The sequence below is a fragment of the Miscanthus floridulus genome, chromosome 7, assembly GCF_019320115.1.
Source record: "Miscanthus floridulus cultivar M001 chromosome 7, ASM1932011v1, whole genome shotgun sequence".
NCBI classification, from domain to species: Eukaryota; Viridiplantae; Streptophyta; class Magnoliopsida; order Poales; family Poaceae; genus Miscanthus; species Miscanthus floridulus.
This window is the reverse complement of record NC_089586.1, coordinates 97,935,022-97,992,259: the sequence shown is the minus strand read 5'-3', so window position 1 is coordinate 97,992,259 and position 57,238 is coordinate 97,935,022. Positions and strand designations below refer to the sequence as shown.

The 57,238-nt window shown below is 44.0% G+C and overlaps 4 protein-coding genes across 6 annotated transcripts; all 4 read left to right on the top strand.

Moving 5' to 3' along the window:
- The first annotated feature begins 27,221 nt into the window (after positions 1–27,221).
- On the top strand, positions 27,222–29,788 carry LOC136463916 (ethylene-responsive transcription factor ERF054-like). Its single transcript, XM_066462886.1, has one exon. The coding sequence runs from the start codon at positions 27,858–27,860 to the stop codon at positions 29,223–29,225; it is 1,368 nt and encodes a 455-aa protein (XP_066318983.1). The 5' UTR covers positions 27,222–27,857; the 3' UTR covers positions 29,226–29,788.
- Positions 29,789–30,620: 832 nt separating this feature from the next.
- Positions 30,621–39,254, top strand: LOC136467392 (vacuolar-sorting protein BRO1-like). 3 transcript variants are annotated; one of them, XM_066466076.1, is made up of 3 exons: positions 30,621–31,315; positions 33,266–33,445; positions 38,719–39,254. In XM_066466076.1, exons 1-3 carry the CDS (start codon positions 30,713–30,715, stop codon positions 38,974–38,976), a joined length of 1,041 nt encoding a protein of 346 aa, XP_066322173.1. In that variant the 5' UTR covers positions 30,621–30,712; the 3' UTR covers positions 38,977–39,254. The 3 variants fall into 3 exon arrangements, with proteins under 3 accessions (XP_066322173.1, XP_066322172.1, XP_066322174.1); XM_066466075.1 differs by having other exon boundaries at positions 33,266–33,428; positions 38,702–39,253; XM_066466077.1 differs by having other exon boundaries at positions 38,702–38,947.
- An 8,268-nt stretch (positions 39,255–47,522) lies between these two features.
- Positions 47,523–48,510, top strand: LOC136463915 (ferredoxin-thioredoxin reductase, variable chain-like). Its single transcript, XM_066462885.1, has one exon. It carries the CDS (start codon positions 47,782–47,784, stop codon positions 48,247–48,249), a length of 468 nt encoding a protein of 155 aa, XP_066318982.1. The 5' UTR covers positions 47,523–47,781; the 3' UTR covers positions 48,250–48,510.
- Positions 48,511–52,494: 3,984 nt separating this feature from the next.
- Positions 52,495–55,984, top strand: LOC136463914 (uncharacterized). The gene is made up of 4 exons (XM_066462884.1): positions 52,495–53,141; positions 53,519–53,765; positions 54,427–54,604; positions 55,452–55,984. Exons 1-4 carry the CDS (start codon positions 52,865–52,867, stop codon positions 55,848–55,850), a joined length of 1,101 nt encoding a protein of 366 aa, XP_066318981.1. The 5' UTR covers positions 52,495–52,864; the 3' UTR covers positions 55,851–55,984.
- The last annotated feature ends 1,254 nt before the right edge of the window (positions 55,985–57,238 follow it).

Below are 57,238 nucleotides of genomic sequence, written 5' to 3'. Positions count from 1 at the left end.
CCGGTCGTGTTGACCGGACACTGGACCTCAGCGTCCGGTCGCCCACAGATGACCACGTGTCCTGGTTCCAACGGTCACTTGACCTGACCGGACACAGCAGCACTCAACTGACCACGCCACTCGATCCTAGCGACAATGCAAAGTTAAATCACTCGAGTGGCACTAGATGACCGATATGCAAACAAGTTTGCCCCTCTTGATAGTACGGCCATCTATCCTAAACCCGGTCATAAACTTCTCTACACACCTATGACCGGTAAAATGAAATGCCCTAGGTTATACCTTTGCCTTGCGTATTCCATTCCATCTCCTTCAATGTCGATGCAACACATGCACCAACATGATCAACAATGATATGATCCACTTCATATCATCACATGATCATATTGGTTCATCGATCTTGACTCTACTTGCTCTTCACCGTTGCCATTGTCCATCGGCGCCAAGTCTTGTTCAAGCTTCACCGCCACGTGGTCCATCACTCCAAAGCCTTCGACTTGCCCTTCACGCTTGCAACCGGTACATCAAGCCAAGTCTTGTCTTGATCTTCTCCACCTTGATCACATGACTCAATGTCATGTCTCATGTGCAATAAGCTCCTTCATCATCACATGTGTGAGCTTTGCAACATCTCCAAGCCATTTTCACCTTCATGGCATATGTTGCTCACACACATGTACCTGTGGACTAATCACCTGTGTATCTCACATAAACACAATTAGTCCACCTAAGTTGTCACTCAATTACCAAAACCAAACAAGGACCTTTCAATCTCCCCCTTTTTGGTAATTGATGACAACTTTACAAAGATATGGAAATTAAGCTCTTTTAGATTCATGTTGCTTGCCCAAGCAATTTTACCATGTGTAAATGATTTTGGACAAGTACCATAAACCCAAAATGGTAGTATTAGCTCCCCCTACATATGTGCTAAAGTATTTAATTTAAAGCTTGCACATATGCATAGATTGAAATTGTGGGAGAGTAAATACTACAAAATGATGCTAAGGTGTATAGAATGAACCTTTGAAGCGTGTACCAATCGGAGTTGTACCTTTAAGTTCATCCTTAGCACCATGGTTAGCTAGATATCACTTGATAATAAAACGCTAGATACCTTGTGAGATCAATATTAAAAGCAAGGTACTAGCATTACTAGAAAAGCATACCAAGTGTCTAGCTATCATCCTATGCATGCTAGTTATCAAATCATCATCCAAGTTCTACAACTAGCATATACCACACAAGCATGCATATTGAATTTAAAGGCTTTATGCAATGCAAGCAAGCACATGATTATGCACATATCAAATGCAATCAATCAAAGTTCATGAGCTTGCTCCCCCTACTTGTGTGCTTCTCTTGTCCAAGAATTTTGATCCATCTCTTTTCTTCAATATTGCTCCCTCTTTGTCCATGTCCAACCTCTATTTCTTTATATCTCATCTCCCCCATTGTACAATCTCTCCCCCCATATCTTTGTACAACTTCTCCCCCTTTGTCATCAATTTCCATAAAAGGTGTGCTTCTTATTGATGCAAAGGTATGCACTTTGGGGTAGATGGTTGAGACTTGCATTTTTGATGGACATTACTTGAATGTTGGAATGACACCACTTGTAGATACCATTTAGAAGTTGCAACTTGTACTATTTGTATCTTATCATTCTATGCATAGGTCATCCATTTTATGCACTTAAGCTCTTGTAGGTGAGGGATGCATTCTTCATTTGATGATCACTTAAAGTTGAGGATCACTTGTGGAACCATCGTCTACTATGTATGGATACCACTTGTAGAAAGTGAATACCATTTGAAAGAATCTTCTAGTATGGAACCACTTATTTGATTTATCAATAAAGACCATTTCTTGAACATTTGCTATCTTCATGAGTACCACTTATAAGATATCACTTGTGAGTTGGAACATACAAACTAGATATCCATTTGCATTATTGTCTTGTGCTTGTACTCTTATCATTATCATGAGCTTCTTATGTGACTTGAACTAAATTGTTTTGCCTAAGCTTTCAAGTCCGGTTTGAACCAATGACAAGCTTCTTCACACCTTTTTTAAGGGTTATCTTGTCAATGTTGTACTTGTCACTTGTTAGCAATCCAAATTAAGTCAAGTACTTGGGTTTACTAGCTCATGAACCAATTCGTACACTAACCGCTAGATCAAGTAATCATTCAAGCAATAGTGGTAGACTATGAATTTTAAACATTTTATTTGTAATGCATGATCCTATAAAGCATGTACTATATGCACTAACTGCATACTAGTAAGGGATGAAATGATCATGCACATTACAATGATACCTTTGCTATGTTGGAGTAGAGGATAGTCACATAGATTCCAATTTATTACTCCAATAGCAATGTGAAGTCCAATTATAAGCTTGGTGAAGACCAATAGATACCGTTTTGAATTCCATTCTTCACCCATATGAAATGAATACCACTTATGATCAAGTGCACTTTCTTGTTGTGGTTGACTTGCTTCATCTTTTGATCTTAGCTTGCATGAGAGCATCAATATGAGAATACCACTTGAAATATCATGACTAGCTCTCTTTTGGGTGTTGCTTGCTTTTCTTGATCAATCCTTTTGATTGCTTCAACTAAGCATCTCAAATGTTCTTTGGATCACCACTTCCATGTTAGCCTTCCAAGTACCACACTTGGTTTACCTACACATAGGCGGCAAGCCCCTACACTAGGGAGAAGTGACCTCTCTCCAAGAACCATTGTTGACACTCACTTGAAATAACTTGATTGATTGATCCAAGTGATGGACTTAACTTGATGAGTAACCTTGATTCCTTCTTTAAGTCCTTTTCTTTCTACTTGTTTAAGTCATTTTCTTTCTACCAAATGATCTTCAATCACAACTAGAACTTAAACTTTATCTTCATCTTGAATTTGATTTTGATCTTCTCAATTTTAGTACCAAAAGTATGCCAAGTACACTTCTCAATCAAATGGCCTTGTACTCATATCTTGTCATGCTTCTAGATCATTTCAAAACCAAATTTAGGTACCTCAAACACTTGTAAACATGTTTCCAACTTGAGAACCTTTTAATCAAAGTGACTCTAGATCAATTCAATACTTGTCACTTTTATGGCAGATTCTGTACTCTCCAAAGAACTAAGCATATTTCTCAAAGTACAAATCCAAATACTATGAAATTTGGTGGAGATGAGCTTCACTAAGTTATCTAGCAGCCATAAAATTTTTAGCTTCATTTGATCTCATATGGACTGCTAAATTTTAATTCTTCCACCACTGCTACATGCTGAAAACTGCTGCACTATAGCTGACAAGAACCACTCCAAAACCGAAGCATTTCTTATCCAATTTCCATGAAATTTCTACAGCATCTCATACCATAAATCTAGAGCATGTACACCAATTTTCATGCCAATCCAATAAGTTTTCAATACTCAAACATGGCTATGATCATAGCTAGCTCAGATTTTGAATATAGGACAGATTTCAAGCAATTGAGCTATTCTTCATCACATATGAATCAAACTTGAAACTAACTTGTTTGAATACTTCCATAAGACATATATCCATTCAAATCACTTACTAAAAGTCATCTTATAAATTTATCCAACACAAATCAATCCAAACTTGATTACTAAGCAATTATCCATTCAAACATCTCATAGCAAGCAACATTGCATATTTATCTAATTCAATCAACTCATATGCACCCGAATGAAATGATCAACAAGAGATATACCTTGGTTAGCTCATGATCATCCAACTAGCAAGCTTCAACTCAATTATTTGCAAGTCATCAAATATTCCAATAAATCACCACAACTTGAAATTTACACTTGTATGTTGTAGCACATTTGGACTTCATTCAATTTGTCATGGCATTGGGATAATGATCATCACTTAGCAATACTTGGCTCAACTACATGATCAACAAGATGAATATCATTTGAACCAAGCCTCCAATGCCGATGGTATCTACAATTCAATCATCCACTTTTTGATGGTACCCAAACAAGTTTGGGTCCTCTCAAGTTAGGAGGAACATACTTAGGCGTAGCCTTAGTATGAATAGCGGGATGCTTTGCAATTGCAACCAATGAGGTACCATTGCCATCCTTTCTAAGCATATCATGATTATCAATTGAAATAGGCTTAGAAATTTTACCTAGGGGACATGAATGTGCCATGTGTCCCCTTTCCCGGCATGAGTAACACTTTCTCTTTGCTTGAGCCTTCTCTTCCTTGCTCATGTGGTGCTTCTCATTGCCTTGCCTCTTATGGATTTCTTGAGCCTTCTTCTCAAGCTTGTTAGGACACTTAGAGGTAAAGTGTCCCGTACTTCCATACTTGAAGCACTTGATGTGAGCATAGACTTTCTTCTCATTGTCATTCTTGCTCATCATCTTGGCATCTTGAATTTTCATTGGATGCCTTGCCTTTCCACCCCTTCTTGTTTTCTTCTTCTTGATCATCAAATCATCACCACCATGTTGGTTGATCTTGATTTGCTCTTGGGGTGTCTTCTCTTGCTCAACTTGTGGCTTTAGTTGAGGCTTCACTTGTTGCTTCACCAATTGCTTGGTTGGGCATATTGAGGTAAGATGACCCTAAGTGCGGCACTTGAAGCACTTGATATGCCTTAGCCTCTCTTCTTCTTTTTTCAACTTGAGCTTTTCTTCATTGGGGCAACCATTTGCAAGATATCCCACTTCATGGCACTTGAAGCACATGAAATGAGAGAGCTTCTCTTGTTCTTGCTTCTTCATCTCCCTTTCATATCTTCTCTTACCCCATCTTTTGCCCTTGATCTTGCTCTTGTTGAAGCCAATGCCACACTTGTCACCATAGTTTCTTTGAGTTTTCAACATATGCTCAAAGGTGACTTTTGAATTGTAGCACATCTCTAACTTGTTGCTCAATTTCTTCACTTCATTTTTGAGCTCATTGTTCTCCTTCAAAAGGTTAGTCTCACAAGACATGGAAGTAGAACAAGCATCTATATGTGAAGAGCATGGCATATCTAATAAATCATCGCAAGAGGTGGATACATGCTTCTTGCCTACATCACAAGGGTTATCAACAACATGTGATTGATTATTTGACCCATGTGATGAGCTCTCATTATTTTTAAGTTTCATTGTAAATATTTTAATGAGAGAAGCTTGTTTTTCTAATAATTCATCATGAGATGCAAGTAGTGTCTCATGATTCAATTTAAGCTCATCAAGTGAAGATTTATAAGTATTAAGTAATTTCTTATGTTCTTCACAAGAGTTCTTTAGAAATGAGTTTTCATTTTCTAATTTCATTGTTTTAGCTTTCTCATTTTCTAAAGACATGGTCATGCTAGCAAGTCTACTAACAAGCTCATCTTATGAATCAACATGATCAACCACATTATCATTTGATACCTTAGTGTCACCTTGTGACATGAAGCAATATGGTGTAGTGGATGGGCTTGTAGTAGCATCATCATGGTTTGAGCATGAACCATCATCACCATCAAGTGTGCATGGGGTAGCATCATCACTTGCAACACTTGTGGCATCATCATCAACCTTGTCAAGTGAACTTGTAGCGGATTGATCATCATTATCCTCACTTGACAATGAGGTAGAGCAATCTTCCACAATCACCAAATTGTGGTTATGCTCAACACACTCATGTGTCTCCTTCTTGGGCTCATCCTCCTTCTTGAATTTTCCATCATCCCATGTGGAGGAATCACCGAAGGTGTCCTTGATGGAGTCCCATATCTCACGAGCGGTCCCCTTGTAGTTTACTTGCTTCATCAAATCAAAATGTAAAGCATCCAATAGAAAACAACAAGCATTTGCATCAAGTTCATAGAGGACTCTTTGAGCTTTGGTTAGAGTTCTATGATCCAAGACATGGGAGAGACCACTAGTGACAACCCACCAAAATTTAGGTCCCTTTGCACGAAAATGATCAAGCATATGATTTTTCCAAAGTGCAAAGTTAGTGCCATTAAAAATGTGATTCTCACAACCATCTAGCCCATTAGACGCCATTCTCTCAGGTCGGTGAAGACCACAAATGAGAGACCTGGCTCTGATACCACTTGAAGGGTCGAGATGGCGACTAGAGGGGGGGTAAATAGTCTTTTCTAAAACTTAATCGCGTCGGCTAACCGATATAAATGCGGAATTAAAACTATCGGTCTAGCCAAAACTATACCCCACTATTTATGTTCACTAGCACCTTGCAAAGATAACAATTATGCAACAAAGGTGCCGGGCTAGTTAGAGCTCTCCTAAACAATTCTAGGAGCAAAGTTACACAAACCTATGCCACTAGTACTTTAAGCAACAAGGGAGCTCGTACACATGCTAGTAAGCAAAAGCACAAAGCTAACGATGCTCACTAGCAATGCTCAATAACAAGGCAACCAATGCCTAATTAGAGAGCGCAAATACTTAGCTACACAAACTAAGCAATGTGACTAACAAGGTTACTAAAACCAAGTTAGTCACGCAAGGGAGCTACTTCTATGCTACACAAGCAAGAAGGTAATTAGCAAGCTACACAAGCTATCTAATTACAAGAGCAACTACACAAGCTTAATATGTATAAAAGTAATTGCAAGCTTGTGTAACGGGGATGCAAACCAACGGGAAGAATAAGGTTGACACGATGATTTTTCTCCCAAGGTTCACGTGTTTGCCAACATGCTAGTCCCCGTTGTGTCGACCGCTCACTTGGTGGTTCAGTGGCTAATTAGCATCACCCGCTAAGCCCGCACGTCGGGCGCCGCAAGAACCTACCCCTTGAGTGAGGGTAGCTCAATGACATGCTTTACTAGAGTTGCTCTTCGCAACTCCCGCGGGGCGAGCACAATGCCCCTCACAAGCACTTCTCCGGAGCGCCGCACAAGCTTCTTGCGCGCTTCGACGGAGACCACCACCAAGCCGTCTAGGAGGTGGCAACCTCCAAGAGTAACAAGCACCACCGGCTTACAACTCGATCACCTAGTGCCACTTGATGCAACCTCATGATGCAATCGCACTAGAATCACTCACTCACATAATCGAATGATCACTATCAAGTATGTGTGTGATGGAGGGCTCCCAAGCACTCACAAGCATGGACACTAAGTCCCTTGAGGTGCTCTTCGCCAGCCATGGCCGAAGGCCACTTCTATTTATAGCCCCAAGGGCTAAACTAGCCGTTACCCCTTCACTGGGCAATGGTCGGGCCGACCGGACGCTCCGGTCGTGTTGACCGGACGCTGGACCTCAGCGTCCGGTCGCCCACAGATGACCACGTGTCCCGGTTCCAACGGTCACTTGACCTGACCGGACACAGCACCACTCAACTGACCACGCCACTCGATCCTAGCAACAATGCAAAGTTAGATCACTCGAGTGGCACTAGATGACCGATATGCAAACAAGTTTGCCCCTCTTGATAGTACGGCCATCTATCCTAAACCCGGTCATAAACTTCTCTACACACCTATGACCGGTGAAATGAAATGCCCTAGGTTATACCTTTGCCTTGTGCATTCCATTCCATCTCCTTCAATGTCGATGCAACACATGCACCAACATGATCAACAATGATATGATCCACTTCATATCATCACATGATCATATTGGTTCATCGATCTTGACTCTACTTGCTCTTCACCGTTGCCATCGTCCATCGGCGCCAAGTCTTGCTCAAGCTTCACCGCCACGTGGTCCATCACTCCAAAGCCTTCGACTTGCCCTTCACGCTTGCAACCGGTCCATCAAGCCAAGTCTTGTCTTGATCTTCTCCACCTTGATCACATGACTCAATGTCATGTCTCATGTGCAATAAGCTCCTTCATCATCACATGTGTGAGCTTTGCAACATCTCCAAGCCATTTTCATCTTCATGGCATATGTTGCTCACACACATGTACCTGTGGACTAATCACCTGTGTATCTCACATAAACACAATTAGTCCACCTAAGTTGTCACTCAATTACCAAAACCAAACAAGGACCTTTCAGCACATAGTCCCTCTTTTCTTCAATCTCTCTCTCTGCCCTGCGACGACAACGAGTTAGGCGAGGCGATGATGGTGCCGTCACTAGCCCCCATGCTAACGCGCACGCTCCCTAGCGGGTGAGCGCACCGCCATCAAGCGGCCTGGCCACGGTGCCCTTGGCCAGAGCACACGCTAGCTCAATGTGCAGCGGTGGCTCGACCCTTCTTCTCATGTGCCGATGAGGCGGCAGCGCGGTAGGCCTCTTCCCCTTTCCTTTTTCTTCTCTAGTTGGTTTTTGCTTTCTTTTCTTCTATGATCTATCCGATTTAAGGTTGGGGATGGTGTTAGGATCGAGATTAAGGTTAGGGTTTCCTTACTATTCATCTTCCCTGAGCAGTTTGCGCCGATTAGGGTTAGGGTTTTCTTACTGTTCATCTTCCTCGAGCAGTTTGCGCGGGTTAGGGTTAGGGTTTGAGTTGCTTTTCAAAACTAAGACCCTTCTCTTACTTCTTTTCTTCATCCGAATTGGGTTTAGGGTTCGATGAACCCTCTATTTAGATCCCTAAACAAATCTATCACCTCATTCTAAATGCCGCTACTTAGTTTTTTTATTCGATAGGCTAGATCTACACTTAGTTAGGCGTTTGATACCATTGAAGGAATCCTAAACTCTTCTAGGTGTAGATTAGTGAGTAGAACTTAGCTTAATGCATGAATTGAGAGAGGGAGACTTGGTGATGTACTTCATCATGCGTAACCACGGCCACGGTGCCACAACGATGTGGCCACTAGAGTCGTAGTAGCAGCGCCGTCGGTAGCGGCCCATCCTCTAGACTCTATTGGGCCTGCACTGCTACTACGACTCTAGTGGCCACGTCGTTGTGGCGCCATGGCTGTGGTTATGCATGATGAAGTATATGGCCAAGTCTCCCTCACCCGATTCATGCATTAAACTAAGTTCTACCACTGATCTACACCTAGAAGAGTTTACGATTCCTTCATTTATGTCTATTAATTACCTTAATAGTTCAGCATTTTCTCACCTGGCAAAAGAATTAATGGAGAGAGAGAGCACAAAATGGAGAAACAATTTCTTTTGGAGTGAATTGGGTCAACGCTAGCACCAATGCACGAAGAAACAAGGCAAAAGTCGTTGGGCAGACACGAGTGGAGTCGAGCAGCAAGGCCCTGTTCGCTTCATGAGAATAATGTTTTTGTTTCACGACGAATCAATCCTACGAATCAGTCGCCGTAGGAGCACTAAGTCCTAAAGAATACAACAAATCCACTGAGGTTTGCCGCGGGAGAAACTGAAACCAACTAAAAATCCATTGGGATCGTGTTAAGAAACCAGTGAGAGATTTCCATGGTTGCTGGGTAAAAACCAACAATGTGTACAGAAGTGGTTATAGTGATGACCAATTGATGGAAATTGCTAAAAAGATGTATGCCTCTGAACATAAAGATAAAGACTTCACGCTGAAGCATATATGCAAGGTTGTGCGAAATGAAAGGAAGTGGTCTGCATATGTCAAAAAGATGGAACAAGAAAAAGAGAACAACAAGGGTGCAACTAATAAGAGGGCTAAAGTGGTAAATTTGGAAGATAATCCTAACATTCGTCCTATTGGGCATAAGAAGGCTAAGGATGAGTGCTATAGGAAAAAGAAGACACCTGAAGCTTTTTCTGCTATTAGTGAGAAGCTAGAGAAGTTCATTGAAGTAAGCACAATGGCTAGGAAGGACCATGAGAAGATGGCGGAGACACAACAAATTATGGCAAATAGTAAGGTTGAAGCTGCTAGGTTGAATGATAAGGCAGCAGAAAAACAACTTAAGTGTAAAATGTTGGACACTTACAGAGAGTTGCTGTTAGCACCGACAACTAATCTGAATGCTCATGCTTTGGCTGAGAGGGAGAAAGCACTAGAGTGTATATGTGGCAAGGCCTTGCGAAGAAGCCAATCAGCGGCTTATGGATGACTATTTCACTAAAATCCTATCTATAATTCTACAATCTGTTGATGCCCTCGGTGAGTGGTCTCCATTTTTCACCTTAAGATTCAATGCTGTTAATCGCCCTGGGCTATCGCCAATTCAAAAGTGCAATGCTGCTATAAGACAGTTAACAAATGAAAGCCCTACAGACCAGCTTGATGAGTAATATTAAGATTGGTGAAAGTACTGTAGTAGAGTGTTTGAAGTTATTTGTGCAGGGAGTGATTGCAGTATTTGGGGGGAGTATTTGAGGAGGCCAACGATATAAGATGTTGAACACCTTGAAAGCATCTAGACCCCTAGTTGAGTTTCGGTGATTAATGACAATGCGTGACTACTATGACTAACATGTGTTTTGCAGAGGCAATTAAGTTAGGTCATGGTAATGGAGATCGATTGAGCAATCATGGTGGTCATGCCCCTACGATGGAAATTATTTCAGTTTTCAAAGGATGGACGGCAAGGTTAAGGATGGACTAGTTCTAAGTGTCATTTGGTGTTGAAGAGACACTTATAGTAGTTTAGGACTTTGTTTTTCCTTTGGCCATACTATTAAGGGGGGTATGGATGGATAGCTTGACCTAGATGAGTCTAGTGGGTTAGGTGTGGTGCATACTTGCTAAAACTAGCACTAGGTAGCTCCTAAAAAGCCCTTAGATCCATTGGAGCAAACTTCTTTCATGTATGATTGAGAGTTAGAAGTGAATGAAGGGTCAAATGCTGACCGGACGCTGATTCCAGAGTGACCGGATGCTGGCGCAGAGTCCGGTCAGTTTATTTGATCAAGGTGAAATCGTCTGGTGCGACTGGACACTGAGAGGTGAGCGACCGAACACTAGGTGCCAGTGTCTGGTCGACTCTAGTAAGGTTCTAGAGAGAGAAAATCATGACCGGATGCGTTCGGTCACAACTTAAACACTGAAGTTCGGGGTGAACTGACCGAAGCGTCCGGTCACCCCGCAGAGGCACATAACGGTTCGTTTTTCAACCAAGGTTATAAATACTTCCTCCATTCGCATGAGGGGGTATTTTTGCTCATTCTAACAGCTGAGAAACACCTTTGAGAGTGCCAAGAAGAGCAAGGTCCTAGAATGGTGATTGAGATTTGAGAATCCCAAAGAGAGCCTTCATTAGTGAGATTAAGAGTAGCAAAGTATGCATCCACCCTTCTCATTAGGCTTGTCATGGTCAAGTGAGAGTTCGTGCTTGTTACTCTTGGTGATCGCCAGCACCTTGATGGCTTGGTGGTGATTGGGAGCTTGGTGATCATCCGACGGAGCTTGTGGATGACCCAACTCAAGTTATGAGCGGTTGTGGATGATTCACCGTGACGAAGTATCGAAGAATTAACCTATAGAGAGCACTTGATCCTTGCGTGGATCAAGGGGGAGCTACACCCTTGTATAGGTGCTTCAACAAGGACTAGTGGGGAGTGGCGACTCTCCGATACCTCGGCAAAACATCACCGCGTTCCTCCTTCTCTCTTTACTTTGAGCATTTACTTTAAGCAATTCAATTCTTGTCATTAATATTCATAGAACTTCCATGCTAGAGTAAGGATTGGAACATAGGTTGCTAAACTTTTGTGCAATAGATCAATAGATACATTTTCTAGGCATAAGTGGTTAATTGGGATAACCGTAGGTTTTAATTATTGCAAAGAAATTTAGAATTAGCCCAATTCACCCCCCCTCTTAGGCATCTTGATCCTTTCAATTGGTATCGAAGCCTCGTGCTCATGTATTTAGACTTAATCGTCTAGAGAAAGATGTCGCATGGGGATGGTCCTCCTTCTATCTTTGAGGGGGATGATTTTCCATATTGGAAAATCCACATGGAGGCGTATTTAGAAGCTCTAGATATTGGAATACTTAGAGCCGCCTCACAAGGCTTCTCAAAAACTCAGGATGCTACACATCTACAAGGTGTTGAGGTGAATTACGAAAAATGGAATGCAAAGGCTAGAAACACCATATTTAGAGGCATTTGTAAAGATGTGTTTAACCGGGTGAGAAACCACAAGGACGCCCATACACTATGGTCGGACGTTTGTGCGCTCCATGAGGGAACAAAGAGTGAGCGTGAGGAACGCTATCATCTTGTCATGAAAAAGCTAAATTCTTTTGAGATGCTTCCTAAAGAATATGCTAATAAGATGTACTTTCATTTGAATGTTTTTGTAGAGGAAGTCAATGGGCTTGGACTCACTCAAATGCAACCATCCGACTTTGTAAGAAAAATCTTGAGTGTCCTCCCTATTAACAAATATGGGCATATTATGACCGTGCTTCATCAAGATGATCTTTCCACCGCTATACCAACACAAATCTTAGGAAAGATCAATGCTCATGAGATGTATATGCACATCACACCTCAAGATGGCTCATCCTCTACAAAGAAGAAAGAAAAAGACTTAGCATTCAAAGCTAGCTAAGAGAAGGGCAAAGCAAGGCTTGAGTATGAGAGCTCAAGTGATGATAAAATTGATGATGCAAGTCTTGCTCTCATGGTGAGAAGAACTGCCAAGATGCTAAAGAAGCTTAACAAGAGTGGCATCAAGTTTGATGGCAAAAAAAGAAGTTCTTCACTAGCTCTAGAAAAAAGCCAATCTATGAGATGGATTGCTACAATTATGGAGAACTTGGTCATCTAGCACACCAATGCACTAAGCCCAAGAAAGACAAGTTCAAGAATAAGTACAAGAGCAAGAAAGATGACTCAAGCAATGAAGAAGAAGATGAGAAGAATAAAAACAAGCCATACAAGAAGAGAGATAGCAAGAAGGACTTCCACAAGAAGAAGAAAAGTGGAAAGGCATATATCGGTGATTGGCTCATGGATATTGATTCATCTAGTGGCTCATCCGATGATGATAGTGGTAACGAGAAGGTGGCTGCCATTGTTATTGACTCTTCATCATCTTCACCGCCACCACCGCCATCATCCTCTACACACCTATGCCTTATGGCCAAGGGTGATCGCAAGGTATCAAATGATGATAGTAGTGGTGATGAACATGCTAGCAATGATGATAGCGATAGTGATAATGATAAATATGAATCACCTTCTTATGATGATCTTATTAAATTGCTAAATCAATACACTAAGATCATTAGAAAGAGTAGAGCTAAGAATGAAAAACTAGAAGTTAAGAATGATTCTCTTTTAACTAAATGTGATATAGCCAAAAAGGCTAGTGTTGAGCTTAGAGAAGCAAATGATGCTATATTATCTAAACTCAAAGAGCTCAAATCTTCTAAGAAAGAGCTTAAAAATAAATATGATAAACTTGAGAGGATACACAATGAGCTCATCACTAGCCACAACATGCTAAAAGAAGAATATACTACTCTTAAGATTAATTATGATAATCTTGTTATTGCTCAAGAATATTTATCCAATGAGCCATATGATGCTACTAACAATGTTGTTAAGATTGATATAGCTACATCATGTGATGATTTAATCTTTGAGAGCATTAAGCAAAGTTCTAGTAGCAAGGGCAAGCAAGTTATTGAGACCGATAGTTATGATGAGTATGTCAAGCTCAGGAATGATAATGAAAAGCTTAAGAAAGATCTTGAAGAAATCAAAAGCCACAACACTATTGTGCTAGAAACTCTTGATCATGATGGTGATTTGATGCTTGAGAATGAGAAGCTCAAAGAAGAAAACAAGAAGCTTAAGGAAGAGAAAAACAATGATGCTCTCAAGGAAGAGAACAAGATACTCAAGTTAGAGAAAGAGCATCTCAAGATTGGATTAAGTAAGTTCACAAGAGGCAAGCATTTTTAAAGTGAGCTACTAATAAACACCATCATGAAGATGGATAGAAGTGGCATTAGGTACATGGCAAACAAAGAGAAGAAGGCTCAAGCTCAACAACAACAAAAGCTAAAGCCAAAGAAGTGTTTTGAGTGTAGACAAGAAGGCCACTTTGCCCATGAGTGCCAAACTCCACCACCACAACTCTTGCCCAAGCATGCTAGACCTTTTACTTTCAATGCTCATTACATGCTTAGAAAGAATTCTAGTGAGAAGATGAAAGTCATGTTCTTAGGACCTTCCAATAAGAATAGGCCTAAGAAAATTTAGGTAGCAAAGTCACTTATTGAGAAGGTAAAGGGCCCTCAACAAGTTTGGGTTCCTAAAGCTTGATCTCTTGTGTGTAGGTGAACTATAAGACCGGTGGAAGTCATTGGGTTATTGATAGTGGTTGCACACAATATATGACCGACAATCCTCATATGTTCACCTCACTAGATGAAGAAGTAGATGGATAAAAAAGAATCATATTTGAAGATAATTCAAAGGGCAATGTTAAAAAATTGGGCAAAGTGGCAATATCAAATGATCATTCTATCTCAAATGTGCTATATGTTGCTTCATTGAGCTTCAACTTGCTATTCGTTGGACAATTGTGTGATCTTGGCTTCCAATGCTTGTTTACCGAGAAGGAAGTTGTTGTATCTAAGAAGGATGATGATCAAGTGATATTTAAAGGATTTAGATACAACAACCTATATCTAGTGGACTTTACCTCCGAAGATGTTAATTTGAAGACTTGCCTATTCACCAAAATAATACTTGGGTGGCTATGGCATAGAAGACTTGCTCAAGTTGAGATGAGCTCACTCAAGAAGCTAATGAAGAATGATTTGGTGAGAGTGTTGAAGGATATGAAGTTTAAGAAGGACAAGCTTTGTAGTGCATGTTAAGCCGACAAGCAAGTTGCAAATACTCATCCAACAAAAGCTTTCATGTCAACCATAAGAGTGCTAGAACTCCTTCACATTGACTTATGTGGACCAACAATATACAAGAGTTTGGGAGGAAATCTTTATTGTCTTATAATTGTTGATGACTATTTAAGATACACATGGGTATTCTTCCTTCCTGACAAATCCAAAGTTGCATCTTACTTCAAGAAGTTTGCTAAGAGAGCACAAAATGAGTTTGAAGTGAAGCTCAAGAAGATTAGAAGTGACAACGGTAAAGAATTTGACAACACAAACATAGAAGCCTATTATGATAAAGTTGATATCAAGCATGAGGTCTTCGCAATATATACTCCTCAACAAAATGGTGTAGTTGAGAGAAAGAACCAGACATTGATCACTCTTGCAAGAATAATGCTAGATGAGTACAACATCCCCGAAGCTCTATGGGCAGAAGCTATCAACACCGCATGCTATGCATCCAACCGCCTATTCCTTCAAAAGTTCCTTGACAAGACACCTTATGAGTTGCTCAATGGGAAGAAGCCGGACGTCTCCTTCTTTAGGGTGTTTGGTTGCAAATGCTACATCTACAAGAAGCGGTAACATCTAGGGAAGTTTCAAAGACATTGTGATATTGGTTTTTTTATTGGTTACTCATCAAAGTCCAAAGCATATAGAGTATTTAATCATGCCACTGGCTTGGTTGAAGAAACATATGATGTGAAATTTTATGAATCTAACGACTCCTAAGGAGCACATGAGAATCTTGATGATGTAGGTGATGAACCATTGAAGGACGCTATGAAGAACATTCCGGTTGGAGACATCAAGCCTAATGATGATGAAGATGATATATAAGTGATCAATCCACCTTCTTCATCAAATATGCCACAAGATGGTGAAAAAGATGGAAGAGTAGAAAATGAAGACACTCATGTCTCCCATGATCAAATGGTGGTACAAGCACACAAGATGTTGATGCTCCATAACCTCCTCCTCAAGTGGTCAATAGAAGAAATACACCTCTACTACAAGATCTTATCATAGGGAGTCCATCAAATGGTGTAATGACTCGCTCATAAAAACTTACTTTATTTATTGCACATCACTCTTTTGTCTCTTGCTTTGAGCCTACTAAGGTAGAAGAAGCTCTTTAAGATCCGGATTGAATAAATACCATGCATGAAGAGTTGAACAATTTCACCCGCAATGAAGTTTGGACTCTTGAAGAGCGGCCAAAAGGTGTAAGAGTCATTGAAACAAAGTGGGTGTTCCGCAACAAGCAAGATGATCAAGGCGTAGTTGTGAGGAACAAGGCAAGACTAGTTGCAAAGGGGTTCTCTCAAGTTGAAGATTTAGATTTTGGAGAGACCTTTGCACTGGTTGCAAGACTAGAAGCCATCCGTATCCTTCTTGCATATGCATCACATCATAAAATGAAATTATATTAAATGGATGTGAAAAGTATATTTTTAAATAGCTTTATTAATAAACTAGTCTATGTTGATCAACCTCCCGAGTTTAAAGACCCTAGACATCCTAATTATGTTTATAGGTTGTTCAAGGTGTTATATGGGCTTAAGCAAGCCCCAAGAGCTTGGTATGAGCGCCTTCGGGACTTCCTCATTGAGAAGGGCTTCACCATTGGGAAGATCGACACCACACTATTCACCAAGAAGCTTGATGGACATATCTTCATTTGTCAAGTGTATGTTGATGATATCATCTGTGGATCATCAAATGAAGATTCTTCCAAAGAGTTTGGTGAATTGATGTCGAAGGAGTTCGAGATGTCAATGATTAGAGAGCTCATATTCTTTCTTGGCTTTCAAATCAAGCAAATGAGAGAAGGGATTTTCATTTCTCAAGAGAAATATACAAATAATGTTCTCAAAAGATTCAAGATGGATGAATGTAAGCCAATCAAGACACCAATGCCAACTAATAGATATCTCAACCTAGATGAGGGAGGTAACATGGTTGATAAAACTCTCTACCGCTCTATGATTGGTAGCTTGTTATATTTAACCGCATCTAGGCCCGACATCATGTTTAGTGTGTGTATGTGTGCTAGATTTCAAGCTAATCCTAAGGAAACTCATTTGATTGCCGTTAAAATAATCCTTAGGTATCTTAAGCATACACCAAGCATTGGCCTTTGGTATCCTAAAGGAGCTATATTTAAATTAGTTGGCTATTCCGATTCGAATTATGCCGGTTGCAAAGTTGATAGAAAAAGCACATCCAGAGGGTGCCATTTGCTTGGTAGATCACTTGTGTCTTAGTCCTCTAAGAAACAAAATAGTATAGCTTTGTCCACCGTCGAAGCGAAATACATTGCCGCGGTGTAAGGTTCAGATGGCGGACTAGAGGGGGGTGAATAGTCCTTTCTAAAATTAATCACGTCGACTAACCGAAACAAGTGTGGAATTAAAACTATCGGTCTAACCCAGACTACACCCCTCTATCTAAGTTCTCTAGCACCGTCCAAAGATACTAATTAAGCAACAAAGGTGTTGGGCTAGCTAGAGCTCACCTAACCAATTCTAGAAGCAAGGTCACATAAACCTATGCCACTAGTACTTTAAGCAACAAAGGAGCTCCTACACATGCTAGTAAGCAAAAGCACAAAGCCTTCTAATGCTTACTAACAATGCTCAATAATAAGGCAACCAATGCCAAATTAGAGAGCGCAATTACTTAGCTACACAAACTAAGCAATGTGACTAACAAGGTTACACAAACCAAATTAGCCACGCACAGGAGCTACTTTTATGCTACACAAGCAAAGAGATAACTAGTAAGCTACATAAGCTAACTAATTATAAGAGCAACTACACAAGCACAATGTATGCAAAAGTAATTACAAGCTTGTGTAACGAGGATGCAAACCAACGGGAAGAACAAGGTTGACACGGTGATTTTTCTCCTAAGGTTCACGTGTTTGCCAACACGCTAGTCCCCATTGTGTCGACCGCTCACTTAGTGGTTTGGCGGCTAATTGACATCACCCGTCAAGCCTGCATGTCGGGCACTGCAAGAACCTACCCCAAAAGTGAGGGTAGCTCAATGACATGCTTTACTAGAGTTGCTCTTCGTGGCTCCCATGGGATGAGCACAATGCCCCTAACAAAGCTCTTCTCCAGAGCACCGCACAAGCTTCTTGCGGGCTTTGACGGAGACCACCACCAAGCCATCTAGGAGGTGGTAACCTCTAAGAGTAACAAGCACCACCTGCTTGCAACCCGATCACCTAGTGCCACTTGATGCAACCCCATGATATAATCGCACTAGAATCGCTCTCTCACATAATCAGATGATCACTATCAAGCATATGTGAGATGAAGGGCTCCTAAGCACTTACAAGCATGGACACAAAGTCACCTAAGGTGCTCAACACCAGCTATGGCCGAGGTCACCTTCTATTTATAGCCCCATGGGCTAAACTAGCTGTTACCCCTTCATTGGGCAAAACTCGGGACGACCGAACGCTCTAGTCCGATCGACCAGACGCTGGACCTCAGCGTCCGGTCGTGTGATGCACACCACGTGTCCCCTGCTTCAAACGATGTTCATCTGATCTCAATGATCATGTATTGATCAGACGCAGTAGCTTGAACTGACCGGACGTAGCAACCCCAGCGTCTGGTCATTTCTAGTAAGGTACCAGACATGACCGGATGCGTTCGGTCGGTCGTGATCGGACGCAGCCCCAGCATCCGGTCACTTCCAGCTTCTCTGCTCTACCTGCGTCACCACACATCACCCTGACTAGATGCATACGGCTAGCGTTCGGTCACTTCTAGCGCCAGCGTCCGGTCGATGACCGACGCCTGCCCGTTGACTGCCACTACTGACCGGATGCCTGCCCGTTGACTGCCACTACTGACCGGATGCTGGAACCCAGCGTTTGGTCACTGAGTGACCAGAGTCCGATCCACTCGGTGGGACCTTGCTCACTTCCGTTTCATCACCGAGTTGATCCACATCAACTCTAACTTCTTTTCCTTAGCAAATGTGCCAACACCACCAAGTGTACACCACCATGTGTATGTGTTAGTATTTTCACAATCATTTTTCAAAGGATTAGCCACTCAACTTGCCACGCCACTCAATCCTAGCGATGATGAAAAGTTAGATCACTCGAGTGATACTATATGATCGATATGCAAACAACTTTGTTCCTCTTAATAGTATGGCCATCTATTCTAAACCTAGTCATCAACTTCTCTACACACCTATGACCGGTGAAATGAAATGCCCTAAGTTATATATTTGCCTGGCGTATTCCATTCCATCTCCTCCAATGTTGATGCAACACATGCACCAACATGATCAACAATGATATGATCCACTTTATATCCTCATGTGATCATATTGGTTCATCGATCTTGACTTCACTTGCTTTTCACTGTTGCCTTCGTCTATCGGCGCCAAGTCTTGCTCAAGCTTCACCGCCATGCGGTTCATTGCTCCAAAGCCTCTGACTTGTCCTTCACGCTTGCAACCGATCCATCAAGCCAAGTCATGTCATGATCTTCTCCACCTTGATCACATGACTCAATGTCATGTCTCATGTGCAATAAGCTCCTTCATCATCACATGTGTGAGTTTTGCAACATCTCTAAACCATTTTCACCTTCACAGCATATGTTGCTCACACATATGTACCTATGGACTAATCACCTGTGTATCTCACATAAATACAATTAGTCCACCTAGGGTGTCACTCAATTACCAAAACCACACAAGGACCTTTCAATCTCCCCCTTTTTGGTAATTGATGACAACTCTACAAAGATATGGAAATTAAGCTCTTTTGGATTCATGTTGCTTGCCCAAGCAATTTTACCATGTGAAAATGATTTTTGGACAAGTACCACAAACCCGAGATAGTAGTATTAGCTCCCCCTATATATGTGCTACAATATTTGATTTGAAGCTCACACATATGCATAGATTAAAATTGTGGGAGAGTAATTACTACTAAATGATGCTAAGGTGTATAGAATAAACCTTTAAAGCGTGTACCAATCGAAGTTACACCTTTAAGTTTATCCTTAGCACCATGGTTAACTAGATATCACTTGAAAATAAAAGCACTAGATACCTTGTGAGATCAACATTAAAAGCAAGGTACTAGCATTACTTGAAAAGCATACCAAGTGTCTAGCTATCATCCTATGCATGCTAGTTATCAAATCATCATTCAAGTTCTATAACTAGCATACACCACACAAGCATGCATATTGAATTTGAAAGCTTATGCAATGCAAGCAAGCACATGAATATGCACATATCAAATGCAATCAATCAAAGTTCATGAGCTTGCTCCTCCTACTTGTGTGCTTCTCTTGTCTAAGAATTTTGATCCATCTCTTTTCTTCAATGTTGCTCCCTCTTTGTCCATATCCATGTCCAACCTCTGCTTCTTTGTTTCAATCTCTCTCAAAGCTTTTATATCTACAATATCAATCTTAAAGCTTTCATATCTTTATACAATCTCTCCCTCTTTGTCATCAATTTCTATAAAATGTGAGTTTCTCATTGATGCAAAGGTATACGTTTGGGGTAGATGGTTGAGGCTTGAATCTTGCATTTTTTATGGACATCACTTGATTGTTGGAATGACACCACTTGTAGATACCACTTGTAACTTGTACCACTTGTATCTTGTGTAGGGCTTCTTGAGATACCACACATAAGATTTTTTATCTTAAGATCAATTTGTGGGACACCTCCCCCTATGTGATAGCATGGGTCATCCATTTGATACACTTAAGCTCTTATAGGTGAAGGACGCATTCTTCATTTGATGATCACTTAAAGTTGAGGATCACTTGTGGAACCATCATCTTGCATGATTGATACCATGTGTAGATATAATATCACTTGAAAGAATCTTCTAGTATGGAACCACTTGTTGGATTTATTAATAAAAAGCATTTCTTGAATATTTGCTATCTTTATGAGTACCATTTATGGGGTATCACTTGTGAGTTGATCTAGACATCATTTGTAGATTCTTGATGAAATACTTGAGTCTAGATACCACTTGAAACAAATAAATTAGAAATCCATTTGCATTGTTTTCTTGTGCTTGTACTCTTATCACTATCATGAGCTTCTATGGTTGACTTGAACTAAATTGATTTACCTAACCTTTCAAGTCCGGTTTGAACCAATGATAAGCTTCTTCACACCTCTTGCAAGGGTTATCTTGCTAATATTGTACTTATCACTTATTAGCAATCCAAATTAGATCAAGTACTTGGGATCACTAGCTCATGAACAAATTCATATACTAACTACTAGATCAAGTAATAGTTCAAGTAATAGTAGTAGGTTATGAATTTAAACATTTCATATGTTATGCATGATCCTATGAAACATGTACTATATGCACTAACCGCATACTAGTAAGGGATAAAATGATCATGCACATTACAATGATACCTTTGCTATGTTGGAGTAGAGGATAGTCACATAGATTCCAATTTATTACTCCAATAGCAATGTGAAATCTAATTATAAGTTTGGTGAAGACCAATAGATACCATTTTGAATTCCATTCTTCACCCATATGAAATGAATACCGCTTATGATCAAGTGCACTTTCTTGTTGTGGTTGGCTTGCTTTATCTTTTGATCTTTGCTTGCATGAGAGCATCAATTTGAGAATACCACTTGAAATATCATGACTAGCTCTCTTTTGGGTGTTGCTTGCTTTTTCTTGGTCAACCCTTTTGATTGCTTTAATTAAGCATCTTAAATGTTCCTCGGATCACCACTTCCATGTTAGCCTTCCAAGTACCACACTTGGTTCACCTATATATAGGCGGTAAGCCCCTACACTAGGGAGAAGTGATCTCTCTCCAAGAACCATCCTTGATACTCACTTGAAATAACTTGATTGATTGATCCAAGTGATGGACTTAACTTGATGAGTAACCTTGATTCCTTGTTTAAGTTCTTTTCTTTCTACCAAATGATCTCCAATCATATCTAGAACTTAAATTTTATCTTCAACTTGAGTTTGATCTTGATCTTCATCTTGAGTACCAAAAGTGTGTAAAGTACACTCCACAATTAAATGACCTTGTACTCTTTTCTTGTCATTCTTCTAGATCATCTCAAAACCAAACTTAGGTACCTCAATTACTCTTAAGCATGTTTCTAACTTGAGGACCTTTCAATCAAAATGACTCTAGATCAATCCAACATTTGCACTTTTTTGAGAGATTTTATACCCTTCAAAGGAATAAGCATATTTCCCAAAGTACAAATCTAAATGCCATGAAATTTGGTGGAGATGTGATTTACTAAGTTATCTAGCAGCTATAAATATTTGAGATTCATTTGACTTCTAGATTGCTACCAGATTTCAATTCTTCTACCACTGCTACATGCTAAAAACTGCTACACTATAGCTGACAAGATCCACTCCAAAACTGAAGCATTTCTTATCCAATTCTCATAAAAATTTTACAAAATTTTATACCATAAGTCTAGAGTATGTACACCAATTTTTATGCCAATCCAATAAGTTTTGATTACTCAATCATAGCTAAGATTACAACTCACTCAGATTTTCAATATAGGACAAATTTTAATTACTTGAGCTATACTTCATCAAATATGAATCAAACTTGAAACTAACTCGTTTGAATACTTTTACAAGACATAAATCCATTCAATCCACTTACTAAATGTCATCTTATGAATTTATCCAACACAAATCAATTCAAACTTGATTACTAAGCAATTATCCATTCAATCAACTTATAGCAAGCAACATTGCATATTTATCCAATTCAATCAACTCATATGCACCCAAATAAAATGATATATAAGAGATATACCTTGGTTAGCTCATGATCATCCAATTAGCAAGTTTCAACTCAAATATTTTTGCAAGCCATCAAATATATCCAATGAATCATCAACAACTTGAATTATATCACTTGTATGATGTAGCATATTTGGACTTCACTCAATTTGTCATGGCATTGGGATAATGATCATCACTTAGCAATACTTGGCTCAACTACATGATCAACAAGATGAATATCATTTGAACCAAGCATCTAATGCCGATGGTACCTACAAACAATCATTAACTTTTTGATGGTACTCAAACAACTTTGGGTCCTCTCAAGTTAGGTGCAACATACTTAGGCATAGCCTTAGTGTGAATAGCGGGATGTTTTGCAATAGCAATTATAGAGGTACCACTACCATCCTTCCTAAGCATAGAATCATCATCAATTGAAATAAGCTTAGAAGTTTTACCTAGGGGATATGAATATGTCATGTGTCCCCTTTTTTGACATGAGTAGCACTTTCTCTTTGCTTGAGCATTTTCTTTCTTGCTCATGTTGTGCTTCTCATTGCCTTGCTTCTTCTTGTTTGCTTGAGCCTTCTTCTCAAGCTTGTTTGGACAACCCAAAGCAAGGTGGCCCAATGTGTCACAACTATAGCATCTCATGTGAGCAATCTTCTCTATTTTCTCTTCTTTGTTCTTGCTCACTTGCTTTGCATCTTGATTCATCCTTGGACGCATTGCTTTTTCTCTTGCTTTTCCACCCCTTCTAGTTTCCTTTTTCTTTATCATTAAATCACCACCATCTTCATGGTTGATCTTGATTTGCTCTTGGAGTGTCTTGTTTTGCTCAACTTATGGCTTTGGTTGAGGCTCTTCTACTTGCTTCACCAATTGCTTGGTTAGGCACATTGAGGTAAGGTGACTCCAAGTGCGGCACTTAAAGCACTTCACATGCTTGAGCCTCTCTTCTTCTTTTATCTTCTTGAGCTTCTCAATGTTAGGGCAACCACTTGCAAAGTGTCCCGCTTCATGACACCGGTAGCACATGGTATAAGAGAACTTTCTTTGTTGTAGCTTCTTCATCTTTCTTTTTCTCTTTCTTTCGCCCTTTGTCATGGGGATCAAACAGGAAGACTAAAAGTAAGCAAATGGTTAAAAACTATGCTAAAATCGTTTGTTCCCAAAGATGCCCTAAACTAGGCTAAACTCCCTCGGGGCAGGCGTTTGATGCCCCATACCCCTTGCCGCTCGTATGTATGGCTGTGCATGGATAATTAAATGAAGATAAATCAATCATTGTAAATTAGATGACTAAAGTTTAGTCCACGGATGAAACAGTCCAGCAGTACTAAAGTTTATGAACTAAACTGTAGGGGCTAAACTTAGTCCTTGACTAGTAATCCAAACACCACCTTTGTCATAGTGTGTTTTGCAAACATGTTGGCTACTATCTTGTGGTCACGGTAGCTGCAGAAAAATTTGCCACAGTTGATCTATCTCCTTTTTTACTGCCATTTAAGTTATTCATTGTATGGCCATTAATATAGAAACCATGGATTGAAGAGGATGGTTTCTATTAGACATTAATTACTCTCGTTCTCTCTTGAAAACTACTCTTAAAAACTGGCCATTGGGACTGCCCTAGTCCGTTCGGCCCGGCGCCGGATCGCGCCACCAGCGACCTCTCCGGATGCGTACGTACTTCCAAGGCCAAAAATATCCTACTCTTCCTTCCTGCTCATCTCCCTCGGTGAGATCAGCCGAGATAAATTAACCAGGAGGCTGCGACTGCGAGAGACACCCTGCACCTGCTAGCTTGCAGATAAGGTCTGTATAATCTATTAGGTTGGGTGCTAAAAACAATGCAAAGCGGCACACTTAGCCCATAATCATTGCGTGTTCGTAGTGGTTTTGCACTAATATATGAATTGTGGCTGCGAGCGAGCCTGGCTTATCACTAGCACTGGTACGTTCATGATTACGCATTGCGTAGTGTTGGATCAGGATGCCACGATTAAACTATGTTTGTATGTCGACCCGATCTCCTACTATGATGGAGAGAGTAAATTTGTTTAGCTAACAACTTCCCGTCTGTGATTTTTTGTGTGTTTGCCGGTGTTCTGGAATGGTGTTATTGGTCCGCCAGAGTGGTTTTGGCGGCAAGTGAAGCATTAGCTGTTGTTGTTGTTTTTTTTTAATCGTGAGTCTATCTCTCTGCGTATTCTAATTTAGGGGTGCTGGGTTGACATATTCGAGAGGCCTTTTTTATGGGCTATATATATATGTGCCTATGGGACTGGGAGGTACCATGTAATATGCTCGCTTCGTCCAGAAAAGAATACAATTATGAGTTCTGTGTCAGTCAAACTAGCACAAGTTTGACTAAGTTTATAGTAAATCGTATTAGTATTTATGTGTCTAAATAAATTTATTATGAAAATATATTCTATAATCAATCTAATAATACTTATTTTGCATTATGAATGTTGGTATATTTTTATAGAAATTTAGTCAAAGTTCAAACTCTTTGACTTTTCGAAAAGCGAGAATTGCATTCTTTTGTGGACGGATGAAGTATTTTGTCATTGTTAGATGTTAATCAAAATAGACAGAGGTTTAATTTCTTTTAAATAAATTCATCTCGTGTGTTTTGAACACAACGATCATGTAGTGTTAGCCATATCTGAAACAGAAGGGTTAGAGACTGTATTTGCCTTTCAGTTACGTACATATAAAGGTAATATAGACTTCGCTCGCTTAACAGGCCGGGAAAAGAAAATGCATCTACAGCTGGTTTGCTCTATGCGATGCACCCGCACGTTCCGCGATTTGAATTCTGTAGCTTTTGACCACAATAGCCAGGGAATAATGGGAATGTTCAGTGATGCGATTATTCAGGGGCTCTTTCGGCCATCGGCATGGAACTTTCTGGAATCCGGATAGTTCGCGCACTAGCTAGCTCTAGCAGGCGAGTACGTACTCCTAGCGAACTAGCGATCCATCAAACACTTGACGCAGTACTACTCCTCTAGTCTAGTAGTAGTAGCTGATGCCTTTTTCACGGATGGTGCTCGGTACACATCGCCACCAGCACAGCCTTTGAAACTACGTACACTTGCATGCCAATTGGCACGGCAGGATCGACATGATGATTAGCGCGTACAGGGTGCGTGCCCGTGGGCGTGTGAAGCTTGACGTCGGGGGAAAAGTCTCCGCTCTCCGGCCTCCGCCGCGCCGCGCCGCGCCATCACGCACGTCCGACGCGGGAGCGCGGGAGCCAGCCCGCGGCCCCACACCCTCTCGAGCCTCGCCGTCGCCGTCGCCGTCCCGCGCGGGCTGAGAGAGCGAGAGCCACGTCCGGATGACCTGCGGGGCCAGGTCTCGCCGCGGCCCCGCCCGCCAGCCGGGGAGCGCGCGTCCGTCCGCGTCGTCGCGATCAGGGGAGTTTGGAGGGTGCGGTGGTGGGTGGGGCCGGGCGGCGGCTCCATCGTCACGCGGTGGTCGCCGGGCGGCGGTGGCGGGCCTGCTGTCGTGGACCCTCGGTTTAAAATAATGCATGGCGCGCGGTGCCGTTTCCGGATCATGCGTGCCGAAAGTGAGGTCGCTCCGAGACGAGGACTCGGGATATTTGTCACCAAGCGTGCCGCGCACATTTATGGCGCCAAAAAGGCGCGAGTCGGCCTCCTGTTTGTGTCGCATTTTCGGGAAACATGTTTAACGGTGGACTACCTTCATTAACTGAAATTTTCTAAACATTTTGAAATACGAAGTATACTAGTCACGAAAAATAGTGCACCTTTTCGATTAAAGGACGTGCACGCGAATTGATGCAACATTTCTGGTTTGGACGGGTAGGAGAATTTAGGTGAGCATATGAATCGATGTTGCAATGGGAAGGTAGCCGTCCAGCTGGGGACGGCACAGCTAACCTAGGATTTGATTCAAGTGGCGGAATAAACAACAGTACAGGCACTTTCAGGGAAGCGATAGAGATCCTTCCGAACCGAACCAAGGCAAAAGCTAATTGGAGCTAACAAGCTCAAGGAATTCATCTTGGCCTCTGGCTCTGCAAGGAGACGAAGAAATGGTCATCTAACCGTAACTGCCTGTGCAGCCCGTAGTTATCCTCTCAGCACTAAGTTAATTAACCTATGCACAATTAGTTTTTTCGAAGAGAAAGCAAGACAAAAGGAGACATTTGGCGACACTCGATCCCCTTTTTTTTCACGTATACGCACACACCAACACCACACAAAACTACGACGTGTGTGGTTCCTGCTTCCATACGTACTTCATCAATGTATACGTAGGACAAGGTCCTAAACTATTGGCCGGGAGAAACTTACAAGCAAGTCGAGCCTTCTGGATTTCTAATTCGTAAACAACTCAGGTGATAAGCTGATCCATTCCCCTTTCGGCATATGCAGCTCCTAGATAACCCAAATCATGCACACACACTGACCCTCCAAAACAAAATGCAACAGTCCCTGGCGATGTGCATGATTTACGAACTAGGAGTACACATCTGCTTCCTTCTCATTGGTATAAACACAGGTACAATATTCCCAGTACCTGATTGAATGGGTCACACCGTCAAAGTCTAGCCTCTAGTCCAGCACGTAGCACGCCGCACGCGCTAATCAAGAACAAGAACAAAACCGTATGCGACTTTCGCAGGACGCACAAGCGCAGTGGACATGGGTCGTTCCATGGGTTTCTTTCTGAACCACTGATTCAGTGCCGTCCAAGGTCCAGTCCAACCGAGTAGCTGCGCGCTCGCGATCTACAGCGAGCCGAACCGAAAGCAACGTCCGCGCTTGCCCAGCGCACGCCTCGCGATGCGTGCGGCGTGGCGCGGGCGGGCAGGGGTCAATGCGCGTGGGGCCCGACCCACCGACCACGACCCCGTCCCCGCCACACAACGGGCATCCATCCTCCTTTCTCCTTTCTCCTTTCTCCTTGTTCCTCTTCCCCCGTGGAACGCCCCGGCGAGCAGCAAAAAATCGGCCCGCCTTTTTGGCGCGATCCTCGCGACCACGCGGCCTTTATAAAGCGCGAGCCTCGCCACGGGGACGCCCCCTCCGAACCAGAACCGCGCGCCCCATTGGCTCGCGCACGCACGAGCAGAGCACGACCGGTCGCCCGCACGCGCCCCGCTTCGCGCGTTTCCTCGGCAAAGCCTCGCTCCCGGTTTTTCCTCCACGCGCGGCTTCAAGCTCTCCTCGGTTGGTGCAGTTCGCAGCGGGCGGCCGGGACACGGCACTCCACACACACACGCTTCATAGATTGCAGCTCGGCGCGTTGGAGGCAGGCAGGCAGGGATGGAGCCGGTGGGCAGGGGCGGGGACGGCGGCGGCGGAGGCCGCGGGAGGGGCTGGAAGGGGAAGGGCGTGACCTCGGGCTCCGCCGCGGGCAGGCAGCTGGCGCCAGTTTTAGAAGACGCGCCGGCGGCCGCATTGCTCCGGCCCCTGAAGAAGATCCGCAGCCCGGACCGCCGCCTCAACCGCTCCCTGTCCTCGCTCTCATCGGCTCCGCCTTCCCCTGACTCGTCCTCTGTTTCCAACCCCTTGTCGCCGCCGGCAACGTCGCTGCCATCGACGCGACACATATTTCCGTTCGCGTACGATCAGGCTCCGGCGGCATCGACGGCAGCGGTGGTGCCAGCGTCCACTGCTGGGTCGCCGAGGCTCCTGCCGCTGCTGCAGTACTCCAGCGTGTTCCAGCAGCCTCTGCCGCCGCAGCAGCAGCAGCAGCCTTTGCAGCACCATCAGATGATTTCGTTCGGAAGCAGCGAGCAGCCGCACCAACAGTTCGGGGCGGCGGCAGCGGCGGCGGCTCCTCTGTTCCCGCCGCAGCTCCTGGCGCCGGAGGTGCAGCAGCAAATGCAGCTGCGCTACTGGAGCGAGGCGCTGAACCTGAGCCCCCGCGGGTTCCGCGGCGGGGTCGTGCCGCCGGCGCTGTACCAGCAGCTGCTGCTGCGCGCGCCGGGCCCGCCCACCAAGCTCTACCGCGGCGTGCGGCAGCGCCACTGGGGGAAGTGGGTGGCGGAGATCCGCCTCCCGCGGAACCGCACGCGCCTGTGGCTCGGCACCTTCGACACCGCCGAGGACGCCGCCATGGCGTACGACCGCGAGGCATTCAAGCTCCGCGGCGAGAACGCCAAGCTCAACTTCCCCGACCTGTTCCTGGGCAAGGGCCGCGTCGGCGGGAGCGGGCGCACCAGCGCCAGCGCGGCGGCGCCGTGCTCCTCCTCTTCCTCGTCTGCTCCGCCGACGCCGGACGAGCAGCCGTGCAACAGCGAAGCCAAGCCTCTGCTCCCGGAAACAGAGCAGGCAAAGAGCTCGGAACCCGAGCCAAATCCTCAGCTCCAGTCGGCCGATCACCAAGGCGGTGACGGCAACACGGTCATGTTTCAGCCGTCGGTGGCGTCGGGCGGCGTGTGGGGTCCCGCCGACGAGGCGTGGTTCAGCGCCTGGGGCCCGGGCAGCTCCGTGTGGGACTACGACATGGACAACGCCCACGGCCTCTTCCTCCAGTCTCGCTTCGCCAGTGAGACGACCAGCATGGACTACGTGTCCAGCACGCCGGAATCCCCGGCGGCACCGGCAGCAGGGACCGCCATGGCCTCCGCTGCCTCCCTTTCTCCTCCTCCTCCTCCCCGCAGTCCAACCTACATGTGGAAGGACTGAGCATCGCACACGATCTTCACGTGCAGGAAGTATCCAGGATGCGGGATGCGCACAGGTTGCAGGTTTTAAGAGTCAGCTTGTGGCATCTCGCGGTACGATCGCCATTCACAAAGCAGGAGCATCTGAAGGACCACCATTTTATCTGGACCTTTCCCTCTGACCACTTTTTTCTCCTGATGAAACACCATAAGGAATCCCAGCTGGATTTTTGAGGCTGGGGACAAGGATGGCCTCTATTTCAACCGCCATCCTTGCTGATATTTCCAATCCATGACTATTCATGATTCCAACATGATCTTTAGGTATTTCTAGCATGTTTAGTGTTCTGTCTTTATTAGGGATCCCTAAAGGCTTGGGAGAGGAGACGGGTTTTATGCTCTCCTCTGCTCTTAGCTGAGGTTTATGCCTTTATGTTTTCTGCACGTACTGCATTGTACTAGTACTATGGTACAAATATGAGAGTCAACGTGTGCGTGTGTTTGTGTGCCTTGGATTTGGAATATATGTATGTCATTGGCAAAATTACCTTTTATGTAGTGTCAGTTTTATGTTTAATGAATGGATTCCTAGTTGCTTAAGAATTGGTGATGTACATTTTCTTCATATCCTCGAATGCATATTATGTCCTCAAGTTTAACTGATCAATCACATGAGCAGCTAAGAGCACTTTGTAAGTTTTTACAAAAGTTGCTAACAGGAAATCGTCTAGACATTGGATTCTTGTTGTAGTGTAACCAGATAACGAAGAGAAAGGCTCAGTATGTCGCCCACATCTGAGCCCAGACACTGGATAGTTTTCTTCTCTCTGGCCCAACAACAAAGCCTATTTAGGTATATGCTTGTTAAATATAAATAAATCTATAACTAAGCTATACATGATCCTGAGTATGAATTTTTTACTACAGTTCAATCATACAATAATTAGCCCGCCATAAAATTTTCATCACAATTGAACCATAAAAACTGCAGCTATCAATTATTCCAATTAATTGCAGAAAAACATAGATCTAAAGCCACAACAAAAACTTTGTACTAAAGCATACCATATTATATGTTTACTGTGTAGATCTACTCACGTGGAGTCCAATAAAATTGGATTTTCTATTTTATGATTTTTCTGTGATTTACTATGATTTTTTAAAGATTCAGCCGAAATAAATAAATAAATAAATAAAGACAAAATCGTATTCAAAACTGCTTATAATAGGGTGACGGAGGTTAGATGAACGGTTTTAAAAGTTGAGAGATGTGTTTTGCCCGGTTTTAAATTTCAGGGAGAAAACACGGATTTTCACGAAAACTGAGGAAGGTAATATGGACTTTTTACTATTGGGCCTTCACCAGTATATAGATTCAGTACTCGTATTTGGGCTTCACCGGTATATAGGTCGAAAAGCTCAATTCAGCCCGGTTACGCACTGACGGGAGAATCTCAACTGAACAAGTCCACCTCCACGAGTCCGACGCGTTCGTTGCGTCGGCCAATCATGTCGCGGCCGCCGTCGCCGATGCTCTCCGTCCCGGAGAAGAAGACCGCCGCCGCCGAGCTCTTCCGCGACCGCCACTTCTTCGGCGCCGCGTCCTTCTCCGACATCCGCGACGCCCGCGCCGCTGTCGCCGTCCCGAACCCGCAGGCCCAGCCACCCGCCTCCCGCCGCGCCCTCCTCCTCCGCTACCACCGCCTCCTCTTCTCCGCGCGCGACGACCCCTGCGCCTTCGACGAGACGTTGTCCTTCACCTGGCACGACGCCTTCCGCCCCCACCTGAAGCACGCAGCCGCCTCCCTCCGCTTCGAGAAGGCCGCCCTCGTGTTCAACGTCGGCGCGGCCGCCTCGAGGATCGCAGCGGCCGTGAGCCGCGCCACGGAGGAAGGGGTGAGGGCGGCGTGCGGGGAGTTCCAGCGCGCCGCGGGGGCGTTCCGCGCGGTCGGGGAGATGATGGAAGACGAAGAGGCGACGACGGTGGATATGAGTTCTCAGGCCTCGGCGATGCTGGAGCGGCTCATGCTCGCGCAGGCGCAGGAGTGCTGTTTCGAGCGCGCTCTCGCCGCGGGGAAATCACCGCCGGTGTGCTCCAAAGTGGCTAGGCAGGTGAGATTTACTGGCTGCACGCCCTGCCCTCTTCCTGTACATTCCTCTCGTTATGTCTCTGTTGGGGGTTTAACTGCATTGCGCGTTGCACAATTTCAGAGGTCAAATTCTTTGCAAAATGCAGAAATGCGCTTTTAACAGTTTATGCGTACTCGCTAATCGAAGTTTGATGAAAATCCTTTTGGGTATTTTAAGATGAGAAAATGTATGTTAAAAGCAAACACTGAAAAAGATGGTAGGAGTGGGCTATTTGTTCGTGTTGATCGAATGAGGAACTGAAGACGGTAATGCTCCGGTGCTCCCCCCGGTAGATTTGCCAGGTTGGTCAAGAAATATGAATTCGAAATGCACATGTTCCTTTTTGAATGAACCCATGGGAATGTGATAGGGATTAGAGGGCGTAAATGTTGATGCTTTGGAAATTGGCATTAGTTTGGAGCTTTACATCAATTGCATTATCCAAATTAATTGTCCCCTTTATGAATCAGTTTCATCTCTGGTAACTCTCAGATCTACTTCCACCTATGATCTTGAATCCCTATTAAAAATATGTAAATTCACTCACTTATGAGTAGTTCGTTTTGTTGAATCATAGTAACATTATCCAAATAGAAGAATCAATCAATACTACATCCAGTCATGATTAGATGATGTCCCGCACAGCAAATTTGACTTATACATACTCCCTGCTTTCCAAATTATATACTTTTGACCAAGTTTGTTAATGTATTTTTCTATAAACTTAGGACAAAGCTAAAGTGAACTATAATTTGGAATGGCGGAGTAGTTAGTTACTTTTTGCTGTCTGAAATATGATCTCATTATGACCGGAGGGAGTATAATTCTATAGGACCATGACACTGTTCTATAATGAAAATGAATGTCATTTGATCTGTTAAATACTTAAATGATTCTGTCATTCTTCCAGCAGTAGCAGTTGATTCTAAAGTTCGATATTGCTCATTTTTATGTTGCTTGGATGCATATTTACTTCATTAATCACTGCAATACATAAAACAAAGCGAATCATAAAAGTTGGCTAGCCAAGTGAGATTTTAGTCATTAGTTTACATATGGTGACAGGTTGATGTCTTGTTATGCCTTGTTATCCTGTTCGGCATGCTGTATCTGCCTGTATCTGGCTTGGCTTATCAGCCAGCCAATAGTGTTTTTCTCTCACACCAAACCAGCCAGCAGTACTTCAGCCCATGGCTTATAAGCCAATCCAGCCGAAACGAACAGGTAGATATCTTGGTGGATTGGTGAACACACCAAACATAAAAGAACGAATCTTTGTAAATCCAAGGTTGAGGGTTATGAAACATGTGTTATGTGTAGGAGGAATTACATTTTGAATAGATAAAGTAGAAGAGGATTCAAACTTAGGTGGTTGAGTGTACATCCAAACCATCGGTTCTAGAAGTTTGGGGATTATACCTGTTCTTAAAGCTAACAAGTTGATTGAAATATTTAGAGAATGTCCATTTACTCTTTCTGATTACTATGTTATGGGATGCATATCGTAGACAACATCTTGAACTTTAAAGCTTAGTTTGGTCAGGGAAAAGAAATTCAGAAAGAGAGAGGAACTTTATAGAGACTAAAGTAATTCAATTTTGTTTTGTCGACCAAAGGTTAGCTTGAACTATTTGGACAGTTCTGATTGAACAAGGAGAATAGAAACCAGAAGTAAATAAATGCATGATCCTAATTTCCCAAATTGATGACTAATATCTAGTTGATGGTGCTACTGCTATTTTTTGTGCCTTCTGTGATAGTACTACCGTACTAGTGAGCATGGATGACACTGTTTATCATTTTATTGGAGTGACAAAATGAATACATATGTTTGTACGTGGATCAACATTAAAAAATTCTATATTGTTTCTTGTGTGAAAAAACCATCCACCTCAGGAAGGCTGAAACTCTTATGTGTCTGGCTATATGCAGGCTGCCCTGTACTATGAAGAAGCTTATGCTGCACTTGTTGCTCCTCTGCTGCAGAACCACTTTGAAAGATCATGGGTATCCCATATCCAATGGAAGGCTGCTCTGTTCAATGCAGAAGCTTGCTATAGGTACACTATTGAACTCCATGGGAAGACAGAAATTGGTGAGGAGATTGTAGCTGTAAGCCCTGCTTCCCAGGCACATTTAGTGCTTTTAAGGTTTTAGCTAATCTATGTCATTAAGTCCTTGGGTAGCTCAAGAGGTGTGCGGGTACCCAGGCAGGTTTCCTGTCTAGTAAAAGCTCTAGTGAGCTGTATGTAATCAATGCAGTCTTTATCTTATATATATATATTGCAATGCAGTCATCTGGGTGACTAAGCCCTGGCTGATTATTGCTCTGTTACCTCCAACAATTGGTATCAGAGAATAGGTTAGACACCTTCTCACCCTCTCATCTTCTCCATGACGTCAACCTCCTCTGAGCGCCGGGCTAGGAAGACCAAGGGAGCCACTGAGGGCGAGCTGGGCGACCCCTCTGGCAGGGCTGCGCGCCTGAAGGCAGCAGAGGAGGCGGCGGCGCTGGCTGTCGAGGCGGCACAGCAGGCTGCAGCAGCCGCGGAGGCGGCGGCCAGGACAGCGCAGGAGCTGCGGGCGGAGATAGCAGCAGAGAAGGGAGATGAGGAGGAGGAGGAGGAAGAAGAAGAGGAGGACCGGAGGAACCGGCGACCACGGACTCCGCCACGGGACAGGCGCCGTTCGCAGTCACCACTGCGTGACCGAAGGCGTCGTGGCGGTGGTCGCTATGAGTCGCCGCATGGCAGGGTGGTCTACCGCGATTCCGGCAGCGGCACATCATGGCCAATGCTGGACAAGACCAATTATTATGAGTGGAGCCAGACGATGAAGCTCAGGATGCAGGCGCGCGACCTCTGGGAAGCTGTCGAAGGAGGCCCAGTGCAGTTTCGCGACGACAGGCGAGCTCTGGAGGTGATCGTCGCTGCTGTGCCCAAGGAGTTGGGGCTCCCGCTCCTCGACAAGGCGACGGCAAAAGAGGCATGGGATGCCATCGCTGCAACTCGTATCGGTGTGGACAGGGTCCGCCGAGCGACGTTGCAGCGACTGCGTCGGGAGTGGGAGAACATTGACGTCAAGCCTGGCGAGCCGGTGGAGGATTTTGCCCTGCGGCTGTCAACTCTGCACCAGCAGCTGGTGCTTCATGGAGACAGGGACATCGATGAGGCGCGTGTCGTGGAAAAGTTTCTGCGCACGGTGCCAACCAAGTACGCGCAGATCGTCGTCGCCATTGAGCAGTTCCTCGACTTCGAGGCGCTCACGCTTGAAGAGGTGACAGGAAGGCTCAAGGCGGTGGATGACCGTGAAGCGCAAGCTGTGACAGAGCCGGTGTTCATCAACGGCAAGCTGCTGTACACTGAGGAGCAGTGGCGTGCGCGTTTGAGGAAGGAGAAGAAAGGCGCAGAAGAAGCTGGCAGTTCTGGTTTCAAGAACCAGCGCGGCGGTGGCGGAGGACGCAGCCGCGGAGGTGGACGCGGACGGGGCAGAGGTGCTGGCCGTGGCAGCGGACGTGGAGAAGGAAATGGCGCCGGCCGTGTTGGCCCCAACACGTGCCTCAACTGCCATCAGGAAGGGCATTGGGCGCGTGAATGTCCCCAGCCGCGCCGTGATGGAACAGAGCGCGGCGGCGGGGGAGGAAATCGTGGTGGACGCGGTGGCGGAAACCGTGGAGGAGGCCGTGGCGGCGGTAACCAAGCTGGGCAGCAAGGAGGACATGAAGGGCGTGCCCAGTTTGCTGAGTGTGAGGAAGATGCAGCTCTGTTTCTGTCTCACGGCTTCATTGAGATGGAACAGAGCACGCCGGAGCTCAACTATACAGCACAGCGCGTTGAGTTCTTTGAGCCACGTGCGCGTGCTTATCTGGGAGCAGATGATGAAGAGATGGCTGGCGGCTGGTACCTTGATTCAGGCGCAACACACCACATGACTGGGCAGCGTGACCTGTTTTCAGACCTGAACACGGACGTTCAAGGCACGGTTCGGTTCGGGGACGCGTCCAAGGTGGAAATCAAGGGCGTTGGATCAATTGTTTTTGAAGCAAAGACTGGTGAGCATCGTGTTCTTCATGGAGTTTATTTCATTCCGGCATTGAAGAACTCGATCATGAGCCTCGGTCAACTTGATGAGAATGGCTCAAAGGTGGTGATTGATGATGGAGTACTGCGGATTTGGGAACGCAGCAGCAGCCGCCTACTGGCCAAGGTGAGGCGTGGCGCGAACCGGCTGTATGTACTGCATATGAAGACAGCACAGCCAGTGTGTCTTGCTGCGCGCAGGGATGAGGAGGCGTGGAAATGGCATGAGCGTTTTGGGCATCTGAATTTTGAGGCCCTGCGGAGGCTTGGCAAGGAGGAAATGGCAAGAGGGATGCCAAAGATCGATCATGTTGAGCAAGTGTGTGACACTTGTGTCACCACCAAACAGAGGAGGCGATCATTTCCTGCTGCAGCAACATATCGTGCTCAGGATCACCTTGAATTGGTGCATGGTGATCTCTGTGGGCCAGTTACACCAGCAACTTCGGCAGGTAATCGCTATATTCTGCTGCTTGTAGATGATGCCACACGATTCATGTGGGCAGTGCTGCTGTCATCTAAGGATGCTGCAGCAGATGCTATCATAAAGGTGAAGGCTGCTGCAGAGGTGGAGAGTGGGCGTAAACTGAAAGTTCTGCGCACAGATAATGGAGGAGAGTTTACTGTTGCAGAATTTGCTGCTTATTGTGCCAATGAAGGAGTCAAAAGGCATTACAGTGCTCCTCATTCACCACAGCAGAATGGCGTGGTGGAGCGTAGAAATCAAACCGTGGTGGCCATGGCACGTGCCTTACTCAAGCAGCGCCAGATGCCAGCCAAGTTTTGGGGGGAGGCAGTGATGACTGCTGTGCATATTCTGAATCGGTCACCAACCAAGGCTCTAGGTGATGTCACTCCCTATGAAGCATGGCATGGCCGAGCACCCACTGTTGGCCATCTGAAGGTGTTTGGTTGTGTGGCATATACTCGCCGTTTGTCTCAGCTCAGGAAACTTGATGATCGTGGTGAAGCTGGAGTATTTATTGGCTATGCTGAAGGAGCCAAAGCCTATCGAGTTTTTGATCCAGCATCTCAGCGTGTACGTGTCAGCCGAGATGTGGTTTTTGATGAAGGAAGAGGTTGGGATTGGACATCACCAGCAGCAGGTACGTCTGGGGCAGCTGGTAGTGATTTTGTGGTGGAATTTCCTTGGGAGGAAGAAGTCCCTGGAGCTGGAGGTTCAGTGCAGTCACACTCATCTCCTCAGCCCCATTCTGCCTCACCTGAAGCTTTTCCAGCAGCAGAATCGGTGCTTGATGCAGGAGAAGAGGTGTCTGAGACATCCAGAACGCCTTCACCACCACCAGCTCCAGCCAGCCCACAAGTGGAGCACGTGACTCCCTTGGAAGATGATGAGGAACGGCTGGACACTTATCACAACTACGAGCAGCTGCGCTATCGTACCATAGATGGCATATTGGGCGGGGAACAGGAAGTTCCGCCGCCGGCGCAGCGCTTGTTCGCAGAGCTCCACCTCACCCACTCTGGGGAACCCATTTCTTATGCAGAGGCAAAAGATGATCCTGCATGGCAGGCAGCAATGAAAGAGGAGCTGCGCGCTGTTGAGCGAAATGGCACCTGGGAGCTTGTGTCTCCCCGAGCTGGCCATCGGCCAATTTCTCTAAAATGGGTCTACAAGCTGAAGAAAGATGAGAAAGGAGATGTGATCAAGCACAAGGCTCGGCTTGTTGCTCGTGGGTTTGTGCAGCAAGAGGGTGTTGATTATGAGGATGTGTTCGCTCCTGTTGCGCGCATAGAATCAGTGAGACTGTTGCTTGCTCTAGCTGCCCAGGAAGGATGGACTGTTCATCATATGGATGTCAAGTCAGCTTTTCTAAATGGAGAGCTCAAGGAAGAAGTATATGTCCAGCAGCCACCTGGGTTTGCTATTCCTGGGGAAGAAAGCAAGGTATATCGCCTGCACAAAGCTTTGTATGGGCTGAAGCAGGCACCCAGGGCGTGGAACGCTAAGTTGGACTCTACTCTGAAGGAAATGGGGTTCAAACAGAGCAAACATGAAGCAGCAATTTATAGGAAAGGTTCAGAGGGCTCAGTGTTGCTGGTTGGGGTCTATGTTGATGATCTGATTATCACTGGAGCAGTCAAAGATGAAGTAAAGGCTTTCAAGGAAAGGATGAAATCCACCTTTGAGATGAGTGACTTGGGTTTGCTCAGTTTCTACCTTGGCATTGAAGTACAGCAAGGCAAGAATGGGATCACCATGAGGCAGACTCACTATGCCAAGAAAATCCTAGAACTGGGAGGCATGTCTGATTGCAATCCAGCAGCTACACCAATGGAAGAGCGCCTGAAGCTCAGCAAGCATAGCACTGCCAAGGAGGTGGATCCAACTCAGTATAGGAGGCTGGTTGGAAGCTTGAGATACCTGGTTCATACCAGGCCTGATTTGGCTTTCTCAGTGGGCTATGTGAGCAGATTCTTGGAGAAACCGACCACTGAGCACCAGCAAGCAGTCAAGAGGGTGCTGAGGTACTTGGCTGGAACATTGGACTATGGTCTGCAGTTCAAAAGAGCCCCAAATTCTGCTAGGTTTGTGGGCTACTGTGATTCAGACCTAGCCGGTGATATTGACTCCAGCAAAAGCACAACAGGTTGTCTGTTCTTCTTTGGCAACAGCTTGGTCAGCTGGCAATCTATCAAGCAGAGGGTGGTGGCTTTGTCTAGTTGTGAGGCTGAATATATGGCTATGACTTCAGCAGCAACACAAGCCCTGTGGCTGTCAAGATTGTTGGCTGATCTGTTGGGAAGAAAGGTGGAGACTGTGGAACTGAGGGTTGACAACAAGTCTGCAATTGCACTTGCTAAGAACCCTGTCTTCCATGACAGGAGCAAACATATCAGAGTTAAGCAACATTTTATCAGGGATTGTATTGAAGAAGGCAGCATCAGGACTGAGTACATCCCTACAGCTGATCAATTGGCAGACATTCTCACTAAGGCTTTGGGCAAGGCCAAGCTTGAAGATATGAGAAGCAGAATTGGCATCAAGCAGATCAAGAAGGGTTGAAGCAGGTCTTAGGGGGAGAACTGTAGCTGTAAGCCCTGCTTCCCAGGCACATTTAGTGCTTTTAAGGTTTTAGCTAATCTATGTCATTAAGTCCTTGGGTAGCTCAAGAGGTGTGCGGGTACCCAGGCAGGTTTCCTGTCTAGTAAAAGCTCTAGTGAGCTGTATGTAATCAATGCAGTCTTTATCTTATATATATATATTGCAATGCAGTCATCTGGGTGACTAAGCCCTGGCTGATTATTGCTCTGTTACCTCCAACAGAGATATCTCGATTGCAGGTCGGAATTAAGGCACTTGTGGATGCAAAGCGAACTGCAAGAGGAGCTCCTGGACCCCTGTATGACTATGCTTTCAGACTCGAACAAGATATGAACAAGAGTATGGAGACAGCGAAAGAAGAGAATTATCGTGTATATCTTTTTCGCATTCCAGCTGCCGAATCGTTGGCCTCTCTACCAGCAGCTTCACTCGTCCGTTCTGCATCCTTGAGTGAGATCTTAGATCCAAAGACAGAAAATAGCGCTCAATCTCCATAAATGGATGCTTTTGATATGGTAAAATTACGGAATGGTACGCATAGTTGCACTTGCATGTAAAGATTTCCCTCTATAGCAGAATTTGTAGGGTTGATAATGTTCATTATAATTCTTATTTTGTTGTCAATTCAGTGCTGGTGATATTTGTGGAGATGCAACTAATATTTGCATTGACGCGTTTGTGATATGTTGCGATGTGAGTTAAATGCACCGTAGGTCCATTAACTTTTGGTGGTGTGTCATCTAAATCCATCAACTTTCAAACTGTATTTTTTGGTCCATTAGCCTTTGGTGGTGTACCATCCAGGTCCATCAACTTTTAAATTGTATTTTTTGTCCATTAACTTTTGGTGGTGTGTCATCCAGGTCCATCAACTTTCAAGTTGTATTTTTTTTTCCCTAAACTTTTTAACTAGTTCACCATAGGTTCATATCCTTTTGTTTAGCGAATAGATCTGACATGACATGCCAAATAAGCAGCCACCGTAGAGTAGGTGATGAGTCCATAGCTCTCCAAGATGTTCATAGAGGCTTGTCTAACAATAATTCAAAATGCAGCAGCTGGTAATTCGTTAATATCTTCTGGTCTTAAATATAGGACTATTATTTTTAAAGATAAATATATTGTTGACATGGAGAAATTTACAACCGTTGGACTGTCATCAAAGATATTTTTATAGAGGTGCCTTATTATTGCGTGGAAAGGAGGAGAAAATGAAGCCAACAAAATACATCAGTACTAATTCTAAAGAGGTGGAGATCGTCAATGAAATTTTCCCAAGGTGATTAGCATCCTTGCCATAATATTTTATTATTTCCATGCATTAGTTTTCTATCCAGTTGTGATACACGATCTTTTATATAGCATCTAGCTTTTATTGCATGCGTGCTCCTGTGTACGTGAATCAAATTGGTGGTTGCGTTTGGACGTGCCATGCATGTTAGCCGAAGCAGTGACTCAAGGTCAATCGGTCCTAGTTGGACTGGTGGAGTCTGAGTTTTGTTTGGGTCAGGTGGCCTACGTGCCTATTCCTGTGGTCTTCGGCCTTGTACCAGGTAGATTAGACTGAATTTTATTGTGGAGTTTATTCCCCGTCAAGCCGTCGCTCGAGAAACCCTAGATGGTGATCTTATTAGATTCTTCGTATTGAAGATTATCTCCGGATGGTGATCTCGTCCTGTACTCCACTGTGGCTGCTTTTTTGGCGTGCCATGTCAGATCTATTCGCTAAACGAAGGAGTATGGATCTACGGTGAACCAGTTAAAAAGTTTAGGGACCCAAAAATATAATTTAAAAGTTGATGGACCCGGATGACATAACATCAAAAGTTAATGGACCAAAAAATAGAGTTTATAAGTTGATGGACCTAGATGACACACCACCAAAAGTTAATGGACCCAAAAATTCAGTTTTAAAGTTGATGGACCTGTATGATACACCACCTAAAGTTAATGGACCTACGGTGCATTTAACTCTTATAATGCCCTTGGATAGAGATTTTTTGCTGCTAGGTAGTTTCTACTTATTTGGTGTTGTTCAACTTGAAGTCATCTTTGGTTCTACAAGCCTAGGTTTAAAGTAAAATGAGCTATGTAAACTCTATTCTTTGTGTATACAAATAGCCTTTTCTTGTAATCGCCGATGGCATGTATGGTCGACCGGAACAGCCGGCGTCCGGACGTCCGAACGGACGTCAACGTTCAAACGCAGCTCCTGCGCCCGCGCCCATCCCACCCGATCACTGTGCCCTGTTACCGTTCGCCCGCTGGCTGCGCCCGCAAGGTCCCATCCTCGACGCTCCCACATCCGTGGCCTCCATCTTCGCCATCGGCCCGCGCCAGGGAGTCGCAACAGCCGGCCTTCTACGTGTCCACTGGTCTCACCAAGGCGTCTACTGTGCCTCTGACGCCCCCATGGGAGTTCAGTCTCCACCTGCTAGTGACCACGCCGTCGTCGTTGCTAGAGGTCCCCTTCACTTGCTTCCTATGGCCGTCCGTAGCAGCAGACCAACAGCTGCCACACTGCTCGGGCAGTAGCACGACCACAAGAGCTTAAGCTCTCTCCACGCCTACACTACAAGAGATTGGGCCTTCTATGACAATTTTAATATGACAAAGCACTTTTTAGTCATAAAAACGATGCGTTTATGACAATTTTTCAATGGATGACAAGCGTTGGTGACAAAGTTGTGCTTTGGTCATAAACAACCATCACCATGTGCACTTCCCAATCTTTGTGACAATAGCTCATGACGAAAGTGATCGAATGTAATCGTCATTAATTAAAAGACCTAATCCTACAATTCAAATATTTTGCAATTCAAATATTTTTGAACTGTTCAAATGAACTCGGATGGAGAAATGACTAAAATAAAAGTTGTAGACCGTGATGAGACCTACAACTTTGTAGTTGACAACCTTTCCATTTGAGATCATTTCGATACCTAAAATTTGATATAATGTTAAAATTTAGGGACCTACAAATATAGATCTGAGTACTATATCATTTTTTACATACCGTAACAATGTCAAATGAAAAAGTCATAACCTACAAAGTTGTAGATCTCTTTTTTCTACACAATTTATATATAAACTTTATCTTCATTTGAGTTTATATACAAAAGTTATGGTTTTTTAAAGATCAGCTAGCAGATAAGAAAAAAATAGTGAAAGGCTAATTTACATATTTCATCAATCTATGGTGGAGTTTGTGCATCACAAATTAATTTATTGATTTGTTTAAACATTGTTGTCCATGTTGACATACGCTTTATTTTATTTACGCCTAATCACTGCAGCAAGAAAATAAAACAAGCAGCCGTGGGTGTGAACCTATAACCTGATACGGTAGTGGAGGGATAAAAATTAATAGAGATATAGATTGATATATATATATATATATATAATTTGAAACGAAATAAAAGAAAATAAAAAAGAAAACAAATTAAAAACACACACATGCCATCCAACCCACGCACGCACATAGGACCCCGGACTCCCTCTCGCGCACACAGGCTCGCTCTGTATGGGCCAGAAATTTGGGCAAAATAATTGAGGGTAATGAGGTTTCGAACCTATGAGCACACGTACTGGAGAAGCAGCCATGACCATTGAAATTTAGTAGCTAAGTCGGCAGCACCAGCATCCTCGCTCGGCCCAGCGCAACTCCGAAGTCGGCAGCGCAGCAAGCGCTCCCGGCCTAGCCCAGCACGTGCTCCCTCCCAGCCCATCAGTAGCAGGAATAATTAACAAAAAAATTTGTGCATTTAAGGGGGCTCGAACCTAGGAGGCTGCACACCAGGAGACAAAGATATATGAACCGCAAAGGCATTTGTGTTATAGTTGCTGCAGTTTCCTTTTTATATTGAAATTTACCTGCTGAAAGGTCGGCTAGCACTCGCCTCTCCAAATCCGCAGTGCATATTAGCATTCATATTTGTTAATATCTAGAGCTAAGTAAGCTTGGTTATTTAATTTTTCAATATTATTTTAGTATACTTCCAGACTAAGTAACATTGTTCATTCATATTTGTATACTTCGGTATCCATCCAGTTGTATTAGTTAACCATTCATATATTTGTATACTTTTATAAAATCAAGAACGACATTGATGGACCCTAGTCGCGCCTCGGAACAGTGGATAGCCGTCCAAGTTTCGATCAACGGTCAAGTCAACGCCGTCGGTCAACTGCGGAAGAGTTAGTCAAACAAGCTTGAATGAAGAAACGACCAAAACAAAAGTTGTAGACCTCGATCAGGTCTAAAACTTTGTAGTTGATGACTTTTTCATTTGAATTTATTTATGGTCCTAAAATCATGTCTAAAGTTCTAATATATTGAAATTCAAATGTAATAATATCTAAACTTGGTTAAGAAAAATCTACAAACTTGCATGACAACATAATTTTAGTGTATAATCATTGCATAAAAATTTCAAATCATTGTAACAAAGCGGTACTGCACATCATTCACAAATGTATACATCTCTCACATAGTTATATGACTTAGTGAGAGATGTTTGTATTTGTGAAGGATGTATAGTCCCACCTTATTGAAATTGCTTGAATTTTTTATGGAATGCTTATAGACCCAAACTATGTTGTTGCGTCAATTTGTAGAATTATCTGACCAAATTCATTTATTATTACAATTATTTATTGAATTACCATAGAATAAATGTAATAATATCTAAACTTGGTTAGAAAAATCTAAAAACTTGCATGACAACACAATTTTGGTGTATAATCATTGCATAAAAATTTCAACTGATTTCAAAAGGCGATACTCAACATCCTTCAGAAATGGATACATCTCAAAGCGGTATTGCACATCCTTCACAAAATGAATACATTTCAAACATAGTTATATGACTATGTGATAGATGTTTCCATTTCATGAACAATGTATATTCCGATTCTGTCAAAATGGCTTGAAATTGTTTTTGCAAGCATGCATACCCAAAGTATGGCCCCACACAAAATCTTAGATTTTTGATCAATTTTGGTCATTACTATATTTATTTTATGCTAAATCAGAGATTAAACATGGCCCAACAAAGAGCCTAATTGCGCTAAATAGGGAGATTACAAGTACTAAAAATAAATGCCTAAAAAATACAAACTTAAATTTGGAGACGACTTAAAAAAATATTGGGCTTAAAATGAACTTAAGTAAACAGAAAATTATAAGCACTTCAAATTTAAACAAAACTTAATTTGTTACTTAATTCAGCCCAAGGAAAAGAAACTGTGTGGCCCTAAAGGCCCTTTCGGCCTGCTTAGCAACCCACGTGGGTTTTTCAGACTCTCAACCTGGGCTTGGGCCTCACTTTCGCTTTTGGGCCACTGACACCCGCAGGCCTGTTAAGGCTGTAGATGATCGGAGCCCTTGATCTGAATCCAACGGCCGAATTTGGTGCCACTCGAAAGAAAACCAGCTCCACGGACGGCCTCCCCAAACCCTAACTCCCTTCCCTTCCCTTCCAGACGTGCGGCCGCCGCAAGGAGAGAGAGAGGAGGCGGGCGACGACGACTCGGCGGCGGCGGCGGCGGACACGGACGTCGAGCTGCTTAATCGGGCCTGGCGCAACGAGAAGGTTGCGCCGGAGATCCTCCGCTTCGACTCGCCCCTCGAGTCGCGCGCCCACGAGCAGATCCAGCTCCATGTACGCTTGTCCTTATCCGTCTTCTCAATCGCGTTCCTCCGCTCCACCTCCTCCTGCCTCGATCTCTTCGCCACAAGCGCTCGGGTTACTTGCGGCTCTGGATCTGACCGGTGTTCCCTCTCCACGTGTCGTTTACAGGAGGAGACGCTCGACGACTTCGCCGACTGGCGTCGACGATCTGGTGGTGTGGCTGCTGCTGATCGAGAAGTACACGATGCATATCTCCAGGTCCGACGACCTCCTCAGCCGCCTCGCCAAGAGGTACCTTCTGACTGCGCTTGTGCGTCTGCGGCAGTTGCCACATTCGTTTATGTTGGCAGTGTTGCCTTATGAAAATAACCGTGGTTCTGATGGGGATGGATTTCTCATGTCTGCTCTGTCAGAAGTTGCGTGGAGATCATGGAGAAGCATCTGGAGGAGTAGTTGTTGTCCAAGCTCCTGTGCGGTTATGGTTCGGTTACCAGGCAATCGTTGTCCAGCACTGAGGATGACATGGGTATATTCCCTCCACTTCATCTCCCAAATTAGCCCAAATTATCGTGTTCCTTGTTCCTTCCTACTGTTACTGCTATACCGTTCTTGTCGAGTTCTTGTTGTACGCAGCTTCAGTCAAGGGTGTGTATGGTCGGTAGAAATTTTTGCCGTTTCAATTTCTGAGTTACTACATAATAAAATTTAGTTGTCAAATTAAACAGGCCGTCAAATTATAAAGAACATATTTGTGGCCATATGTGCAAGTGTAATTTTATCTGTGCAAGTTGTCATTTTGTCTGTGTAAGTTACTAGCGAATTATCTGCAGAGTTGTATCAATTAAAATCGTACATATGGTTGTCAATTATCTGCAGAACTAATAAATAAATGCATTGTGCCTCAACTAGCTAATTATTACCAGTAGTGAAGTACTGACTGATAGCAAGGACACACATTGCTGTTAAATTATTGTTTCAACTGCTGTTAACTTTCTTTTTCAAATGTTTAAACTGTTTACATGTCCAGAAGTCTAAATTTAAGGACGATCCACCCACTGCGATTGACTTCTTCAAGGCCACACATATTGCATCAGCAAGGCATGTTATAGTGAGGATGCACAAAAAGCTATTGTGAGTACATCTTCCTGCGTTTTGTACTGTGATGGACAAAAATTGGAATGCGAGAATCCTGACTTGCTTTTTTTTCCATGCTAGGCTGAAATGGAGGCCATCGCTGCTCAAGCACCACAAGAAGGGCAAGTGAACCTGTGGGTGATCTGTTGGTGATCTGTTGTGTATTTTGATGATGTAATTCATTTGTATGGCTGGTGAATGGTTATAACTGTTGTAATGAACAATCAATTCTGGATTAAATGATATGTATGGATGTCTAATTATTATTGTTATTAAATTGTATGTGGTTTAATATATGGGCTTGGGTCGTAATATCATATGCAAACTGGGCTGGAATACTACTGGGCCAGTACGGCAAAAAAACTAAAAAGGCTGACAACAATTGGGCCAAAAAATGGCCGGCCAGCACATGGGCCAGTTGGGCTCAGTTGAATTATAATTGTAAAAACCAGCCCATCGGTCAACTGGACCAAATTCATTTTTATGATAATTATTTTCGTCATACTACCTGTGCCACGTCACACGCCACATCAGATCCTTGGACACTTGTTATCATCTCGTCTAATATATTATGACAAATATAGTGACAAATACTGTGGTCATAACCTGGTGACAATACGTGCAATTGTCACTAAGATAATGACAATTGGGTCTGTTAGTCACAGAAGGGGGATTATGACCCACCTTCTATGACCACAGCCATATCGTCATTGTTGTGTCATAGAAGGGGTACAATGACAAGAAAAAGAATGTAATTGTCACAATCAGTTAGTCATAGAAGGCCTAAGCTCTTGTAGTGCTACATCCATATCTATTTTTACAATACCCAGATGAAACAATTGCAACGTACGTTGAAATAAATAAAACATTTAGAACATACAATTGCAACATAGCAATTGCAACATATGCAACATCTAGATCTACTTTTGCAACACCCAGACGAAACAAATGCGACATACGTCTGAAGCAGATGAAACATTTAGAACATACACTTGCAACACATGTGTAGCCATTGCAACAAATGCAACATCCAAATCTACTTTTGCAACACCCAAATGAAACACTTGCAACATACATGTGAAACAAATGAAGGATTTGAAACATACACGTGAAACATATCTATGTATCAATTGCAACATATGCACCATCAAGATCTATTTTTACAATATCCATATGAAACACCTGCAACACACATCTAAAACACCTAAAACAATTTAAACATACGTTCGCAACATGTTCTTTCACAACTATATTTTCTTGCTGCTTGGACGAGTGGAGGCTCATCAACATGTGGAGTTCACCGTTGTATAGCTCGCCGGTGGCGCGGAGCTAGGCGGCGGCGCACAGAGGGCAAGGTGGGAGTGGCTTAACGGATGACACAGAGGGCGGGTTGGATGACTAGCGGGCACCCGGACGTCGTGGAGAACACCGAGGTGGCATGGGCGCGGTGGAGCCCAATTGCTGTGTGGTCGCGGAGATGGGTGGTGGTGCATAGAGGGAGATGTGGGGGTGGCGCGATGGCGGCGATGAGGCAGAGGGCGGGTGGGATGGCCTGCGGGTGCCCAGACGTCGTGGAGAACGCCAAAACGACATGGTTGCGGCGCGGTCGTGGTGGAGATCGGTCGCGGCACGACGGACGTGGCGGTTGGACGAGTAGATAGGATTAGGGACGAGTGGATGAACGGATACAAGTGTTGGGTCATTGAGCATCCGTAGGTCCGAGAAGCCGACGTCCGGACAGACATCCTACAAGAAGCCTTTCTAAAAGAAGAAAGGCTATGAGACCAACTCTAGAACGTTAAGAATTATTATGTCTCCATGAATACAATTTTTGCACGATGCCAAATCAAGCTATTTTAGATTTAGTTAGATTTATATATGAAACATCAATATTTTATGATGTGCCTCGCAAATTATGAGCCAACTCAGCTCAAATGTTAAAATGCGCGAAGTAGACTAGCGATTTCTCGATTTTACAGGAGAAACGGCGGAAGGATTTTGCGGGCGCGTGCGTTGTCAGGTGTCGACGGGATGGAGCAACCCCGGCGGCAAGCGGCCAAATAGAGCCGGCGCCACGTGGCGAGTCGGCGAACCGCAAACCGTGAAGGTGCCGCCGTGCCACGCGCCCACGCGAAATCGTCGCCGTGCTCGCCTCTCTGGCCTGGCCCGGCGCGCCCCGGCCACGGCGAGCAGAGCAAACCACAGCCAGGCGTGCGCTCCAGCCTTATCTAGTTGATGATTTTCGTCATTTCGTGCCAGATGCCGTGCGAACTCGCCAAATTCTCAGCATTCCCCAGGGGCCAGGGCCGAGACGAATGGAGGCAAACCAAAGGAGGCATCAATCAACCTCGGTAGAAGCCATAACCCATAAGCAACTCGCAGTCGCAGCGGCCGTCCGCTCCCCTCCGCCTTTCGTTTGCCCCGCGCATCTATCCTTTCCTCGCCTCTCCCGCGCCCACCACCTGTTCGACCCAGCACCGGAGTCCCCTCCATCCTCCCTCCACACGCCCGCCCACCCGCCGCGCGCATACCCCAATGGCGACCGCCACCGCGTCCGTGGCGCCGCCCTCCACCTCCACCTCCTCGGTCCTCCTGCACCGCCGCCTCCCATCCCCGGCGCCCACGTCCGCTGCCTTCGCCCGGCTCCCCGGCCCGCCGCCGCGCCGCGCGCGCCTGCTCCTCCAGGTCGCGCTCACCAACGAGGTGACCTCGGAGTCGGACGACGTGGCGGCCGAGGAGGCCGCGGCCGCGCCCAAGATCGGCCGGCGGGTGCGCGTCACGGCGCCGCTCCGCGTCTACCACGTCCTCAAGGCGCCCGACCTGGACATCCAGGGCATGGAGGGCGTCGTCAAGCAGTACGTCTGCGTGTGGAAGGGCAAGCGCATCACGGCCAACCTCCCCTTCAAGGTCGGGTTCCAGCTCGTCGTCGAGGGCCAGCCCAAGCCCGTCCGGTTCTTCACCCACCTCCGCGAGGACGAGTTCGAGTTCGTCGATGAGGAGTGACGACAGTGTCAGAGTGCGTTCGAGTAAGCGGCGACCGCCGTTCTTATAGAATAATCATGGCCGCGGCGGTCGCTTGTTTATATTGTTCCGGTGTAGGAGCTCGTGAGGCATGCATGGCAAATGCTGGCTTACTCGCTGTTGTGCTGCTCAAGCTCTTCCTCGTTCGGTTCAGCATCTATTTTTCAGCCGTGGGGAATTGTTCGGATGTTGGTGATGATCGATAGTTATAATAATGATAATTTTGCCGCTGTTTGTTGGCTATGCTCTGTGCTTAGTTATTTTGCTGATTCTTCAGGAATTCGTTTGTCTGATCAGTACAAAATGCATTGCAACTAGGTATTGTTTCCTCGGACTATAGGACGATTTTATTCCTTTTTCACATAACGTCTTAACATCAAACTATCGCGATATACATACATTTATTTGAGAACCGAGTCACTTAAACGGTCCATACAACCGTTCAGACGAACAGTCCCCGTACGTCCACCACATCCACGCGTCGAACACAGTTTCACAAACACATCAGACACTATTCTTTAACACTGTTTATGTACTGTTGGAATCCCTGCAGTGCACTGTTCAGTGCCTGTTTTATTACTGATCCGGTGTTCCCTACCCCCGCTTACTGTTCACGCTTTTCCAGTTTCCCCCGAGCGCGCGAACGTCCTCCTAGTATATTAATAAAGTAGGAGAAGCAACAGTTATTTAGGGTAGTCCCAACTCCCAATGATGAGATGCATTGATGATGATTTATATCCTCATTAAATGACTTGCCACGTAGGTAAAATGCTGATATGACAACGTAATTAATGAAGAAAGAGAGCAAAAATCATAGAAATGGTTTCTTCATGAAGAAACCAGGTCTACTCTTACCCAATGCACCAAGAAACCATGAAATCGCCATTGGGGAGAAACCACCAATTTCTAGGGAGCTCGTGTCGCACTCCCATCGGAGGAAAAAATAGAGTTGGGAGAGAGAAAAGAGAAAATAGTTATTACTCATAGAAACCATGGGTTGAAAAGCAGTACTTTTTTTTGTGCGATATCCTATGTTATAGAAACTACTAGTTTTTTTCATTGAGACTGCCCTTACAATGGATCAAATAAAAACAAGGTGTACAAACACGTTAACAACGTAATGCTGGAACAATCTCACCAATTTTCTTCGATCTTGCCATACAACAACCTCTTCATTGATTTTTACACGAAGTATTTCCTCCGTGGATTATTGGTTTTAGAAACTCTTCCACTTCCATCTTGCCATACACGTTTACATATTTTTTTTCTATATACTAGCACATTAGATTACTCTATTTTCATTATTTTTTAAATTCATATGAGCTAGCAAGTTGACTTTATTGTTGATGATGTCTATACCAGATGGGAAAGACTAGCGCCCCGACCTCCAGACGCCCGCGCCTACTGTCTCCCACTTTGCCTGGGCAACCCCCATAGCGCATACATGCAGCTCTTGCCTGCCCGCCGACACACTGCCGCACCTGTCCGAGCGTTGTTGTTGTTGTTGTCTCCGCGCATTGCTGCTGCTGCGATACGTATGCGCCTGCGCATGCATGTGTGGGGCTGTCGTGCCCGCTTCGCTTTCGCACGCACGAGGGGACCATCTCCGTCTGCACTCACTTTTCGTGCCTGGTCATGCAACACTTGCAACATAAAGCATTTACCGCAATAGACATCCGAAACAAAAAAAAATTACAAACATACACTTGCAACATACGTGTATAGCCAGTGCAACTTATGCAACATCTAAATAAAACACTTGCAACATACGAATGAAACACCTGAAACATTTGAAACATACGTGTATAGCCATTACAACATATGCAACATCCAGATAAAACACTTCAACAACTAAAACATTTGAAACATACACTTTGCAACATACATGTATAGCCATTGCAACATATACAACATCCAGACGAAGCACATGCAACATACAGATAAAAGAGTAAAGTCCATCGTCGGTCCCTAAACTTGTACCGATGTGTCATCCCGGTCCCTAAACTCGCAAATCGGCCGTTTAGGTCCTAAAACTTGTTCGACTATGTCATCTCGGTCCCTAAACTTGCAAATCATCCGTTTAGGTCCTCAAACTTGTTCAGTTGTGTCATCCCGGTCCCTAAACTTGGTTGTGAGTCTCATCTGAATCAAAACAGGGTGATCTAAAAACTTTATATTAAAAAATAATTCATAACTTATTCATATGAACTCGAATGAAGACAAACTATATATCAAAATTATAGCCCTCGAAGCGATCTACAACTTTACAGTTGAATTTTTTTTTGAATTAAAACTGTTTAGGGTCACAAAATATTGTTGTATGTTTATAGATTTTGAAATTTAAAATTATTAAACAATCTTGGATATTGACATGGCCTATATGAAAGTTATAGTTCTCAATACGATCTACAACTTTGTTGTTAAAAAGTTTTTTAATTAAAACTGTTTAGGGTTCTAAAATATTGTTGTAAGTTTATAGATTTTTAAATTTAAAATTTAAAATTAAATTTTGGGACACTAAATGACTTGAAGCAAAAACCTTTTTAACTACAAAGTTGTAGATCGTATTGAGAACTATAACTTTCATATAGATCATTTCAATATCCAAGATTATTTGATAAATTTAAATTTTAAATTTCAAAATCTGTAAACTTACAGTAATATTTTGGGACCCTAAACGGTTTTAATTAAAAAACTTTTTAACTACAAAGTTGTAGATCGTATTGAGAACTATAACTTTTATATAGACCATATCAATATCCAAGATTATTTTATAATTTTAAATTTCAAATTTCAAAATATATAAACATACAATAATATTTTTGGACCCTAAATAGTTTTAATTCAAAAACTTTTCAACTACAAAGTCGTAGATCGCGTCGAGGGCTATAATTTTGATATAAAATTTGTCTTCATTCGAGTTCATATGAAAAAGTTATAAATTATTTTCTATATATAGTTTTTAGATCGCCCTATTTTTGACTAGAAGAGACTTAAAATCTAAGTTTAGAGACCGGGATGACACAACTGAATAAGTTTGAGGACCTAAACGAGTGATTTGTAAGTGTAGGGACCGGGATGATAAAGCCGAACAAGTTTAGGGACCGAGATGACACAGATGAACAAGTTTGAGAACCTAAACGGTCGATTTGCGAGTTTAGGGACCGGGATGACACAGCGGTACAAGTTTAGGGACCGATGATAGACTTTACTCCAGATAAAGCATACATCTGAAACGCATGAAACATACGGAGCTATATGACATGGAGTGACGAAAAAATTTAGACCAACACTTAGCTGCCATGGCATATGTGGGCCCGCACTCCTCTCACAAACAGGCAAGCGGCCTGGCTAGCTCTGCAACTAGCTAAGCGCCTAAGCCGGTTGGCCAAAGGAGCAATGCGGGAGGGGCTGTTTGGTATGGGTGCAGACAACACACGGAGAAGCAGCAGTAGGCCTAGACGCTAGGCAGCAGAGGGCAGGCATGGCAGTGAAGCATCTCTTTGTGGTCACGCATATGCACGGCCCCCATGCGGCGCATGCATTCCGAACGAGTAGTTGCACGTGCTCTCAGGGTGTGGACCCCATCTAACTGTAGCTAAGCGTTCTTTTTTATTGGGTGTAACATACGCGGGGTCGATTTGTCCATTCGTCCGGACACCCCCAATCAAGCATTACCGATACCAGATAGCAAGTTGTCTCTATTGTTAATGATATCTATCTATATGAGTTAGCAAGTTGAATCTATTGTTGATGATGCCCTAGTAGATGAAATCCCCGTCGGAGATTGAGGCGCCGTTGTCATCCCTATTTGCATGTGTAGTGGTATTCTGTGAAATCAGTTTCAATTTTTTTTTTTTTTTGATTGAGGGGAGTGAAATCAGTTTCTAATGGAAATTTGTTTCCGAGATAAGAAGAAGAACATGAATACAGGCCATGGGCCTCAGGCTTTTAAGCCTTGTACAACTCGGACCTCGGGCCGTTCCCACTTTCCAGCCTACCAGGTTTTGCGCGACCATGGCATGTTTGTACAGCTTATAAGCGACTTATAACCAAAATAAGTTAAAATCAACAGCCGAACGATATGTTTTTTTATAGTTTATTCTAACAATTTTTTTCTCACGGTTTCTATTTATATTTAAAAAGTAAAAATTAGGTCAGATCAATTTATTTTGACCATCGTTTTTACGCTATTCGTGCGGATTATCTATCTAGGAAGTGCTTTCCTGTAAGCTGCCCTAAACGCGGCCTATGAAAGACAACCGGCTCTTGTAGCGCTCTCTGTCCGCCGCTTCTCCGCCGCCGCCGGCTACCCGAGCCCTATCGCCCCGTCGGCGGGGTTAGGTTCATCACACCTTCCCGTTGTCCTATGCACGCCGTCACGCGCAGAGGCACGGAGCGCCGGTCGTCGAGCAGCAGCTTCAAGGAGACGAGCAACAAGAACAAGGCGTCGGCTGTTGGCGCAGGCACGCAGCCAACGGAGGGGGCACTGCCACGGGGCGTTGTGCATTCCGCTCACCCGTGAAGCCTAGTCGTGGTCACTTTCCTCTGCGGCCAATCGAACCTTCCAGTTCCAGCCAGAGCCTCCCCCCTCGCCATGGCGGCCACCGCCGCAGCTCAGCGTAGATCTGCAGGGAGGAGGACGGCCTACGCGAGGGCAGAGCTCGAGGCGCTCAGGGACGCTCCGTCGAAGGAGGCTCACGCGCGGCTGTGGGCCGACGTCCGCGCTGCCCTCGCCGCCTCCGGGTTCTCCGGTGAGTACGACGGGCTGCTCGTCGCCGAGGAGGACGTGAGGAGCAGGAGGGGTAATAGGGGGATGAAGGCTATGGGCGTGAGGAAGTGGCCCGAAGAGGCGGCGGCGGCACGGTTCTTGGGTACGTCTCTTCTCGTCCTTGCCCCTTAGAGCAACTCCAAGAGCCTCTTAATTGATAAATGATGTTGCTCTAAGAGCTTCTTAATTGATAATCGATAGGAATAGAGATTTTGGTGAAAAATACCCTTCAACAGCTTCTTTAATTAGAATCTTCAAATATTGTCAATCCTCTATTTCGGATTTCTCGTAAGACAAAGATGCATAGCGGGGCTGGCTCTAGAGTGGGCACAAGATATAGGAAACTTGTTGGAGGCTAAAATATAGCATGCTCTTAAGAACTTGTGTGCAAAATTAAATCATTTTGCTTGTTAAATATGCTGCTAGTAATTTTCTTGCGATGTCCTCATTTGTTATATGATACCTGTGTTGGTGTTGCAGAGATTGGTGCCCACAGAAATGGGGATCTGGCTGTTTGTCACGAACACCGCTCTGAGTCTGCTCATGACCATGCTGGGGCATGCGGAGTGGTTGAAGAGCCGTTTCATCAAGGTGAAGATGTGGAGTATGAAGATGATAGTGACGATGACTATGAGGGAATTCTGAAGCCTGCATTTGCTGTGGATGGAGATCCAGATTTCGAGTCTGGCGAGCCACTTGATGGCTTTGAGTACCTTCGGCGTGTCAGGTATTCTTTGCTTCTGGTTTCCTGAGATTTATAGGACCCGAACATGATATTGTGATGCCAAACAAAGATCGTATTATTGGGTTGCCCATCTGTGCACACGATTCATTGTATTCTGTAGTCGATATTTAACTTGATCAATTACTACTGTTACAAGGCTCAATTGCATGATGCAACACCCTAGTCTTGCTAGTATGTGTTATTTAGTTTTTGTGGCCATTAAGGGCCTTTTATTATAAGGTTCAGTGTTGAATAGATGAATATCCATTATCTTAGTAAGATCAATATCTCTTGCAATTAGGTTTACTCAGTGTGACTTCAACATATGAACAAATGTGAATTATAGTAAAGTGATATTTGATTACTAGGATTTCTCCATACTAGCTCGTTTTGGCGAAGCTTACCAAATGAACTAATGGTTAGAAAATAGGATGTCAAACTATGACTAGTGATATTTGCTAAATAGGATCTCCCAAACCTACCAACCAGATAGAAATATCGGCAGTTCATTTTGTGAAGCTATTAAGCTAAAGCTGAACCCAACAATATATAAGGTGGGGACCTCAGTTTTCTATTATTATTTTTTGGATATACTTCTCGTGATCATCAATTGGCTTACCCAAAAACATTACTTTGACTATGGCATGAAAACATCGGTTTACAGGTGGGAAGCTAACCAAATTCCTAGAGTGAAGGTGGTCAAGATATATTCAAGTGCAGCTAGAAATGAGCAAACTCCTTATATGCCAGATATTCCGGACATACCAAAGTGCTTACCTGATTTGCGTGCATCAAAACAATGGGAGGACACATTTATCACCCAGTTCGCGGAAACCAGGATGGTAAGCTATCTTGTGTAGTTTAAAAGATGCAAACATTTATAACCACATTTCAGTTCTGTTTTCTATTTCTCATAATTACCTTCGTAAAGACAACACCCTATGATTGTAAAATTGCTTCTTAACTTGTTGGCATACCATTTTTTTTATAAAAAAAATTGTTGACATATTTTACTATTTTGTTGGCCACTTGATCATTAAAATTTTAGTGGCACAAGTCTAGATCAATTGCAAACATGTTTTATGATTCAATATGTTATTTCATTTGGCAACGGACACTTCTTTTCTTATCTATAACCTATGTTGGAATAATTCTGTATGTTATTACTGAATGGTTTGTTCTGTTGTCACATAAATTACTTTATTTTCATGATGGGGCAATGGGTATCCTTTGTTCTTAGGAAGGGAAGTGTTAAAAAATCTGACAGCTAGTACTGAATACTGATAGAATGCCTTATCACACTAGCAGTATGTTTTATTAATGTTCTGATGTCTGTTTTTCCAGTTTGCTTGCTTTTTGTATGATACAATGGTGAATGTTTGCTCCTAGATGCAATCCACAATCTGCATGCTAAAACAAACAGGGCCTTAATCTGTATCTTCTGCATATTAAATGAATGGTATGAGTGTCATCAAGCCAACAATTGTATAAATTATTGTCACCTGGTATAGTATCATATTTACAGAAATCCCCAATCCAGTATGACACCAAAAAGGTTATTTCTTCTTATATGCAATGACTTGAACTTAACGGTTTTTCAATTTGAATGCTTGACTTTAGCTACCATCTTCTGCATATTTACCTTCTTCACAGCATCTACTGATTATATGAGATTATTCTTTTCCTCAGGTGCTCTCTGAGCTTGACAATTCTGATGAACCATCTGCATCTAGTGCGACAAAAATCTCAACAAAACCCGGCAGCAGATCGGAGCCACAAACTGAACCGACACTGACAATGATTTGCAACATGGATGCAGTTTCAAGAGCTGCGACACTTAGGAACTACATTGATATGATTCAAAGCTTGGATACACTATCAAGGAATAACTGCCTGTGGCTGTTTGCACTCTGTGTTGCCATTCACACTCCCTTGGACGCGGAGACGGGTGCCTCACTGAGGTCCTTGCTGCGCAAGTGCGCCACCATCCTTGCCACCAAGACTGAGATGGACGATGAAGTCGTAATGCTGAATATGCTGATGACAATTTCAGGAAGGTATTTTGGACAGGGTGAAAACAGCAACTGAATAGGAGATCTTGGATAACACCTTTGCAGAGCTGCATTCTCACTGATAGTTTGATGTCAGAATATATTATATATTATATACGTGAAAGCTGTGTTTCATTTCATTGTAATTGCTAGTAGGTTACTGCATTCAAAGCAGGCCTTCGAGGCTATTACTGAAGTTATCACCTACGGCGTTGCCCGCACCCGGGAGTGTTGCAAAAGCAGTGGTCATAAGCTCGTTCAGGTCGGCCTCAAACAACAGAGCCGGTCTTTATCGTGACCCTAAGCAGAAAGTCTTTATCGTGAAAAAAAGAGGTCCGAACTAAAGGTAAAGAAGACCCGCTGCTAATCATTAGAAAAAACAATTCCTCCAGTCTTCTCGTGCCAGCCTTCTCCGCGCACGCCGTGGCCCGCTGGCCGTCCGCCGTCGCCCATCCTCGCCCACCCAGACTTGACCAGTTGACCTCTTGCTTGTCGTCGGCTCGTCGCCTACCCTACCTTGACCTCTTGCTTGCTGGCCCTTAGCACCGATGGCTCGGTGGTGGCAGCTGAGATTACATGGCATCGCCTACCCCGCCTTGACCTCTTGCTTGCTGGCCCCTAGACCGATGGCGCTAATAATATCAATATTTATGATCACAATAGGTATTGTTAGTTAGATTAATCGAGATATATATTTTAAAATAATATTTAGAGATAAAAATATTGATATTATTGTTTCTTATAAATTCATGTAAATTTAAAATAGTTTAACTTCTTGATAAGCGAAATGTGTAAGGACCGAGGGAGCAGAAGCTTATTCAGCATTACTTTTCAGCTATGAAAACGTTTTTCTATCGTAATATTTCAGCATAAACATCAGCCTAAGTCAAATTTAAACATAAGCAAACAGGATCTGCAAGATCCGGGGTGCTGAGATAGGCTGGTAAGCTTGTTGCTGCGTAGGGTAGGGCATGCACTAGTGATTTCCGTGAGACGTTGGATGTGGTGTCAATGCGTCATGGTTAATCTCTCTGTTCTCCTTTTCTTTTTTCCTTTTTTTTGCGTTAATTAATCTCTGTATTCGTGTGGCAAGGTTGCGATGAACTACTACGACACTACGTTGAAAGATATTGAAAGCAGTGCGGTCTGCACAGAGGTCATGACTCATGAGAAGCACAAGCCAGCCTTTTTCCTCGATGAGTCGCTGGTTGGCAGCTGGCAGGGATGAAAACGGTACGGATATTTTCCGACCGTATTTGAAACCGAATTTGTTTAGAGGGGTTGAAATCTGTCCGTATCTGAGTCCGGATATTCAACATCCGATACCGTATCCATATCCGAATACTCAAATCGCATATTTATGATGTCAATATCCAATCGTATCCTATCCGACATAGTTGACACTATCCGTATTCGAATCCAAAT

Coding starts and splice junctions, on each gene's coding strand:
- LOC136463916 (XM_066462886.1), top strand. CDS start 27,858: ATGGAGCCGGTGGGCAGGGGCGGGGACGGCGGCGGCGGAGGCCGCGGG.
- LOC136467392 (XM_066466076.1), top strand. CDS start 30,713: ATGTCGCGGCCGCCGTCGCCGATGCTCTCCGTCCCGGAGAAGAAGACC. Junction 31,316..33,265: donor GCTCCAAAGTGGCTAGGCAG/GTGAGATTTACT, acceptor GGCTATATGCAG/GCTGCCCTGTACTATGAAGA. Junction 33,446..38,718: donor TTGGTGAGGAGATTGTAGCT/GTAAGCCCTGCT, acceptor TCTCGATTGCAG/GTCGGAATTAAGGCACTTGT.
- LOC136463915 (XM_066462885.1), top strand. CDS start 47,782: ATGGCGACCGCCACCGCGTCCGTGGCGCCGCCCTCCACCTCCACCTCC.
- LOC136463914 (XM_066462884.1), top strand. CDS start 52,865: ATGGCGGCCACCGCCGCAGCTCAGCGTAGATCTGCAGGGAGGAGGACG. Junction 53,142..53,518: donor GGCGGCGGCACGGTTCTTGG/GTACGTCTCTTC, acceptor TTGGTGTTGCAG/AGATTGGTGCCCACAGAAAT. Junction 53,766..54,426: donor GAGTACCTTCGGCGTGTCAG/GTATTCTTTGCT, acceptor ATCGGTTTACAG/GTGGGAAGCTAACCAAATTC.